At 43.3% G+C, this 60,418-nt stretch overlaps 2 protein-coding genes across 8 annotated transcripts; both read left to right on the top strand.

Moving 5' to 3' along the window:
- The first annotated feature begins 10,783 nt into the window (after nt 1-10,783).
- ZNF620 (zinc finger protein 620) lies at nt 10,784-22,314 on the top strand. Of its 4 annotated transcripts, none has more exons than XM_026496783.3 (5): nt 10,784-10,965; nt 11,069-11,139; nt 17,138-17,264; nt 17,740-17,853; nt 19,743-22,314. In XM_026496783.3, the coding sequence occupies exons 2-5, from the start codon at nt 11,116-11,118 to the stop codon at nt 20,732-20,734; spliced, it is 1,257 nt and encodes a 418-aa protein (XP_026352568.1). In that variant the 5' UTR covers nt 10,784-10,965; nt 11,069-11,115; the 3' UTR covers nt 20,735-22,314. The 4 variants fall into 4 exon arrangements, with proteins under 4 accessions (XP_026352568.1, XP_048072175.1, XP_044239251.1 ...); XM_048216218.2 differs by having other exon boundaries at nt 10,802-10,965; nt 17,111-17,264; XM_044383316.3 differs by lacking the exon at nt 17,740-17,853 and having other exon boundaries at nt 10,802-11,139.
- A 5,608-nt stretch (nt 22,315-27,922) lies between these two features.
- On the top strand, nt 27,923-43,442 carry ZNF621 (zinc finger protein 621). Of its 4 annotated transcripts, none has more exons than XM_026496787.4 (5): nt 27,923-28,634; nt 28,779-28,864; nt 38,005-38,131; nt 38,708-38,812; nt 40,377-43,442. In XM_026496787.4, the coding sequence occupies exons 2-5, from the start codon at nt 28,841-28,843 to the stop codon at nt 41,435-41,437; spliced, it is 1,317 nt and encodes a 438-aa protein (XP_026352572.2). In that variant the 5' UTR covers nt 27,923-28,634; nt 28,779-28,840; the 3' UTR covers nt 41,438-43,442. The 4 variants fall into 4 exon arrangements, with proteins under 4 accessions (XP_026352572.2, XP_026352570.2, XP_044239252.2 ...); XM_026496785.4 differs by having other exon boundaries at nt 27,924-28,065; XM_044383317.3 differs by lacking the exon at nt 27,923-28,634 and adding an exon at nt 35,308-35,462.
- The last annotated feature ends 16,976 nt before the right edge of the window (nt 43,443-60,418 follow it).

Here is a 60,418-nt window from a genome sequence, read left to right as displayed (position 1 = left end):
CAGTCCAGCCCCGGGACTGGGTTCCAGGAATAGTGCGGGCTTAAGAGATGCAAGCAGCTGTTTCCCTGTATGACGCGCCCTGCAGGCCAAGAACTTTGGTTTTTCCATCACAGTTGCACGTGGGACTCCCAAACATTTGCGCCGTTCCTGGCCCTGCTGCGGCCGCATCTGTAGCCAGCTGTTGCGGTCTGCGCAGTCAGGGTTGCAACCAGACTCGATATCGCCGCTAGACAGCCGCAACACTGACACCTGCTGCAAGAGGGCGCGGCTTTGGCTGGGCTCCAGAGCGTCCTGGACCAGCGCACCACCGAGAGGGAGACCTCCCGGCTTCCTAGAAGGGAAGGCGGGTTCCCGCAGGGCTTCTGGCTCATCGCTGATTGGTGGACCCCGGGCGCTCCGCGGGGAGGGGAACTGGCTGCAGGCACTCGGGGTCCCAGTGAGTGGCTAGTCTGAAGCGAGGCCGCGAGGCCCCGCCAAGGTCTGGCCAGCCTTGACTTGGAAGTTCCTGGCGGAGGAGGCGCATTACCTGCGGTCGCGCCCCGGCCCGCGGAGCGGGTTCCGTGGTGCTCGTGCGCACCTGCTTCTGGCCCGCCTTCCTATTGAGGCTGGAGGTGTTGGCAGGCGTCGTCTGCTTCCCGGAGGTCCGAGCGGGTCTGCGCCCACTGCCACCCAGCGGTGCACTTGAGCATCTTTTTCCTGCTCTGAGCCTTCCTTGGCCAACCCGCCACCTGCATCTTGTCCGGTAGCCCTTTTCAGTCCAGGCATCTTATGACCTCTTTCTGTCGGGAGGCGGCCTCTCTTAGTCATGGTGTCAAAGATGAACGAAGCCGGACAGGCTTTAATTAGTAATACTTACTGCAGGAGGAAAAAGAGTCCAGAGTGAACTGGACACAGCTTTGGTACAGAAGTTACTGGACCTTTTAAAGGGAGAATGGAGGAGGAGAGAGCGGGGTGAGCAGCAGCTCCATGCAGTCAGGGGAAGTCATGTGAAACCCATGTGGGTTTGCTGACTGGGCTTAGGGAAGTTTGGCTCCTACCCTCCTCCAGAAACTGGGAGACAGAGGCCCGGTCTTCAGGTCTTGGCTGGAACAAATAGTAAATTCTTTTGGCAGCCCTGAATTTTCTCAAACAAACACTCTAGGAGGGGCTTTGATGTGGCTTTGAGCTGTTAGAGACTGTTAAATGTTTTGTTGGTCATTACAGGCCAAGGTTAAAGCTTAGTAGAGAAAGGGCTCAGGAGAGCCTGGCTAGAGTTTGGCCAAGGACAGAATCTTTGTCAATGGTCAGGGTCACTGAGCACATTCAGTAAAAACTGTTTTCTCCTTCAACCCAAGCAGTCACTGAAGACAGGATTCTGTTCCAGCTGAGACTCAGTTCTGGACAATGGAGTGTAGTGGTTTATTTTGAAAAGGCTTGTGCCTTGCCAGCAAGTGGGTGGAAAAATAAACTGGAGGACTAAATGTAACTGTGGGTGAGGGTAGGGACCAGGCTGCCCTGGTGTGGTAGGATAGTCATTGTTCTAAGTCCAGGAGTCCAGGGATAGTGGGAAGAAATGGGGCAGTAATGCCCTTATGGGCTGCAAGAGAGGGGCAGTCTCACTTGGAGGTTTTCTGCTATCTTAGGTGTGAGGCTCTTCCTTTTCCAAAATCAGGGAGCCATGCGGGAAGCTGGGACTCAGCAGCTATGCTCCAGAAAGTGTGGTCTTAGGTGATGCTGATAGCCTTTCTTAGATTAGATCTCAGAGAAGTTAGTACAGGACTCAGGCCTAGCATGGCTCCCCCTTGCTGTGCAGCTATGGAAGGCGTATATGTGTGTCTATGCACATGAGGGTGTATTTGTTTGAGGAAAGTGTTTTGAGGTGAGATGAGACTATCCAGGAAAATATCTTTAATTATAGAGAGGACGATATTCAGAAGATCCATTTAAATGTGTGAAGTGGAAGCATTGGCCAGTAAAAATTTCTGGGAACTATAAATCCATATCATTTTCAACAAATGAAGTCTACCAAGAGGCAGGAAAAGCCTTTTAGGGGATTATGTTCACTCTGTAAGTTGTGTATGTCGAATAGCATAAGATTAGGACTTCTCTGTTCATTCAACAGGTATATACTGGGCACCCTGTGTGCCATGCCATGAAATAGGCTTTGGAAGTATCAGGGGAACACTACTAATAGTTACATAATGTCTTGAGCTCTTACTTTGATAGATTCATTCATTTAACAAATATTTATGGAGTTCCTACTTTGTGCCACTGATCACCAAAACTGCTTTCACGGAGCTCTAGATTCCAAAGAGGGACACAGCAGACAACACACCAGTGGATGTATAATACACTATCAGGGAGTGATGCTTGTTAAAATGGAAAGGTGGGGAAGGGGATGGAAAGTGACAATAGTGCATTGAATTAAGGGCAATGATATTTGAGCAGAATAATGCAAGGGAGCAAACCAGGCAGAGGGAACACTAAGGTCTTAAGGCGTGAACTCTCTTAAAATATTTGGGTTTTTAAGCAACAGAAAGAAGGCAAGTATTTCATAAGTGCAATGAGCTATCAGGGTAGTTAGAGATGACATGAGAGAAAGAGAGGAGCAGACAGGGAGAAGGACAGGGGGAGAGAGGTGGGCCACTTCTTGGGTACGGCCTCCTCCACCTAGAGTTGTAAAGAGAGGTCTCACTGAACAGGTGCTGTCTGCTCAGAGATCTATAGAAACAGAAGAACCAGGCTGGTGAGAGAACAAACACAAAAACCAGGAGGTAGGAGAGAATTAGATTTGTTTGGAGAAGAGAAAGGGAAGCCGGGTAGCCAGACCACACAGAATCCAATGAGTGTATTGCATTGGCTGAAGTTGTAGAGAGGCAGGGGTCCAATCTGTAGGACCTTAGCTCATGGGAAAGACTTTGGATTTCTTCATAAGAGCAGTGACTGGCCATTGAAAGGTTTTTGAGTGTTTCATGCAGATTTTATGAGATCACTCAGGCTACTGCATAGAAAGGCTGTTGGGGTTTAAGAGTCTAGTTAGACTATTGCAGGAGCCTATCCAAGAAATGGTTGCTCTCTTGTTATAGGATGCATTGCTATCTGGGCCAAGCAAATTCCCTTTCTTTTTATTTTCTCAAAATATTCTTAGCTAGTCTTATCTATTCTTTCATATAAATTTCAGAATCCAGATTCTTTAGGACTTTAGAATAAAAATGATTTCCATTGGGATTGCCTTGACTTATAGATTAATTTGAGAAGTGACAGTCTTGTAAAATGAATGCTTCTCATTCATGAACATGTTCTCTTGTCATTTATTCAGCTCTTTTATGTTCGTCAGTGAAGGAGTGTGTGTGTGTGTGTGTAAACTATAGATCATGCCTAATTTCTAATTGATTTTCAGGGCATAGTATTTATTTTTCTATCATGATCTTCATCTGGCCATCTAATTTTTTTTTTAAGATTTTATTTATTTGACAGAGAGAGACACAGCGAGAGAGGGAACACAAGCAGGGGGAGTGGGAGAGGGAGAAGCAGGCTTCCCGCTGAGCAGGGAGCCCAATGCGGGGCTCGATTCTAGGACCTTGGGATCATGACCTGAGCCAAAGACAGACACTTAATGACTGAGCCACCCAGGTGCCCCTGGCCATCTAATTTTTGACAGCTCATGCCTCCCCCTCTGCGCCTAGCTCAAGGCTTGAGTAAGAAACTTCTGTTTCAGGAGCCAGTGACCTTCAAGGACATGGTTGTGTACTTCACCCAGAAGCAACAGGCCAGCCTGATGCCTGTTCAGAAGACCCTGCCCTGAGATACAATGTTGGAGATTTATGGGACCGTAGATTCTCTAAGAAAGGCCTCTCTTTCCTCTAGGACTCAACCTTTGTACTTTGGAGTTTCCTATTTCCTGTCCTCTTATAGGCACAGGTGTCTCTCCTCAGCTCAGTTTTCATAAGTCTGTGAGCTGAGTTCCCCAGTCATCAGCCTCAGAGGTTCCTGGTTGGGAGGAGTCCTAGGTTTTCTTTAGTATTAAAACAGATGTTCCCCAATTCCCTAGTAGAAGCTCTGCTCTGGGCAAAATGGGAAATGAAAAGTTTTCTGATGCCCTCCTTAAGCCCTTTGTCCCTACCTCATCCTTGTTTTCTTGAGATCTTGGTCCTCTACTGCTACCCTAATTTAGCACATACTCAGATAGGGCCTCATAAGGTAAGTTTCTTAAGTTTCTTCCTGAGTAAGACAGTTGGGATCCTAAGACCTACCAACCGTGTCCTCCTGGGTGTTCCACTTCCCTTTCCACCTGCTAAAAACAGAGGATGGGCTGGAAGGAGTTCCAGAATCAACTCTGATTCCCAGTACTTTCCTGTTCTGATAGCTCTGCTGGAGCAAGGGGAGGTCCCACGCTCGGGCCCAGATCCCTGGGCACAGATTGGCAGAAAGGTCCTGAGAGGGATGTCTGGGTGGCTTAGTCGGTCAAGCATTTGCCTTTAGCTCAGGTCATGATCCCAGGGTCCTGGGATCGAGTCCTGCATTGGGCTCCCTGCTCAGTGGGGAGCCTGCTCCCCCCTCTGCCTGCCGCTTCCCCTGCTTGTGCTCTCTCTCTGACAAATAAATAAATAAAATCTCAAAAAAAAAAAAAAAAAGAAAGGTCCTGAGAGATGTCAGTGCACGTAAGTAGGAAAACCTGTGAGCTTCCTTTCCTACTTTGTCTCTTCCTTTATTTTAATAATTTATCACACGAAATGGTTTTCTTTCTCAAATGGCTGCTATGAGGATGAAGACGGTCACTCTTAAAGTATTGTAGTACATTTGGTGGAGGCTCAGTGGAGCACCAGCCCCGAACTGGAAAGGACATTCCCCAGGGATCCATGCCTGCGAGGGTTCTGCACATTCTGCCACATATTTGTGTTACCACCCTCCTCCAGCCACATGCCTTTTGTTCATGTAAAGGGATAATTTATTTTTCTACTATTTTCAGTACAGAGATGTATTTTAATTGCAATTAGAGGAATTTAGGCTTCCATGAACTAGCTTGGGGAAACATACATAACATTATCATTCATTGTTTCTATGAGAAAATGTAATGTTTCTTTTTTTTTTTTAAGATTTTATTTATTTATTTAAGAGAGGGAGAAGAGCAAGAATCCCAAGCAGATTCACACTCAATGTGGAGCCCCATGTGGGGCTCGATCCCACAACCCTGAGATCATGACCTGAGCCAAAATCAAGAGTCAGACGCTTAACTGACTGAGCCACCCAGGCATCCTGAAAATGTAATGTTTCTAACCAGTGATGTAAAAATAAACTTTGTGAGGAATTCATGGTCATAACTGGGGTGGAAACTAGCTTTCTTCATTTGAAAGAAGTCCATTAAGCAAGATTTTTAAAAATCCAGAAGAGTATATTGTGGCCTTTCCTATTCTTCTCAGCCTATTCCAATTTCTCAAACTACACTGAGTTTTTATATGGCATTTCCCCTTCTAATTCAGCCCTACTGTTGCTTTGAAGTTGTACTTTCTCAGGAAGGACTCTACCCCAGGAAGGACTTAAGACTATTTTGGTGAGAAAACTTTCCTGCATCTACTGTGAATTCTCTTTATGGGTTGTCTGTGTAGCCTGTTAATGACCTTAATAGGGGAATTCAATTAACCTGTAGGAAAAAAAGACAATGATTTTGATTTCTCGAAATTATATTTATTAACTGTGCTTTCCAGTAGTAATTAGAAAGAAAACTTTTCAGTAGAGAGGATCTTTGGTGCAGCAAGTAGGGGTCCAGACAACCTGGAGATGCACCAGCTTTTTTCACAGCTAGTCTACAAGAGAGAGGAACCTCTGAAAAACCATTGTACTGTAGCAGTTTAGAGCAGGAGAGAAAAATATGGGATTTCTGTTGTCCTATTTGATGGACAGGAATTTGTCCTACTCATAGCCCATCATATGGGGACAGGAACACTGGGAAGGCTAAGACTGTATGCCTTAAATTGTTTGTAATAATCCTTGGTGGGCAGATAGTTTATTTATAAAGAACTTGATCATAATAGTAGATTTCATAGACCTATTCTGCAGTGGGTTAGTGGTTTTTTTTTTTATCAATGACAAGATAAAACAGAATAAAAGCCATCTAGAATAATGCCTTATATACTATATAGAAAGATAACATCTTTGATGGCAAGAAAAACCTTTGTAAACTGTACAGATAAGAAAAAAATGTAAATACTTCTCCAATTCTTAACAGAAAACAGTTTTTCTCAGATACTCAAGGACTAATGGAGTTAGTTTTGGAAATAGGATTTACGCTTGTAGTCAGAACAAGAACGTTGGGCAAATGGTAGCAAAATGAAAGAAGATAAGCTAACTGAGTGGGAGGGAAAATTACCTTAGAAGAAAGTTTGAGTCTGTAAAAGCCAGGCCAGGCAGATATAAAAGGGAGCAGAACATTCCTATAACTAACTGGCCCTGAAGATATGACTAAACACCTTCATTATTGGAGGGTGTGCTCCAGCAAAAGAAGGAAGAATGAGGAAGACATCGTGCCCAGAAAAGCATGGTTTCATTGTGGGGAAATTGCGGACTCAGCATGACAGGTGTCCACCCTCAGCAGTCCATGCTCAGCAGCAGGGCTGGAAACTTATGTCCTCCTACTGTTAAGAGTAGACAGGTAGGTTCTAATAGGATACCTGGTGACCAGCACTAAGGAAATCATGACCAGCTATCAGGAAGGTCAGAGTTCTGTTCTGGCAGCACTCCACAATAAGCTGGATCAAATAAGACAAGTCCAAGGGGGTGGATGTCATAACAGGAAACTCCTGACCAAATTAGGAAGAAAAAGTAGGAAATCCTGCTTCCCACACCAGGTAATGAATATTCTTTTATTAACAACCGTCAATAAAAGGTAGAAACCCAACCCCCCTGGGCATGCATCTCTCTCTCTCTCTCGCTCTCTCTCTCTCTCACCTGCTCTCATATCTCAAGAGTGTACTTTTCACTTCAATAAACTTTCCCACTTCTGTCACTTGTCTGCTGTGCTTGAATTCATTCTCATGACAAGACCAAGAACTTTCAGCAATTCCTTTGGGTCTGGCTGGGTCAAGGCCCTAGGGCCTGAGGTCTCCCCAGTTCACCCAACAACAATACCAACGAGGGTTTGAAAAAAACCTAGGCTATCATAAAGTCAAGCAGTGGAAAATAGAAAGGCAACTTTTTTTTAAAAGCACAATTTTTAAAAATTTGTGCAATAAAAGAAATATAATTTTTGTATACCTTTTGGCTCTATAGTGAGCATTGTTAACCTGGTACAGGGAAAAGGTCTTTCAGAGTTACTGGAATAACTGGAGATAAAGATATTGTTGGGCAACATCTGGGCATTGCAATCATTATTGCCACCTGACAGATTCTGGCTATATTGCAGGGGCCAAAAGGGCCCAGAATTTATAAACATTCCTTTACACAGCAGTGCATACATTTCTCTCTCTCTCTCTCTCTCTCTCTGTGTGTGTGAAAATTCTTCTGATTAGCTTACCTTGAGTATAAAACCATGGCTCACAAGAGATGAGTTGCTCTGAATTAGAAGGACCCACACCAGTATCCTAATGCAGGGCTTGGTCTTGGGACCCTGAGATCATGACCTGAGCTGAAATCAAGAGTCAGACACTTAACCGGCTAAGCCACCCAGGCACCCTACTTCTGCTTTCTGTGGTTACCTCATTTCCAATAAGATTTTTGTAAAACGTTGCTAATTAAATCTTGTTTAACTATATGTAAATGTTGCATGAAGTTTTCTCAGGGCATTTGTCATTTGCTAGTTTATAGCAGTGATAATTTGGCATTGTTTCCATTAGTTTCAGGTTTATTTTTTCTTTACTTTTTTTGACATAAATGTTCAGATAAATGGACATTAAATATTATATGGGTGCTTTGTAAAGTCTTAAGTGTGTTGTATATTAACACTTCCCTAGACAATGCTGAAGAAGATGGTCAACAGCCATGTTGTAGAGTAATTAATGAAAGAAATGACTTTCTTGTGCTATGTCAAATGTTGAAATAATTGTTTATCTTTTTTAAAGATTTTATTTATTTATTTTAGACAGAGAGAGAGAGACAGAGAGAGAGAGCAAGCACAAGCAGGGAGAGGCAGAGGGACAAGCAGACTCCACACTGAGGGCAGAGCCTGATGTGGGGCTTGATTCCACAACCCTGAGATCATGACCTGAGCTGAAATCAATAGCCCAACTGACTGAACCGCCCAGGTGCCCCAATTGTGTTTATCTTAATAAAATTTGTGTTCTGGCATAATTTGTAATTTTAGAGCTTGGAAATGTATAAAATTATAAAATTTTTCCCATGGAGATTAATAGCATAATAGTTTAATTGACTCATAATAAATGGCCTGAAGGTTTTTTGTTTTTAAACACATTGCCCTCATAATAAGAGGAAGATGCTCTTGTTTAAAAGATCTTAAAAGAAGCAGCCTTGATGCAGGCTGGCTGGATCCAAGGACTCAATAGGGGTCCCACAGGCCCAGCCAGGAGGGTCCTTGGTTTTGCACAGGATGGAAATCAAACGCAAGCTGATAGAACTAAGAGCAGAGTTTGGATACAGACAGAGCGTCTGGGAGACTTGGAAAGGAAAGGGAAGGAAATTGTGTCTCATCTTTCCTTGGGACCTGGAGTTTTTATTGAGGACAATTGTCTGGTGTACCTGTCTTCTCAAGTAAAGTCCAGAAACAAAGTCTTAATGTGTAGGTGTCCTCCATAAGTTACCTATGCCCTGGAGCCAGGGGTCTAGATGAGTCATTGATCTTGGAAAACTTTCATGAAGACCTTGCTCTGTCCTTAGATATTATCTGTTGTATCGGAAGACTCCAATGAAATCATTAAATCCTTGAGCTTTACAAGGGGACATACATTATCTGTTCTATAACACCTGTGTAAGGCAGAGATGTAGGCTTAGCAAGAACAGAAGCAGGAAAAGGAGGGAAAAGCAGTTTTTCATGGGATCCTTTTAGTTTCCCTGTCTCGGCCTGATCTCAAATCCTTTTCCTGATTCCATGTAGCCTAGAGACTCTCCTTCCCCTACCCAGACAGAAATCTGGAAGTGTATTTTCCTGAACTGGTAGACCATAGATGTTTTTCAGGGACACCATGCAAAGCCGAGAGAACAGGAGTGAGCCACGCAGTTCTAGAAAACTGGGATTATCAAAGGATACATACTGAATCTCTAGTCTCCTCTCCCTGCTCAGCTTCTAGAATGTTCAATTCATTCTTCCTAATCTTGTAGAAGAGGGAGTGTAGCCGGGGCTCAAGGGCTCCTGGAATTCCAAAAAGACTAGGTTCAGCCATTCCCCACTGATGAAACCCTAAGGCAGAGAAATGAGCAGTGGTGAAACAAGAAAGGAATTTATTTCAATGAGTGGACTAATGTCTCAAAGACTGTCTTCAAAATGCCAAAAATACTTTCAGGTTTATGTAAGGAAAATGTGGGACAAAGTGGGTGGGTACATGCAGGTAGGCAGTGAAGGTTAAAAATGATCATTGTCTTGGAATCAATCACCGGTAGGGTCTCGCTGCCTCAGGGTAGTTCTTGTTGATTGAGGGGGTAGTTTTGGTTCTCATCATGGGGTACTTGGCCCTATGGATCATCTGCCTGAGCCAAGAGACTAGGTGGAAGGAAGAACCCAACTAAAAGTTTGGTGTTAGAATGGAGGCAGCCAAAGTCCTCTTTCAGGGGACAGTTCTTACATCGCACAGTAGTGCTTGGCTAATAGAAGTCATGTCTCTGAAGCTATTCTCAGGAGTATTAGAGCCCTCAAGGTAAAACAAGGCCTTCCCACATTGGCAACCTCCAAGAAGAGCTTCTTGGGATAGGGTGGAGACATTTGCTTGGCTTGAAAATATGTAATAAAAGCAAATCATGGTGGCTATCCCATTGGCAGTTCTAGCTGTGTAGTGTGGTGTCCTGACAAGTCTTTGACGATGGAGTGGTTCTGAAGGCTAGCAGAGGAGAAGCTATGTGAAACATTTAACTTAATAGGAAGGACCCAGTATTCACAGGGAAGGCTGCTGGGCCCTTAGCTAAAATCTGTTTCCAGGCTGGGCCTGGAACACATATCCAGGTATAGGGTGGGAAAAGGTCTAAGGCTGAATGTTAATAGCTCTTTCCCTAAACTGTGCCACATCTTGGAAGTCCCAGCAGCGCTTGTATCTTCACAAGCAAAAAACACAATTAGAACACAAAACAACCTGCTAGCACTCACTGTGTGCTAGGCACCACTGTAAATACTTTGCTAATCCATTAACTTATTTAATTATTAAACCTTAACAGCCCTTTGAGGGTGGTATCACTATTATACCCATTTAACAGGCAAGGAAACAGGCAAAGAAACTTGCTGCTGCTCACACAGCTAAGAAGTGGTACAGCCGGGTTTCTGGACCTATGTAGTCCATGCTCTCCACCAATATGCAGTTGGCTGTTGAAGTGATGCGCCCCACACTTCCCCACCCACCCCTGCAGCGCAGCCACAGAACCTAGGCAGCTTTGGCAGTCCCTTCAGGACCTGGAAGAGCAGCCAGGAGTGGCAAACGCCAGGGAACCCGGGGCGGCGATTCTCGGGATTGCAACCTTTCTATGGCCTGAGAGGGCCAGACGACATCCGCCGGAGGAGCTACCGAGAGAGGGCGCTGCAGGACCTGAGCCTAGAGCCCGCAACTCCCGTTCTCAGTCTCGGGGAATAAGGAGAGTGGCGGTAGCAGATGGGCTAGGGAACCACGGAGACGGGCACGTTTTCAGGTTCCTAGAGAGGAGGGGAAACGGCCCTACGTGCTTCCGGCGGAGCTAGTCCTAAGCTTTCCCGGGATCGTAGGTTCGCCGTCCTCCCACGCGTTCCCTGCGTCTGCGGAACGCGGCTTTAGCGGTCGCCTGGGCTCCGGGTCCGGCTAACGGGGTCACATCCCCACAGCGTTCTCCAGTACCCGGTTCCCCAATCCCTGTGCCTCTGGGGTGAGAGGCTTACCAGGACAGAGAGGGCGTCGGGCGGACAGACGGCATTTGCGAGGTGCCCGACAGTAGCAGCCCTACTCGAGCCTCTTTATTTTCTCTTCAGTCTCACCTCGAACCCCGACGGCGCTGTGTGAAGTGGGGACCCCAGCAATGCTCCAGATCACGTGGCGCCAGGTGAGCGAGCATCCTCTCTGCCTCCGTTGCACCTCTTACCGGCCCTCCCACCCTTAGCTGTCAAGAGAGAGCAGATGTCAGTCTGCATCCAGAGCCTGAGTTGTCCAGGTGCTACGGGACTCGGGCCCTTGGACTCAGCATCGGTAGAAACGAGACTGGACCCAAAATTTAAAGTCACAAGAAAGGCTTTATTGGGGCTCAAGCTCGAGCGCAGGGGAGCAGCACAAAGGAAAGAATCCCCAGGCTGACTCTCCGAAGAGAGGTCAAGGAGAATTTTTAAAAGATTCCTGGGTGGGAAGAGGGTGCTATCTAAGCAGGTAGAGGCGGGGATTTATTAGCATCTACACACTTAAAGGTCATGTTTCTTCATGCATCGCTTGAGTAATGAACTTGTTAAATCTCCACCCCTGCGCATGATTTAGTATTATAATGAGGGAAAAAGTCGTGAAAGTTTACCACTCGGGTGGGTCTTGGGGGAGACTGGTTTAGACCGGTCGGGGCTTGCTCCTTAGATGGTGCTTTGCTCTGCAAGCGAAGTGGTAATATCCAGTAGGGAGTTGTACAAGAAAAGCGTTAACAGTCAGCAGGCAGCGGGGAGTTTCACAGGTGCACATGGAACGTGTTCCCGAGGTTCTTGTTTCACAGGCTTGTGGCTTTCATTGTGCGGCTGTCACTATCAGGTGTTTTTGCGCAGGGGAGGAGGAGTTGAGAGGGATGGAGAGATGAGAATTACCAAACTAAGACATAATCAGATGGGAAGCCAAGTGTGGGGTATTGATTGGGGTGTATTTGCAGTCGAGGCTGAAGAGTAGAAATCTGCATCATCGCATATAGCTAAGACCCTATTCACCTCTGTCCACAAGATTGGAAAAGTCTTTCCTTAGATAAAGTAATTCTAGTTTTTTGTTTTTTTGGTGGATTCCAGTGGATTTGTTACGTAGACGTGCCATCTACAAATGAAATTTTACTTCTTTATTTCCTGCCTGGATACCTTTTATTTCCTTTTCTTGCCTAATGGCACTGGCTAGAACCTGCATTTAATGCTTTTTCTATGTTGGTTTAGAGGATTAAATGATTTTTCTGTTTTAGTTTCTTAATGTGAATTAACATTAATTTTTCAAATGTTCAACCAGCCTTGCACTCCTTGGATAAAAACCACTTAGTCATGATATCTTATTCTTTTACTATATTTTGGATTCTTTTTTGTTAAAAATTCGTTTAGAATTTTTGCATCTCTGTTTGTAAGGAGTATCAATCTGCAGTTTTCTTTTCTTGTCATGTGTTTGCCGCATTGAATGAGTTGGGAAGTATTCTGTCCTCCTCAATATTTTGGAAGAATTTGTGTAGAACTGATTACATTTTGTCCTTAAATGTTTGGTAGAACTCACCAGTGAAACCACTTAGGTGTGGAGTTTTCTTTCTGATAAGTTTTAGAATACAGTTTCAGTTCCTTTGGTAGGTATAGGGCTATTCTGTTTTTCCTTGAATGAGTGTTGGTAATTTGTCTCTTTCAAGAAATTTGTCTGTTTTATCTAAGTTGTAGACATTAATGGCATAAAGTTGTTCATAATGTTCCCTTATTATCCTTTTATTGTCTTCAGTGATGTGATGTTACCTTTTTTAGAACTAATATTGCTAATTTTATTCTTTTTTTTCTGATCTGACCAGAGATTTATAAGTTGCATTATCTTCAGTTTTTGCTTTTGCTGATTTCCTCTATTGTTTTTTGTCTGTTTTATGTCACTGATTTCCACTTGGGTCTTTATTTTGTTTGTTTCTACTTAGTTTGTGTTAAATTTCCTGTTCTTTTTCTAGATTCTAAAGGTGAGTCTGAGGTCACTGATTCAAGACCTTTTTTCCTTTTTAGATTTTGTAACACAGACATTTAATACTATAAATGTCTTCCTGAGTACTGCTTTAGCAGCATCCCTCCTTTTGGTACATTGTGTTTTCATTTTCCTTCAGTTCAAAACACTTCCTGCATTCTTTTCTGTTTTATTCTTTGATCTGTGTGTTATTTAGAAGTGTGTTATTTGGTTTATAAATATTTGGAAATTTTACATGTCTCTCTCTCTTACTTCTAATTTAATTCTGTTGTGGTTAGTGAACTTTCTTTGTATGGCTTCTTCTTTTATGGTCCAGAATGTGGTCTACTTTACGAAATGTTCCTTGAACACCTGAGAAGAATGTGTATTCTGCTGTTTTTGGGTGGAGTGTTCTGTTAATGTCCATTAAGTCAAGTTGGGAAATGGTATTATTCATGTGTGCTATATCCTTGTTGAGAAGGGTTACTGAAATATCCAGCCATAATTATGGATTTGTCTATTTCTCTTGCAGTTTTATCAGTTTTTGCTTCATGTATTTTAAAGCTCTGTTACTAACTGCATAAACACGTAGAATTGTTATATCTTCATGATGACCTAATCCCTTTATGGTTATAAATGACTTTCTTTATCTCTTAATATTCTTTGCTCTGGGGGTGCCTGGGTGGCTTAGTGGGTTAAAACTCTGACTTTGGCTCAGGTCATGATCTTGGGGTCCTGGGATCGAGCCCTGTGTTGAGCTCAGAGGAAAGTCTACTTGAGGATTCTCTCTCCTCCTCTCCCCCTATTCTCTCTCTGAAGTAAATCATCTTTAAAAACGTATATAAAAAATATTCTTTGCTCTGAAATCTACATTGCCTTGAATTAATATAGTCACTGCAGCTTTTTTTGACTAGTATATTTTTTACATCTTTTTGCTTTTAACTTATTCTTGTCTTTACATGTAAAAAGCATTTCTAAAGGCAGCATATAGTAGGCCCTTGCTTTTTAGAAAATCTAATCTGATAATGTTTACCTGTTGGGATGTTTAGATTATGTATATTTGGCATAATTATTGATATGGTTCGATTTAAGACTGTCATCTTCCTAATTGTTTTCTAATTGTCCTGTCTGTTCTTTGTTCTCTTTTCTCCTGATTTTCCACCTTCTTTAGGACTAATGGTATGTTTTATTCCATGTTTCCCTCTTTTTTGCCTATATATAAACTATAATTCTTTGTGTTACTGTTTTGGAGATTGTTCTGGGGTTTGTAGTTTGCATTTTTAGTTTATCACAGTCTACCTTCAATTACCTGTCCATTAGGCTTTTCGAGGTTCTCTCACAGCTCCCTGATGGCTCTGTTCTTTTTGCATTCAGTATTTTCCTCTGTTTCCTTTTGGTTAGTTTTTATTGCTGTGCCTTCAAGTTCACAAGTTGTTTTTTATTTTTCTGCAGTGTCGAATTTGCTGTCAATCCCATGAATTGTATTTTTCATCTCAGACATAGCAGTTTTCATATCTAGTAGTTTGATTTGGGTCTTTAAAAAAGTGTATCTTTGGGGTGCCAGGGTGGCTCGGGTGGTTAAGCGTCAGACTCTTGATTTCTGCTCAGGTTGTGATCTCAGGATTGTGGGATCCAGCTGCATTAAGATCCAGCCAAGTGTAGGGCTCCATGCTAAAGGGGGAGTCGGCTAGAGATTCTCTCCCTTTGCTCCTCCCCCCCAGCTCACACACGTGTGTACTTTCTCTCCCTCTCAAATAAATAAATAAATCTTTAAAATATATAAAATCTTCCTTGTCTCTCTTTAACTTTTGAGCATTTGGAATACATTTATAATAACTGCTTAATGTCTATCTCTGCTGATGCTAACATCTGTCAGTTCTGAGTTGGTTTTGATTTGTCTTATTATAGGTCACGTGTAGGCCTCTTTGAATGCCTAGTAATCTATGATTCAATGCCAAATACTATAAATTTTACCTTGTTTGATTCTAGATTTTTTTTTTGAAGATTTTATTTATTTATGTGACAGAGAGACAGCCAGCGAGAGAGGGAACACAGCAGGGGAGAGGGAGAGGAAGAAGTAGGCTCCCAGTCGAGGAGCCCGATGTGGGACTTGATCCCAGAACGCCAGGATCACGCCCTGAGCCGAAGGCAGACGCTTAACGACTGCACTACCCAGGCGCCCCTGATTCTAGATTTTTTATAGTCCCCAAAGTATTCTTTAAAAAAATGTTTTAAGATTTTATTTTATTATTTATTTATTTGGCACAGAGACGGCTAGTGAGAGAGGGAACACAAGAAGGGGGAGTGGGAGAGGAAGAAGCAGGCTCCCAGTGGAGCAGGGAGCCCGATGCAGGGCTCGAAGGCAGACGCTTAATGACTGAGCCACCCAGGTGCCCCTAAGATTTTATTTTTAAGTAATTTCTATACCCAATGTGGGGCTCGAACTTATAACCTCAAGATCAAGAGTTGCACACTCTTCTGACTGAGCCAGCCCCTCCCCCAAAATTCTTGAATCTTTTCTGGAATAAGGTTCAGTTACTTGGAAACAATTTGATCCTTTCTGGTCCTGATATTTATGATTTGCTAGTAGAATCTGGAGTGGTGCTCAGACTAGGAATAATTATTCTCCACTACTGTGGCAGGAGTTTCCTGAGAGCTCTGTCCAATGGCCTTTGAATTCTGAAATTTTCCAGTGTGGCTAGTGGAAATAGGCACTATTTCTGGCCCTGTGTGAATGCCAGGCATTGTACCCTTCAGTCCTTTCAGATGATCCTATCTCTGGCTTTGGGTGGTTCCACACACCTGTGCCCTGGTCATCTGTTGAATACTCTAAGGAACCCTCTGCAGATGATTGGGTTTGTTTCTCTGTGCAGCTCTCTTCTCTATGGTATTCTGTCCTGTAAACTCTGCTGTCTTGGTCTCCTCAGAATCTACCAGGGAATCTGCCGGGCTCTGCCTCATTTCCCCCTCCCTGTGTTGCAGCTTGGAAGCTCTTTCAAGGTAGTAGGTTTGGCTAGTCATATGCTCACCTCTTTATTTCCCATCCCTTGGGGATTATTTCCCTTTATTGTTGTCACCCAGTATCTGGTAACTGTTTTGTATAATTTGTCTTGTTTTGGTCCAGGCAGGATAAACCTGATTCCTTTCACTCCATCTGAATGAGAACCAGAAGTTTTCACTTAGCGTTTTTATTTTTTATTTTTTTAATTAATTTATTTGAGGGAGACAGTATCCCAAGCAGACTCCGCGCTGAGCGTGGAGTCTGATGCAGGGCCGATAGCATGACCCTGAAATCATGATCTGAGCTGAAATCAAGAGTCTGAGGCTTAACCAACTGAGCCACCCAGGCGCCACTTCACTCAGCATTTTTAAAAACAATTCCCCATTTACTTTCGCAATGTGGTCTCTTGCCATCTTGACTTCCCAGTCTTTGTGTGTGTGTGTGTGTTGTTTTTTCTGCTCTGAAAGCCTTTAGGATTTTTTTTTTTAATGTTCTCATTTTTCTGAGACTTCTCAATGATACGTCTTTGTGTAGGTATTTTTCATTTACTTCTCTAAGTACTTGTGGGTCCTCTCTCCTCCCTGGTGCTTTAAATAGATAGAATATTTTACCAAGTTTAAAAAGCAGAGCACACTTTAAAAATCCTGAGCTCATCCTTGGTTTTGTATGATGATCCTTTTTATTTGCTTCCCCCTCTGCCAGCAGTTAACAGTCCTCTTTCTCTGCTCTTCTAATGCAGTTACATTCATCCTTTCTGTCTTCTAAAGTTCTGTTAACACCCCTAGTCTGCTCTGACTCTTCTCTTGGGCCATTATGTTACTGTCACTTTAGTGGTATCAGGGAGGGAGTAGAGATCAGTACAAAAGTGAGGTGGGCTGTGTTTATACAGATGTTCCCTGTGGACGTACACAAAACCCAGGGAAAGGAGCCAGAGGGACCAACAGGCATGTAGAGCAGGGCCCAGCAGAGTCAACAGGGGAAGGAGGGACTCTCTGTGGGGATGACCACAAAGGGGTGCAGTGGGTCTTGGATTCTCCTGTTGATGAGAGTGATGCTAGCTGAGGGCTGGCCCCCGTGGGGAGTAGGGGCACTGGAGAACTGTCCTTGGCAATACCACCACACGCAGGTCTCTACCCCAATACTTAGCTCCTCTGCCTCCACACAGGGCTTGAGCAGGAACCTGTTGTTTCAGGAGCCAGTGACCTTTGAGGACGTGGCCGTGTACTTCACCCAGAATGAATGGGTTATCTTGGACCCTTCACAGAGGGCCCTGTACCGAGAGGTGATGCTGGAGAATTATGCAAATGTGGCTTCCCTGGGTAAGGACACTCTTCTCCCTGCTGTTGTCTGCCTCTGCCCTTTTTGCATCCTGGCTTTTTTCTTTCTTAGACATTGTGGCCTCTCTGATCACCCTCATGGGCAGTTGTTCCAAAGGCTGAGCTCCCCAGAGGCTACTGGGTGGGGAGAGTTTCGGGTTCCCAGGTTTTGCAATCCATTGTCCTGGGAGGGACTCTGCCCCATGCTTGGAGGGAAAGGAAGAGCTCTTGGGAGGTCAGCAGAGCCCTTTGCCTCTGTCATACAAGTTCTCTGAAGAAGATCTGGGACTCCCTGATGTGAGTGGGGGGTTATTCCAGGACTCTGCCCCAGTTTGTGGGAATTTTCTGTCCTCTAAGATAGCACAGGCTGACTTTTCTTCATTTTCCTCCCTGGCTCAAGAAAGGTACAGACAGCGAAGAGGGGACCTTGCTTCCCGATTCCCTTTACTTTTTGTTCCTGTTTCTTTCTCCTGGGCAGCTTTTCTATTCACCAGACCTGTTCTGGTCTCCCAGCTAGAGCGAGGGGAACTGCCATGGGGCCTGGAACTCTGGGAACCTGCGGGCAGGGAAGCCCTCAGAGGCGTCTGTCCAGGTGAGCACGAGAACCTACCAGCTGCCTTTTTTGCTTAGCCTGCTTTCCTATTTTCACGTTTCAATGTGTGTGAAGTGTTTCTTCTCTTATAAGACTGTTTTCTTTCCTCTGGAATCATTACACGTGATTCTGCTTTATGGTGAGACTTCCTCAAATGAGGAAGGACCAGTCTCTTCCAGGAAAGGGATGGCTGTAAGATTTCTCTGCATGTTCATCTTTGCCTCTCCACCTCACCACCTGCTAAGGGACACCATCTGACTGAGCCAGCAGCTCTTTTGAGCCCCGTCTTGTGGAAAGTTTATTTTCCCACCAGTTTGTTTTTGCAGAGATGAGGATGTCAACCACCTTAGAAGGAAAACAGGCTTCTGGGGCCTATCTGGCCATCCGCATATTCACAGAGTATGTTATTTCTATGGGAATTTTTTTAAAGTAAACTCTATGCCCAGTGTAGGGCTTGAACTCACAATCCTGAGAGCAAGAGTTGCATGCTCTACCGACTGAGCCAGCCAGGCTCCCCTCTCTGGGAAACTGAATTATGAGTTCCCAAACACTGACTTAAATAAAAATAAAAATAAAATAAAATTTTTATAATTTAAAAAATTATTTAAAAATAAAAAAAAATTCATTTTTGTAATGGACATTTTCACACAGAGGCAGACGCCAGCACAACACACCCCATGATTCCCTTGCCTCAACAGCCACCTGAAGCCTGTCATCTTTGCCCTACAGATGCTTAAAAAAACTGATTTTAACAGCTGAACTTTGGAAACAAAACTTATTATAAAAGAATGGTGAATGGCTTCCTCATTTTGAAAGGTATTGATAGGAGAATTAAAAATAACAACATAGTGTATTTTTTTTGCCTTTGTTACTCTGTTTCACCCCTGCTCTACCTGTAAAATTTCATGTGCTTTTCAGACTCTTTGCAGAGAATGTCTATAAATAATGCGTAACTCCCCCCCCCACCCCCACACCCCAGCCTTATGCTAAAGTTCTGCCTTTCTGGATATGATCCAGCTAGCTGGGTAAAAAGCATTTTTAAACAGTTTGCTTGTACACACATGAGGTTGCCCTGGCCCAGTGCTGAAGATGATATTAGCCTGCAAAAGGCCTTAATAGGAGAGGGAAAATGGCCTTAGGTTTTCTCTATTTCACATTCCTCCTGTCATATTAAATTATATACGCAGCTTGTGCGGCACTTTAGGAAAAGCACTAGAGTCATTACCAGGTCCTCCCTGAGGCTTATGTCCGTTCTTGGAAGGGTTCTTCACACGTGCAGTGAGTGCTCTTCTATTTTAGAAGCCTCCATGTCTTCCCCTTTCCTTAGCTGCGGTGGCGTTAGCCCCCCATTGTCCCCTTAGACACAGCGTAGGAGGCTGCTGCTTTACTAGCGTCAGCTTGATGACAGAGACCCTTCCCTTTTCAAAGATTATGACATGGATAATATTGTAAAAAATAAGCAGCTTTTAAGGAATCAGTTGTGGGACCCTTTGTAGTTTGAGCTGCTTGACCTGCCCCTTCTTCAGTCTGGTGGGTGGCCTTCCTCTGACCTTGGGGTCTCTAGTCATCACTTTTCCATACCTTCTTATCCTACCCATTCACTTGGGAGAAAGCAGTTGGTCTTCCCGCCCTAGCAGGTAAAAGTCTTCGCTGCTTTTCAGTCTTTACACTCTTTATGCGAATGCCTCCCGGCCTTGCTTGCCTCCCACCCATAGTGTCTTCATTTCACTTGTGGGGCTCTGCTGTGTGGTGGTCTTTGGCAGCCATTTTGTGTCCCTATAGGAAAATAGCCACATAGGGCAGATTAGAACTGCTTGATCCTTTTTCCCCTTCAGCACTATCAGAGGCTGACACTTGTGTGTTTTTTTGTTTTTTTTCTGTGATATCAGGGGGTGAGACCAGAGCTGAGAAGGAAGAATCAGCTCAAAAGGAACACATTTCTCAAGAAACAGAGTCCCACAGACGGACATTAGGAGGGCTGGGGAATGTTCCCCAGTGCCTGGACTTCGGGAGCAGCCTCGAGCAGCAGCATGGGCACTGGATAGCTAACACCAAGTCAAAGAGGAGAGATTTCACAGATGGGCCAGCCAGCCATCGCGAGGACTGCGCTGTCGGGAGTGGGCAGCAATGTGAGAAATCTGGGGAAAATACTAGTGTCAGCACACAACTCAGTACGGATCAGACAGTTCCTAGTGATCAGATATCCTATGAATGTAGAAAATGTGGCAGATATTTTAGTCGAATGGCGGATTTTCAGGGATGTCACACTGGTGAAAGGTCTTTCAAATGCAAAGAATGTGGAAAAGCCTTCAGATACAACTCATTACTTATTCGACATCAGGTAATTCACACTGGAAAGAAACCATTTAAATGTAAAGAATGTGGGAAAGGTTTAAGTTCCGACACGGCCTTGATTCAGCATCAGAGAATCCACACTGGAGAGAAGCCCTATGAATGTAAGGAGTGCGGCAAGGCCTTCATTAGCAGTTCTGTTTTCCTCCAGCACCAGAGGTTCCACACTGGGGAGAAACTCTATGAATGTAATGAATGTTGGAAAACTTTCAGTTGTAGCTCAAGCTTTATCGTCCATCAGCGAGTGCACACTGGGGAGAAACACTACGAATGTAAGGAGTGTGGGAAACGGTTAAGCTCCCCCACGGCCTTGACTCAGCATCAGCGCATTCACACTGGGGAGAAACCTTTTGAATGTAAGGAGTGTGGGAAGGCCTTCAGTCAGAAAATCACCCTGGTCCAGCATGAGCGAGTTCACACCGGTGAGAAACCCTATGAGTGTGAGGTGTGTGGGAAAACCTTCAGCTGGTGTGGGCGATTCACTCTGCATCGGAAACTACACACACAGAAGATACCTGTGCAGGAGTAGGTTTGTCTGCAGCTGGGCATGCCGTGCATCCTTGTTTCTCCCCACTCGTGTTCTTTGCCAGTGCACTCTTTACAGTTAGAAAAGAAGAACAAACCCCCAAACGCAAATGTACAAGGAAATGTAACTAGCTGGTACTCTGGAGTTTGTGGTGTCCCTGAGTGCCCTGCAAGATGGATGAGGGATGTGTGGGAGGACCTGCATCAGAGAACACTACTGAATTCTCAAAACTCCAGGCTTTAAGAGGAGAGCATAAAAATGATCTAGAGAAAACAAAAGATCAGGAATAAGAATGCTTTGGATTTCATAACAGCAGTCTTAAAAGATAGAGGACAATGGTGTATTCCTTCAAAATCCTAAGGGAAAATAAGTTCCACCCAGAATTCAGTACCCTCAAGTGTGAGTTTAGTATACACTTTTAGATTTTGAACCTTTATCTCCCATGCATCCATTCTCAGGTGTGCAATACTACACAAGGGGTCAACCAGGAAAGAAAAAGATACGTGGACACACTATCACAATCTATATTAGGAGTTTCCTAAACTCAGAAACAGAGGGCTCTTGTCCATGTGGAGCCATCTGTATTTTGGACAACATTCCTAGTAGGCTGCAAGTTTTCAGAGACCTACCTCAGGTGCAGTGCCCACCCACACTACTTACTCTTACTTATCATTGCTCAGTTGTAGTCTGTGCCTTTGCAAAAGTTGGGGTGTATATGCCCTTTGAGTCAAATGCAAGGCCCTATTTATCATAAATTCATCCATCTCATTGCTCTTCCAAGTGACCTCACAGCAGGAAGCATTTCCTTGCAACTTCATTTAGTTCTATCTTATGGAAGAAGTGTTCGTTATTTTCTGTTACAGTGGAGACAAGGGCAGATAGCAATGTGTTCTGTTTTAGCATCCCTCTTTTGCAAGCTGCTTTACTTTGCCCATTGCAGGAAGCAGAGTAGTGGATAATAATACAGAGCCAGGCAGACTTCGGTATGAGCCCAGCCGTGTTATCTTGGTTAAGTTACAGACCCTACTAATTTCCTTATCTGTAAAATCTGGATGACGGTCTACCTCATAGATTTGTGTTGAGGATTAACTGCATCAATACACGTAGGAATGCTTAGAACAAGGACTAGAACCTAATAAAAGTGTTATTTATTATAATACCATTGCTGAGTGTCGACTTATGTATACACCAGTGAAACAGTCACCACAGTCAAGATCATAAACAGAGCCACACCCCCCAAACATTGCTTATGCCCCTTGGTAATCCCTGTCTTACAGCTTTGCATAGCAACTGCTGATCTGCTGTCACTTTGGATGAGTTTTCCTTTTCTGGGATTTTATATAAATATCCCATCATATGTACTTTTCTTTTTGGTCTGGTGTCTTTCAGCATAAATTATTTTGAAATTTACCTATCTTGCATATTCACGATCAGTGGTTTTTTGTTTTTTTGTTTTTTTTTGGCTGAGTAGTATTCCATTATGGAAATAACCAAAATTTGTCCATTCATCTCTTGATGGCCATTTAGGCTGTTTCCAGTTTCGGTTATTACAAATAAAGCTGCTATGAACATTTGTGTTTAAATCTTTGTAATGATGTATGCTTTTATTTCTCTTGGGTAAATAAGAGAAGTGGAATGCCTGGGTCATAAGGTAGGTATATATTTACAGTTTTAAAAAAGATTTTATTAAAAGAGGGAGAAAGAGTGCGTGCCAGCACAGGAGCTGGGGTGGGGGTGAGGGAGAGGGAGAAGCAGACTCCCTGTGGAGCAGGGAGCCTGACGCTTCAATGTGGGGCTTGATCCCAGGACCCTGAGATCATTACCTGGGCCAAAGTCAGATGCTTAACTGAGTGAGCCACCCAAGTGCCCCAGTATATATTTACATTTTTAAAGAATCTTCAAAACTGTTCTACAAAACAGTTGTACCATTTTATATTCCCACCAGCATTGTATGAGAGTTATACTTCCAAGACATCTTTGGCTATGCTCAATATTGCCTGTCTTTTAAATTTTAGCTCTCATAATAAGTGTACTGCTATCTCATTCTGATTTTACTTTGCATTTCCCTAATGACTAATGATGTTGAACATATTTTCATGTGCTTATTTGCCTTCCATATGGCTTAGATTAAGTGTCCATATCTTTTGCCTATGTTCTCATTGGGTTGTTTTCTTTTTATTGATCTTTGGGATGGCTTTTTTGGGTGGGGTTGTTCTTTATATATTGTGGATGTGAGTCCTTGTTCAGATATGTGATTTCTAAACATTTTCTCCCAGCATGTGGCTTGTCTTTTCATTCTCTTAATCTTTTTTTTTTTTTTTTTAAGATTTTATTTGTTTGAGAGAGAGAGAGCAAGAGCAAGGGCAGGGGAGAGGGACAGAGGGAGAGGGATAAGCAGATTCCCTGCTGAACAGGGATCCTGATGTGGGACTCAGTTCTAGGACCCTGAGATCATGACCTGAGCCAAAGGCAGATGCTTAACCAACTGAGCCACTCGGGTGCCCCTGATTCTCTTAATCGTTTGAAGAGCAGAAGACTAATATTAATGAGGTCCAATATATCAGTTTGTTCATTTGTGTATTATGCTTTTAGTATCATATTTAAGAAATCTTTGCCTTACCCAAGTTTACAAAGATTTTTTTCCTCTATTTTTCTTCCTGGAAGTTTTACAATTTTAGATTTTATGTTCTGTCTATTTTGTGTTACATTTTGTGGGGTGTGAGGTATGTATGGATCTAAGTTCCTTCCTTTCTCCTCTCCCTGCCTTTTTAGGTGGGTATCCTATTTTTGAAAATAACTCCTCCACTGAATTACCTTTGCACCATTGTTGCAAATTTTGTCCATATAGGTTTGGGTCTTCTTCTGGATTCTATTTGTTCCATTGGTCTGTTGTCTGTCTTGATGCCGTTGCCTTAATTACTGTAGTTTTTCTAAGTGTTGAAGTAACACAGTGTTACTTTTTTTCCAATTTTGTGTTCTGCCAAAGTTGTTTTGGCCATTCTAGGTCCTTTACATTTCATATGAATATTAGAACCAGTTTGTAAATTTCTACAAAACATATCCTGGGATTTTGATTGTGATCGTGTGGACTCTTTAGATCAGTTTTGGGGAGATTCACATCTTTCTTAACTGTATAATCTTTAACTCAAAAACATGGTACGTCTCTCATTTGGATCTTTATTTCAGCAGTGTTTTGTAATTCTTACTGTATAGGTCTTTCACACCTTTTCTCAGATTTGTCTAAATGCATCATTTTTTGATGCTATTAGTAAATTTCTAAATGTTCATTGATGGTATATGGAAATGCAATTGATTTTTGTATTTTGACCTTGTATCTTGCAATCTTGCACAACTCACTTATAATGTTTTTTAGATTCTGTAGGATTTTCTAACATTGAGAATCATGTTTATAAATAACCATTTTACTTCTTTCCAATTCTGGATCTTTTTTTCTTGCCTTATTGCACTGGCTAGTGGCTGGGGATAGTGTGTTTTTAGGGAGAGCCAGTCCTTGTGGCATTGGCCAGGTGAGGGACAATCCAGCTCCAGACTTTTGATTTTGCTGATACATGAGCAGGCTCCCTGACAGCTGTAGAAGCGGTTCAAGTTTCCCATCTCCTGGTTCCCTTTGCTGTCTAGCTGCCTGTAGCTCAGCACTGCCTGTACTCTGCCCCTCTGGTGAGGCTGCTCTGGGAAAGAATGGGAGTCTTGCTGCACGCTCCCAGTTTTCTCTTCTGACTGCCCATGATTCCAATTCTCATTTTCACAACCTGGGGATTTTCATTTGGGTCTACCAAAACTTTCTCATTTATTCTCCCTGCATTATAATACCAGATAGAGGAATTCCATGTCCAATATTGTCCCCCTTTAAGTTAGACCTGATTGTGGTAATTGGCTAATACTTAAAAAAAAATATTTATTTGAGAGAGCACAAGCAGGGGAAGCAGCAGAGGGAGAGGGAGAAGCAGGCTCTCTGCTGAGCAGGGAGCCCGATGTGAGGCTCCATCCCAGGACCCAGGGATCATGACCTGAGCCAAAGACAGATGCTTAACCAACTGAGCCACCCAGGTGTGAATACTTTGTGGTATATGTGTGTGTGTGTATGTGCACCCATATATGTGTGCCCATATTTCTAGATTCATGGGTCTACTTCTGGATTAGAGAAATTTTGATTAGAGAAATAAGTCCTCATCAGGCTATTGTTCCTGGAAATCTAATTCATTTATTTAAAACAATTGTACAGAAGCTTTACAATAAAAATACTGGAGATTTTATAAAATATGCAGTTTCTGTGCTAGGTAAAATTTCAGTGTTAGGCAGCTTCTGTATGGTCTGCAGTGATTCTAATCCTTGCATTCATGCCCTTTTGTATCTCATCTAATACTGTATTATGACTGGCCTGTGTTGGTAGTGCATTGAGGTGATGATGGTACATGACTTCCAAAGCTAGGTCATAATGCTGTAGTTGGCCTTGGTCTTTTTTAATTTTTATTTATTTTTAAAGATTTTATTTCTTTGAGAGAGAGCAAGCTAGGGAGGGAGAGCACAAGCAGGGGGAGCAGCAGGCAGAGGAGAAGGAGACTTCCCTCTGAGCAGGGAGCCCGATGCGGGGCTTGATCCCAGGACCCTGAGATCATGACCTGAGCTGAAGGCAGATACTTAACTGACTGAGCCACCCAGGTGCCCCTATTTTTTAAAAAGATATAATTTTTTAAGTAAACTGTACACCCAACGTGGGGCTCAAACTCATGACCTTGAGATCAGCAGTCACATGCTCCACCAACTGAGCCAGCTGGGCACCCTTGGCCTTGGCCTTTTGGATTGCTTACCTTAGGTGGAATCCTGTAGCCATGTTGTGAGGACACTCAACTGTGTGCAGAAACCTGTGTGGAAAGGGACTGAAATTTCACACCAATAACCAGTACCAAGTTGTCATGTAAGTGAGTTATCTTGGAGGAAGATGCTGTAGGCTCAGTCAAGCTTTCAGATGAGTGCAGCCCCAGGTGACACCTGAATGGAACTTCATGAGAGGTCCCAAGCTGGTATCTTCCAGCCAAACCACTCCTGAATTCCTGGTCTACAGAAACCTTAAGAAATAATAAATGTATATTGTTTTCAGCTACAAAGTTTTGGGGGTGATTATGCAGCAGGAGATACCTATTGTAGTCTCCATGAAAGGACTTTAAGCTATAGTTTGTTAGTAACAGTCTAATTCCTGCGGAAGTCTAACAGCACTCCAGCTGGTCTTAAGGATTAACTCGCTTCAATTTAACACTCTTTACTTGCTGACCTAAGGCCCTGTAACAGAACTAATTTACTTTCTTTGAGATTTGCAGAGCATTGGCTTTGAGAATTGAAGAACCAGAACCTTCCCAGGCTTCCGAGACCAGCAAGTCTGTTTGAAGCCACCTTGGCTTTCTGATCAGTCCAGCAATTTTTTTTTAAGCAAAATATTCTTTTTTAGGTTACACAAATGATTTTACTAATCTCCCTTAGTGTATCTGTAGACCTTGCCCTGCTTTCCAGAAAGAAGAGAGTACTCGGGCACATCATGACATGAATCAGACCCCCACGTACAACCTGAGCACAGAAAATGTTTCTAGCTGGCTTCAAATCCGCATGTGATCAAGAAATGTTACCGGCCACTGCGTGCTCTTGGCCGATTAACTACCCTAAACCCCTTGAAAGCTCCCTGGGCCAGGCAGAAACCTCAGAGGAGGCTTTTGGACAGAGTCCAACTTCTTCCCCTTTTGCCGGCCTCCTGAATAAAGCTCTGATTCCTTACCAAACAAAACTCGTCCCTTGAGTGATGATCTTTCAGATAACAGGCAGCCAAATGGGTTGGTAACAAAAGGGGTAGAAACTCCTGTGATAGAGCCCTACATCCAGATACCAGAGTACTGAAGTGCTTGGTGAGGAGGAGGCGTGTATCTGAACATTTCTATCTGTTCAATAGAAAAAAAGTCTGTTCGCTTTGGCAACCTCGTTAGCAACCAATCACTGGAACTCGGCGACCCAGTGATTTTTCAAAGGCTTGGTCGCTAGATTGAGGGCACTGATTGGCTGAGTTTCGAGTGTTTGTCACTGATTGGCTGATTTCAGGGGTGTTTGCCACTGATTGGCTCATATTCAGAAGCTTGGGCTGCCATTGATTTGCTAACTTTCAGAAGCAAATTGAGACCACCTAAGTGAAGCTGTCGCTTTATTGGCTGATTTGAAGACCATGTGTACTGACCCGAAGTTATGCAAATTAACGGCAATTACTTGAATATGAAAAACAGGTAATTTTAATGTTAATTCTGTTTTAACTTCACACAGCCAAACCTGCAGGAGAGACTGTTAAGGCATTATCCAGATCTTTATGGAAGGTATGATTTTTTTTTTTTCAGCCAGTATTGACATTGAAATTATTTAAGTGCCAGTTACCGGGTGGAAAAATAGCTCTAAACTACAGATTTGTTGGTAAATTTATTGGGAAAAACTAAGCAGAGGGCATTTAAGTCAATACAGAACAAAATCATCTAACGTAGGACACGTCCTGTATATACAGGATGCCTGGCAACTTTAATTACCATTATTTTGGTAGCTAAATGAGTCTGTCCCAATAGGCACTCCAGCACGTGCAGGTCCTAGGAAAGGAGACAGCTTGGGGTGCCTGGGTGGCTCAGTCATTAAGCGTCTGCCTTCGGCTCAGGGCTGATCCGAGTCCTAGGATCGAGCCCCATATCGGGCTCCTCCACTGGGAGCTTGCTTCTTCCTCTTTCACTCCCCCTGCCTGTGTTCCCTTTCTCGCTGGCTGTCTCTCTTTCTGTCAAATAAATTAAAAAAAAAAAAAAAAAAAAAAAAGGAAAGGAGACGATTTTACACGGGCGGATGGAAACAGTTTTCCTATGGGCGGCCCAGCCTGGGACCCAAGGAGTGTCCTGGATGGCTTGGGCCTCCAAGAGGTGAAACACCAGGAGCTATTCTGCCCACACCAGCACAGCTCGGTCACCCTCGGAATAAATGCGACCTACCGCTGACGCGCATTCCGTTAACTGAAGCCCCACCTGGGTCTAGAGCCGCAGAGCGCCAGACCCTGGGAAGTTGCAACTGCTGCAGCTGAGGGCGGGGGAGGCACCACACGCCTGCAGCGGCCAGACCACAACCCCGCCTCTTCCGCTCGGCGGGCCGAGTCACGTGGGCCGGGCCGCGGGGACCACAGAGATGAGCTGCCTCCGTGCGGCCTAGAGGGGCGTTGGGCGCTCTCGCTCGCTTCCGCCTCGGCCGGCCTCTACCAGCTTTTCGGTGTTGGGAGTGGGAGAGCGTGGGTTCCAGCGAGTTCTACGTGCAAGGTCCGCCCGGCGTCGGCTTCCTCGCTTTCCCTGGCGGCTCGTCAGCGCCCCGCCTCCCCTGAACGCGGGCCCAGTGTCGGCTCACCCCCCTCCCTGACTCGGAGCTCGGTCGCCTGGGCCTCACAGAAGCCGCCCGAGGTGGCTGCGCGGGCCTTCTAGAGCCCTGGTCCAGCTCCCTGCCCGCCGAGGCGTGATCCTCTTTTCTGTCCTAAAGAACTTGGCCCAACAGCTTCCCGCGCCCACTACCGACGTTTCTGTTTGGGGTCTCTGATTCTCTGGGTGGAGATCCGGGTCGGGTCTCCGGTCAGCATCACCCACTGGAACACAGAGTATTTTACTGTTAATCCCGCATCTTGCCATCTCTGTCCTTCCTTTCCATTGGCCCAGTTTTTGGGTCAACGTCATGGTTCCTGTAAGCGCGCTTTTAGGTTTGTTCAGACCCAACACTGTAGGGATAGGATTCGTCTTGGATCCCTCAGTCCGCCTCGTGTGAATGGGCTCAGGAACAGTCTTGGACTGAGCAGGCAGATGGAAGATTGTCTTGAGGACCAGGCAGAGCAGTTCATGAGGTTGTTGGGGCCATCATTCACAGGGGGAGGGGGGTCTGAGAGAGTCTCCTACCAGTGCTGGAAATGAGGAGACTGGGAAGGCTATAGGTGGCTGTGGGTGTTGTAGGACAGGGTGCATTGTGCTCATAGCTCTTCTTCTCTTAGCTCCTAAGGTTCTTGCTTTTCCAAATCAAGAAGACAGTGCACGAAGCCAGGGGACATCAGCCATGCTTCAAACATCTTGGTCTCAGGTGAGCTGAGCTTCCTTTCAGTCTTTTAAAAGTAAGTTAGCTATCAGGTAATCAGGAAAGGACCAAGAAGGCCTGACTTGGCTACGCTCTGATTTCTCCCTTAAGTTTATCTCCACAGCTATGGCTATAAATAGTGGTGGAGGAAGATAAAGAGCTGTGTGTATGAGAATGATGAGGGTGGATGTGTAGGTTTAAGTGGGAAAAGAGGCACCCATGGTAAGAAATTCTCTCCGGATGTGGAAATCCAGATCATGTTCTTCGAATAAAAGTAGCCTACTGAGATCAAAGAAATTCTGTATTGAAGAAACTGTTCCACCAGTTGTAGAGGTATCCCATGGAGACCGGCATTGTCCTTTCCCTATGCACTTTGTAAGTGCTAGGTACATAGTACTGGGTAATGCAGACAAGTTTCCTTTTCTCTTGGAAGGTACCTTTAGCAAAGTAGTCTGTAAACAAACTAGTAGGTTAATTACATGCTAAAGTACAGTGCTTCTCAAAAGCGTGGTCTGCAGGTGGGCAGCATCCATATCACCTGGGAGGTCATTAGCATTGCAAATTCTTGGGCGCTACCCTAGACCCAGAATCAGACTGGAGAGGAGGGTGAGTGGGGCCAGGAATCTGTTTTAACAAGCTCTTCAGGTGATTTTATTTTTAAGATTTTATTTATTTGAGAGAGAGAGAGGGCGAGAGAGCACGAGCAAGGGGAGGGGCAGAGGGAGAAGCAGATCCCCCACTGAGCAGGGAGCCTGCGGTCGGCTCGATCGCAGGAGCCCCGGATGATGACCTGAGCCAAAAGGCAGACGTCTAACCGACTGAGCCGCCCAGGTGCCCCTCTTCAGGTGATTCTTATGCCCATACCTTTTCAAATCTGAGAAGCCTTGAAGAAACTCCCTCTCAAGGTGGTGGTCAGGGACGCCCTCATGGAGGTAGTAGCATGGGGTTGAGATCCCAAGAATGAGCTAGAAACAGTTTTGGGAAGCACTGAAGAGAGAGCTAAAGAGGAACTTTCCAGAGAGAAGGATGGCAAATGCAGAGGCCCTACAGTTGGGGAGAAAGATTTGTGCTGTAGAAACAGGGAGAGGTCAGAGAAAGTAGTTCACTGTGAGGTGGGAGAAGTAGGCACATGTCTTGTAGGACACTGTAAAGACTTTGATTTCTATTCCGAGTTCAGTGGGAAGACCCTGAAGGATTATTAGGGTAGGTGACGTGGTTGGTTATATGTATTAAAAAGATTTTCCAGCAGACTTTGGCTGGCTCAGTCGGTAGAACATGTGACTCTTGATCTCAGCGTTGTGAGGTCAAGCCCTGTGACCCCAAGTTGGGTGTAGAGATTAAAAAAAAAAAAAAGAAAAAAGATTTTTCCAGCCCCAGTGGTGAATTGATTTAGAAGGGTGTGAGTCAGAAGCATATTGTAGTCCAGATAAGAGATAAATGTTGTCCTTTTTTTTTTTAAAGGCTTCATTTTCAGAGACGTTTGGGTTCATAATAAAATGGAATAGAAAGCACAGTGTTTCCATACATACCCTGCCTCCAGCCATGTATAGCCTTCCCCCTTATCGTTTATTTTTTTAATTTTTGTTTATTAAGTAAACTCTCCCCCCAACATGGGGCTTAAACTCCTGAACCGGAGATCAGGAGTCACATGCTCTACAGACTAGCCAGCCAGGCACCCCTAAAATTTTTTTAAATTTGAGTGTAGTTGACACATAGTGTTACATTAGTTGAAGTGTAACATAGTGATTTGATAAGTTTATACATTATGCTACTCCCACCATAAGCATGATTACCATCTTTCACCCTGTAACACTGTTATGATGTCATTCACTATATTCCTTATGCTGTACCTTTTATTTCTATGATTTATTCATTCCATAACTGGAAACCTGTTTGTCCCTCTCCCCTTCACCCATTTTACTCGTTCTCCCCCACTCCCTGTAACCATCAGTTCTCTGTATTTACCGATCCGATTCTGCTTTTTGTTTATTCTTTTTTAGATTCCACATATGAATGAAATTATATGGTGTTTGTCTTTCTCAGTCTGACTTATTTCATTAGCATTAGTACCCTTTAGGTCCATCCATGTTGTTACAAATGACAATCTCTGGGCACCTGGGTGGCTCAGTTGGTTAAGCATCTGCCTTTGGCTCAGGTCATGATCTCAGGGTCCTGGGATCGAGCCCTGCCTTGGGCTCTCTGCTCAGCAAGGAGTCTGCTTCTCCCTCTCCCCCTCACTTGTGCTCGTGCACTCTCTCTCTCTCAAATAAATAAAATCTTAAAAAAAAACCCAACCAAACAAAAACCAAATGACACAATCTCATCCTTTTTTATGGCTGCAGAATATTTCTGTGTGTGCATATGTGTTTGTGAGTGTATCTCACATCTTCCATATCCATTTGTCTATTGATGGACGGTTAGGTTGAATCCATATCGTGGCTATTTAAATAATGCTGCATTAAACATAGGGACACATATATCTTTTTGAATTTGTGTTTCTGTTTTCTTTGGGTGAATACCCAGTAGTGGAATTATTGGATCACGTGGTATTCTGTTTTTAATTTTTCGAGGAACTTCCATGTTTTCTGCAGTGGCTGCAGCAGTTTATATTCCCACCAACAGTGTGCATGTGTTCCTTTTTCTCCACATCCTCACCCACACGTGTTACTGTCTTTTTGATTTTAGCCATTCTGACAAGTGTGAGGTGATACCTCGTTGTTTTGATTTGCATTTCCCGGATGATGAGTGATGTTGAGCATCTTTTCTTATGTGTCTGTTGGTCATCTGTAGGTCTTTGGAGAGATGTCTATTCAAGTCCTCTGCCCGCTTTTTAATCAGATTGTTTTTGTTTGTTTGTTTGTTTGTTTTGTTTTTTGGGTTTTTTTTTTTTTTTGGTGTTGAGTTGTGTAAGTTCTTTATATATGTTGGATATTAACTCCTTATTGGATATATTATTTGTAAATATATTCTCCCATTCAGTAGGTTGTCCTTTTGTTGATGGTTTCCCCTGCTGTGCAAAAGCTTTTTACTTTGGTGTAGTTCCAATAGTTTAGTTTTGCTTTTGTTTTCCTTGCTTTAGAGGACACATCTAGAAAAATATTGCTGTGGCTGATGTCAGAGAAATTACTGTGTTCTCTCCAAGGATTTTTATGGTTTCAGGTCTCACTTTTAGGTCTTTACCCTATTTTGAGTTTCTGTGTATGCTTTAAGAAAGTGGTCCAGTTTTCTCAGCACCATTTATTGAAGAGACTGTCTTTTCCCCGTTGTATATCCCTTGCCACAGATTAATTGACCATATAAGTGTGGATTTATTTCTGGACTCTCTATTTCTATTCCATTGATCCGTGTGTCTATTTTGTGCCAGTACCATACTGTTTTGATTACTACAACTTAGTAGTATATCTTGAAATATGGAATTGTGATACCTCCAGCTTTGTTTTTCTTTCCCAAGATTGCTTTGGCTATTCTTAGCCTTCCCCATAATCAACATTCCCCCACCAGAGTGGTACTTTTGTTAACTGTTGATGAACCTACGTTGACATATCATGATCACCCAAAGTCTGTAGTTTACATTAGGGTTCATTCTTGGTGTTGAACATTCTGTGGGTTACAAATGTATAATGACATGTATCCATCATTATAGAATCATACAGAGTATTATAGTATCATACATGGTATTTTCATGGTCCTAAAAATCCTGTGTGCTGTACCTATTCATCCCTGTCTCCCTCGCAACCATCGATTTTTTTTTTTTTTTTTAGCTGCCTTCATAGTGTTGTTATGTAGTTGGAATCGTACAGTATGTAACTTTTTCACGTTGGTTTCTTTCACTTGGTTATATGCATCTTATAGCTTGATAGCATAATTCATTTTAGCGCTGAATAACATTCCATGGTCTGAACGTACAACAGTTTATCCACTCAACTCTATTGAAGGATATCTTGGTTGCTTCCAAGTTTTGGCAGTTATGAATAAAGCTGTTATAAACATCTGTGTGTAGGTTTTTATAAGGATATAAGTTTTCAACTCATTTGGGAAGATCCCAAGGAGCATAATTGCTGGATCATATGGTAAGAGTATGTTTAGTTTTGTAAGAAACTACCAAACTCTTCCAGAGTGGCCGGAGTGCCAGAGTGCCATTTTGCATTCCAGTTCGCAATAGAGATTTCCTGTTGCTCCACATCCTCATCAGCATTTGGTGTTTTCAGTGTTCTAGGTTTTGGCCATTCTGGTGGTATCTCGGTGTTGTAATGTACGTTTTCCTGTTGACGTGTGATGTAGAGTGTCTTTTCATATACCTATGTGCCATCTGTATATCTTCTTTGTGAGGTGTCTCTTCTGGTCTTTGGCACATGTTTTAATGGGGTTGTTCGTTATCTTTGAGATTTAAGAGTTCTTTGTATATTTTGGTTAAGTCCTTCATCAAATAGGTCTTTTCAACTATTTTCACCCTGTTGGTGGCTTGTTTTCTCATTTTTTTTCCCCAAGATTTTATTTGTCAGAGAGAGAGAGAGAGAGCACGCACACACAAGCAGGGTAAGTGGCAAGCAGAGGGAGAAGCAGACCCCCAGGTGAGCAGGGAGCCTAATGTAGGACTTGATTCCATCAGGGATCATGACCTGAGCCAAAAACAGATGCTTAACTGATTGAGCCACCCAGGCATCACTTCTCATTTTCTTATATCTCTCTCTTTCTTTCTTTCTTTTCTTTCTCTTTCTTGATTTTATTTATTTCTTTGACAGAAAGAGAGAGCACAAGCAGTGGGGAGTGGTAGAGGGAGAAGCAGAGAGCCCAACTTGAGGCTCAATCCCAGTACCCTGGGACCATGATCTGAGCCGAAGGCAGATGCTTAACCAACTGAGCCACCCAGGCGCCCCCCTATTTTTCTTTTTCTTTCAGTTTTTAAAAGGAAGATGTGTTTGACAAGTTTTATTTAGTGCAATACACCTAAAAGGAAATCACAATACAGTGAAAGATTTAAATCAAGGTCTCAAAATTTCATACAAACACCCAAGACCAAAATCTTAAAGTATCTTAAAATTTCCCCATTAATTTTATTTTACTTTCTTCTTCTTCTTCTTTTTATTTTTTAAAAGATTTTTATTTATTTGAGAGAGAATGGGAGCGAGAGAGATCACAGAGGGAGAGGGAGAAGTAGACTCGCTGCTGAGCAGGGAGCCTGATGTGGGGCTGGATCCCAGGAACCTGAGATCATTACCTAAGCCGAAGGTAGATGAGCCACCCAGGCACCCCCTGAAGTATTGGCTTTTCAATGTAAGGTTTAATTTCTGCTCTTCTTTCAAAACTTCTTTTCTTCAAAACATTTTGGGTAGTCTTCCACACTTACTTTTCTGGGTGACACTGTTATTATTATTATTATTATTATTTAAAGATTTTATTAGAGAGAGTGCACACACATGTGCGCACAAGCAGGGGGAGTGGCAGGCAGAGGGAGAAGCAGGCTCCCTGGTAAGCAAGGAGCCCAGTGTGGGACTCGATCCCAGGACCCTGGGATCATGACCTGAGCCAAAGGTAGACACTTAACCTGCTGAGCCACCCAGGCATCCCTATTATTATTTTTAAAAGTAGGCTCCACGTCCATTGTGGGGCTTGAACTCATAATTCTGAATCAAGAGTCCCATGCTCTATGGACTGAGCCAGCCAGGCGCCCCTCAGATGACTTTAAAGGATCTCTTTTCTCTGCACAGATGTTGACTTTTTCGGGGGGAGTGTGGGGTTTTTTTGAATTCCTAGACACAATTGGACATAATTGTTTACAAATTTGATTCTTCCCACTCAGAAACACTGTTTCTCCTTTATTTACTTCCCATTGTCTTCATCTTGGTCTTGCACATTTTTGTTAGGTCTAGTCTTAGCTGTTTGTATATGAATGACATCTCTTTCCTCCCATCTTCTTCTTCTTCTTTTTTTTTTTTTTAAGATTTTATTTTTATGTAATCTCTATACTCACCAGGGGGCCAGAACTTACAACCCTGACATCAAGAGTCACGTGCTATACTGACTGAGCCAGTCAGGCACCCCCCATCTTATCTTCTAATTGTTATGGTATTTAGGAAAGCTAGTGAGCCCGGTTTACTTACCCTATATATAGCCAACTTAATGAGTTATTTTGTCACTTCTAAATATTTTCTATTCCCTTGGCTCTTGGATATTTTTAGGCAGATAGTTATTTCATCTGCAAGCAAAGATGTTTAGGCTCATTTCCTGCATTTATGTTCCTTTTTTAGTCTTTTGCAGAAAGGGGAATCTCCGCTTATGGTAAAAAGTACCAGCCATCAACTTGAGTGGATATACTCTGGCATTTTACTCAGGGTGGTATTTTACTCAGGGTGGTATTTGCTGGTGTTTTCTGACCCTCTTCATAAGTTTAAAAAAATTTATTTATTGTCAAATCATTTTTGAAATTCATTCAGCAAATTTATATTAAGCATCTAGTATCTGCCAGGCACTGGACTATGTATTAGCGAACCGGTTATGAACAAAACAGAGTCCTTGCCTCGTGGACCTACGTTCTGCTGGAGGGAGATCGATAATGAACAATCTTATTCGTTGGACGATGAGAAAGGCTGTGGAGAAAAATAAGGTGAGGTACATGGGGACCATCCATGGGAGAAAGAAAGGTATTCCGCAACCCAACTACCTTAAAGCAGTGAGTTTTCCTTTTTCCAGACTCCGGAACTCTGGGGATATTTGGTGGCAGGTGGGAGGGACAGTGGGGGAGGAAGAGATTGGTGGCGGCAGGCTGGGAGGAGGAGGAGGTGGAAGTTGTGAAAGCAGCCCTGGAGACGTGAGGAAGTGAGGTCTGACTTGCTCTAAGTGGAGGTGAACTTTGGTTCACCTGTGATCCTGTGGTTGGTGTCCTCAGAGGCTTTACCGCCTTGTGGCTCTGTCTAGTGTTGGGATTTCTTTTTGGCTCAGATTATTTTGGGGGCCCTTTTGACCTCGTCATTGCCCAGTTTAAAGGCCAGCTCTTGCTTCGAGGAGTGTCCACATTTGTTCTTTTTCTTTCAGTGTCTCCTTTTGAACTGGGTTCCCTAATTGTTGTTTTAAAAGGACACCCTCATGGGGCGCCTGGGTGGCTCAGTCGGTTAAGTGTCTGACTCTAGGTTTTGGCTCAGGTTGTGATCTGAGGGTCATGAGATCGAGCCCTGCGTTGGGCTCCACACTGAACATGGAGCCTGCTTAGGATTCTCTCTCCCCCTCTGGACTTCCCTCCTAACCCTCACTCATGCTCTTTACTCTTTCTCTAAAAAAATAAAAGGGCACCCTCATAAGGATCTGAGGAGCCATGAGCAGTGTGAGTGCCAGCATTTATCCTTGGGATACATTTCTTTCAGGCTTCTGCCAAGAGCAATTACAGTGGCCTTCCCTTCTCCCTGGCCCCGGTGCTGCCCCCAGTGCAAGGCTGCTACCCGGAGAGACTGGCAAACAGAGTTAGGGACTTAGCTGAGTCCCTCTTGGCAGGTGTTTTTATTTTTGGGGACTGGAAGAACAAGGCTGACTGCACAGGGTACTGACCGAGGATGTGGACTCTAGGGCAGGAGCACCAAGGTGAGAAGGCACAGAAGTCGTGAAACTTCCTCCAATGGAGAATCTAGTTTCTTTGGTCTCTACCTCCCAACTATAGAAGCAGAGAAAGTAACCAGTGGACACTGTTAGGGATTGCTCTTGGGCCTCATGGAAGATTCAGATGCTCTGGCTCCCAGGGTGGTGTGTGAGGTTTTGGAAGAGCTGACTGACCCCCCAGTCCACACTCGGGGAGGGAGTCCCTGTGGCTTGGAGGGAGCATGGTAAAGATGGATTGACGGGTGCTGTTGGGAGTTAGGAGTTTGAGAAACTGTTCTTCAAAGGTGGGACAGCACCAGGTCATGATGAGGATCAAGGGCAAGCCATGTTTTAGGGGAAGCTTGTGAGCGCGGTATGGGAGGCAGCTTGGTGTGTGGGAAGAGCCCAGGTTTGCCGTTTGATGGATCTGGGCTGAAATCCCAGCTCAGCCAGTTCCTGTCTGTGTGGTCTTGGGCAAAGTAATTAATCTTTCTGAACCTTAGTTTCATCATGTGAAAATGGGAGTAATAATTCCTACTTCCTATATATGTTTTAAGATGAAAGGAAATACAGGGGCGCCTGGGTGGCTCAGTCAATTAAGCATTCGACTCCTGATTTCAGCTCAGGTCATGATCTCAGGGTCCTGTGCTTAGCAGGGAGTCAGCCTGAGATTCTCTCTCTCCCCCTCTGCCCCTCTTGCTTGTGTGTGCGCGTGTGTGCGCGTGTGCACGCACTCTCTCTCAAATAAACAAACAAACAAATCATAAAAAAAAATTAAACGAAATACATGTCCTAAAGGTACCCACCTAAGAACTTGGTGCCTAGGGTCTTAATTAACAAGTATGAATTCCCTTCGTGCTTGGGAACATGAATGTCTCCAGGGGAAGGCAGAGAGGGGCCCATTTTGGCAGGTGGGATGGGAGTTCAAGACTGGGGGATGGATAGTTCCCAGGTTTACTTTGAAGATAGGTGATTCAGAGAAAAGGCCAGAACAGGCAAGCTGCAGGTTTCCTTCAGGAGAGCTTTCTGATAAGGTAAGAAGCTATAAAAAGAAATTTGCAGAATGCTGGGAATATCTTTAAGGAGTGGCTCCTCTACATTAGTGGAAATGTTGGGGAAGACTAGGGAGATGCTGGGTGCAGGGAACAAACAGGGTGTGCGTGTGTACTCTGGATGGGTGGAGACAGAGTGAGTGGCAGCTGCCTGTAGCGGCTGGTGAATAGAAAACAGGGTGACAGGATTGTGGTGTACAAAAGGGTAGGAAGTGCCAGAGGGGCAGAGTCAGGAGCATGGGGTTTGATGCAGTGACCAGGCAGAGAGCCCCAACTGCCAGGCTGTGAGATGGGGATGACAGTTTGGGGCCTCAGAGCCATGCAGATGGGAGAGTGTTGGGGTTCTCCATTTGGAAGCGGGAACATTGGCTGAGGGCTTGCCCCTTTGGGGTGCTGGGTGCTCTTCTCTCTAGAGCAGACCTTCCAGGAGGCTCAGGGTTGCAGACCCTGGCAGGTCCCCCTCTTCCCTGCAGCTCAGACCTCTCTCCTGCCCTCACTTAGAGCTTGAGTCTGAGCCTGTTGTTTCAGGAGCCAGTGACTTTTGAGGACGTGGCTGTGTACTTCACCCAGAACCAGTGGGCCAACCTGGACTTCACACAGAGGGCCCTGTACAGGGAGGTGATGCTGGAGAATTATGCGAATGTGGCTTCCCTAGGTAAGGACTCTCTCCGTGGTCCTTTGTGATAGTTTGACATCTTCCTCAGATGTTTTGGGGCTTCTAGAAGTCCTTAGGTTTGATGACTGCAGAGGTGAGTTCTACAGTCACCAGCCTCTGGATGTGCTGAGTGAGGAAATCCCTGGTTCCCTCAGGTTTTGAAATCAAACTTCCCTACGTCCTAGGGAAGGGTGTGGTTCTGGGCCCTGAGGGAGAGGATGCTTCCTGGTGCCCTCCGTGAACCCTTTGTTCCTCCATGCTGCCAGTGTTCTGGAGATGTTGGTCCCTCGCAGGATATCAGTACCTGTGTTCTTCCTGAGGGCATTTCTTTCTTTAGGTCAGGGTGAGATTGCAGTTTCTTCCTGAGGAGAATGTCTGTCTCCTTGGCCTTGCCTTGGAGCATAGTTTGGAGCTCTTCCTCAGAACCCATTGATAGCTCACCTGGTCTTGGCATTTCATCCCATCCCTCCTTCCCTCCCTCCCCCTGTCAGCCTGTTGTGAGGTGGGCCGAGTGAATCTCAGGAAAGCTCTGGAAGTCTTCCCTCAACTTGTTTTTCCTTTTTCTTGCTGGAGTAGCATTTCCATTCCCCAAACCTGATCTGGTGTCCCAGCTGGAGAGAGGGGAAGCGCCATGGGGCCCAGATCCCTGGGAAGCAGAGGTTTTGAGAGGCGTCTGTCCAGGTGAGTAAGAAAAGCTAGTGGTTTCTGGTTTTGCCTTCCCAGTTTATTAGAAATGTTTCTTCTGCAGCAGAGAAGCCGTGGCTCCCTGTTGTTTATAAGGCAGTACTCAGTGCACTCTATGACCTCTGCCCTTTTCCAGCCCTGAGCCTGGGAAGACCAGTCCCCAGGAGTGTGTGGCCACTCACCTCCCACAGAAAAGTTGCGACCCAGTAGTTCTTAAACCACTTCTTTTCTCACTTACCAGTGGAAATACTTAATTTTAAGCCAGTTTTATGCAAAGAAGTGGGGTTTGGCCATACTCTGAGGAAAGTATGATTCTGTGGGTCAGACTGATTATTTGTGCCCCAGCCATGAATTTTGTTTTTAGGCCTTCAGCAATGAAATAAATGCCTTTAATTTGCTTTTTTAGTGTTGAAGTCACCTAAAAGTTTTATATGCCAGAGTCTTTAGCTCTACATTATATTTGTCTTATATGCAAAGGGAGAGGCAGGGACTGTTCCCCCACCACTGCACCCAGCACACAGACGGACACACACACACACCAACACACATGAGCACACATGAAAACACATGCACACACACCCCCCCCCCACACACTCACACACACACACAACATGCATATCCTAAGATTTCCCTGGGCCTGCTTGCCAATCCTGGGAGGTCTTGATTCCTTGGGTTTTCTTCCTTTTGGAAGAAAGTTTCCATATGTGCTGTGATTTTGTAAATTGTAGTTCTTTTAGCAGAAATATGCCAGTTCAGTTTGTGTTCCAGCTGACTTTCTGGAAGAATCTTTTGTCCCAGTAGATTATGTGGAAGAATTATTTATTTATTTTAGAGAGAGAGAATGAAAGGGAGAGGGAGAGAGAATCCTCAAGCAGACTCCATGCTGAGTGCGAAACCTGATGTGGGGTTTGATCCCGCAACCCAGAGATCAGACCTGAGTGGAAATAAGGAGTCGGACACTTAACCGACTGTGCCACCCAGGCATCCCTATGTGAAATATTTAAAAATAGGATCATGGGGTCATTGTTTAGAATTTAGGATGGTTTCCTTGCTTACAGGTGGGGATGTTGAGATGCAGTGCTTTTGAGTTTGGTTTGCATCCTGCTAGACCCCTGCTAGTGCGAGAGCTGCCCGTCTCTTCTCTCCAGGGGCACAGATTTCCTTCCTTTGTGGGGTCTCTTTCTCTCTCTCTCTTTCTCTCTCAGAAGTTTTCCATTTCTTGCTGATCCTCTTATCTCTCCCATTCTGTTTTGTCTTTTTCCCCCTTCTGCCTTCTTTCCTTTCCATTCTGGAAGGTCTCATCATGCTCCTTTCACCTGCCTTAGTCTACTTCCCAGCTTTCCTCATAGGAGGCACTTCCTGCTCTGTTTCCAATGTCATCCTCCCTCCAGTTAGTAGATTATCATTTTTGTTTTTCTCTCTTATCCTCCTGTGTGGATGCCTGTAGCCACGTCATGAGTGTATTTTTCGAAATCACATTCTACAAGAGAAAACAGGAGCCCTGGATCCTTTTTCCTCTCCCAGCTCAATAACTCGGAACACTTGTGGTTTCTTTGGGCAGGTGGGGGGTCCCGGATCAAGAAGGAGGAGCCAGCCATAAAGCAGGAAGCCTCTGAGGAGCCAGAGGTGCCCAGAACGCCTGGAGGAGGGCTTCTCAGAAACGTTTCCCAGCACTTTGACTTTAAAAGCAAGGCGACATGGCAGACTTTCAGTCTGAATCCGAATCTGATACTTCGGGGCGGAATGAAGTTCTACGAATGTAAAGAATGTGGGAAAATCTTCAGATATAACTCAAAGCTGATTCGGCACCAGATGAGTCATACTGGGGAAAAGCCCTTCAAATGTAAGGAATGTGGCAAAGCTTTTAAGTCCAGCTATGACTGTATCGTACACGAGAAGAACCACATTGGAGAAGGGCCCTATGAATGTAAGGAGTGCGGCAAGGGTTTGAGCTCCAACACAGCCTTGACTCAGCATCAGAGGATCCATACTGGAGAGAAACCGTACGAATGTAAGGAGTGTGGGAAGGCCTTCCGTAGAAGCGCAGCCTATCTTCAGCATCAGAGATTGCACACTGGAGAGAAGCTCTATAAATGCAAGGAATGTTGGAAAGCTTTTGGATGTAAGTCACTTTTTATTGTCCATCAGAGAATTCATACGGGGGAGAAGCCCTACCAGTGTAAGGAGTGTGGCAAGGCCTTCACTCAGAAGATAGCTTCCATCCAGCATCAGAGAGTCCACACCGGTGAGAAGCCCTATGAGTGCAAGGTGTGTGGGAAAGCATTCAAATGGTATGGCAGTTTTGTCCAGCACCAGAAATTGCACCCTGTGGAGAAGAAGGCCGCCAAGGTTCTCGGGCCATCCCTGATGAGTCCCCCGTGCCCTTCCTCAGCCTTTGCTGCCGTTCCTGTCCAGGGCCCATGCTCTGCTCCCACCATGGCCGTGCCTTCACTGACCTTTCCACATGCTGTCCTCATTCCTGCCTCCGGGCCTTTGTTCATGCTGCTGCCTGCCCCTGGAACGCCTTCTTCACCTGTGCAAATAGTGCGTGTCTTCCAGGGCCTTTCTCCCACTGTGAAGCCGTTCCCAGTTATTCTGGCTCCTTCGCCTCATGCCTCCTGAGCTTTATCTCAGCACTTTTCTAGCTCTCAGGCCCAGCAGGTCTTCAGCCTCACTTGACTTTCATTTGTATATATTTTTTTTAACTTTACACTCATTACCATTGTTTCAGCATAAACTCCATTATAATCTATATAATATTGAAAGACCGTGTTTATGTACTTTCTTCCAGCGAGAAAGTGAAACTACCTGACCTTTGCACTGGTCTCTTTCAGGCTTGAACAGTCATGGCTGTATCTGCACTGTAGGTGTGTGTGGGGGTGCGGGTGTTAGAAGTGCTGGCAGGACACTTGGTTGCATTAGAGTGTCTGGGAGAGAGGCCTCCCCTGTGCTGGGCCATTGTGGTTAGAGCCAGGCGGCTTGGGGGAAGCCAAAGAGGCTCACAGGAACTGGCTGTGTGTGGAGGGAGCGCTGGAATCTGCTTCTAGCAGCAGACTCAGAAATTAATGCAGCTTGGTCAGTAGGCTAAGGTGGTCCATCAACGCAGTCGAAGTCCTGTTGCCCTTGGCATGGGTCATCGAGGATCTCCTGTGTCTATGCAAAAGATCGTGTGAAATAACCAGTGAAAAACTAATGTATGCAGTGATCACAATCATTTATGTGATTGATAGCAGTCATTTAAACACGTGTGTGTGTGTGTGTGTGTGTGTTTTCCTTTAGTTTTGCTCTTGGTATCTAGATGTTTCTTTTTAACTTTGGTTTCCTAAGTAAATACACACCAAAGTATTCATCTTTGTTCCATGTGTTGTGTACATTTTTCTCAGTGGGCATTCTGGTTTCTGTTTGCAAGCATTGGCTTCTACATTTTATGTTCTCCAGATAGCATGAATCGTAAATACGAATTTGGTGAATTATGAATGAAATAACGTCTGTGTTAAGCCAACTTGGGGGAAATCTGAATAAGTCTCCAAAATTATTTTTTTGGGATTAGAGTGAGCTGTGTGGTAGGTCAGTGGCTAAACTTCTGTGGTAGGTCAGTGAAGTGGAATTTTGGGTTGCTCTTAGTTTTGACCTCGATGGGGATCTTTTACAGCTATGCAAAGGACTATGCGAAGCAATTTCTGGAAAAAGAATCTGAGTCCTGCATTAATATTAAGTAACTCCTGAAACATTGATGAAGGGGGCCATTTTATTCTTTTAAGTTGCTTTTGCTACGTAGATGTTTCTCCATTGCAATTCACAGAAAAACCTTTAAATTAGTGATTCTTACACTTTCCCATATGTCTGAATAACCTGGTCTGAAAAGAGTAATTTTCTGGCCTAACTCCCAGAACCTCTAATTTTGGATATCTGTGGTGACGGCTAGACATACAGTGAGAGAGAAGCTCTGGGCACAGAGGGGCTGTGGGCTGTTGGAGGTGTGTGTTGATACAGGGTTTGGGAGGGACTGCCTTCCTGCACAGTGGATCTTCAAGGCAGAGACCTCTGCAAGCAGTGTGGGTGGCATTGGTTTAGAAGAAGAGAGAAAAGCAATTAAAACATGACTGGTAGGGAATGAAGGAAAGGGGCAAAGAGATATGAGGTGGCTATGGGGCATTCTAGAGGTCTCCACTGCCAGAGGCTGGCTTGCTGGCGTTGACATTGGCTACCTTTTGCTATTTCCTTGTTGGCTGAAGTAATGAAGAAATATTTTCATATTAGAAAGTTAATTCCCCTCCAAGGAGCTCTTGGGCTAAAGCGAGCACACATTGGCTGCTACGGATGATCGGGAGCTGAGCAACAGTAAGAACAGGATGCGGCAGGGGCTGGGATGTGGCAAAAGGCCGTACTCAGAGCAGTATTGTCAGGCTTGCGTGGATCCTTTAGAAAACTGGTTTGAAGCCTAGCAGTTCAGAAAGCCGGGGATGGTGTCTGGTGGTGGGAAACAAACTAACCACAAACTAAGGACAAGAAAACAGACCAAAAAAATCCAAAACACAGTTGACTAAAACAAGTATACAACAGAGTTTTTGGTGAAAATGGTGGTTGAACATGTTAGCATTTGTGCCCTCCTGAAACCCCACTAAAACAGTAAAAGATTAAAAATTAAAAGGCACCAACTTACAAGGACAATGAAAATATGATGCGAAGAGCTTGGAAGCTGGAAGGCGGGTGAGGAGTTCTAACTTGGAACAGCCCCCAGAGCAGCCGAGCAGCCATCCTAGGTGGCAGATTTCCCACAGAGGCTTGGGAGTTGAGGATTTAGGTTTCTGTGGAAGTAGAGGATGCTGGTGGGGCTAAGAACAGGAGAATTTACTAAGTCTTTACAAAGCACTTAGATTCTCAGGTCACCTCCCCTATCCCTCTGTATGAAAGGCCGGAACAAGGAAAAAGTCCACTCGAAAGAGACAATGGTGGACAGAAGAAAATGTATTCTAAGGTTAGAGAAGAGGTTCACATCTATGAAATGATAGGCTGCTCCAAAAAAAGGAAAATTCAGAGAACAAAAAAAAAAACCAACCTGTTGAAAACTAGAAGTTGATATCAGAAATGAGACTTAGAGTAAGCACTGAAAAATAAAGGCAAGGGAATCACCTAGAAAGCATAGCAAAACAGGTGAAAGTAGCAAAAAGAGGTGCAGTGTAGGTGACCTAACAGGTGTTAGAGGGGACTAGGGAAGCAAATCAAAGAAACGATGCCAAGCAATTTTCCAGAATGGAAGCCTAGGGTTCCGTGCCTTCATCAGCACGTGTTAAGTACCTTGGAATAAAGTTACCCCACCTCAGGCCTCCATGTCCCTCCTGGCAGGAATGAAGAGGGATTCCAGTCTCATACCCCAACCTACTATGCTCCAACCTCAGCCTGCCCAGCCTTCTAGTCCGGAGCCTTGGGGCAGTCTCCGCATGCACTGGATGTTTACCTCAGTCACCACGAGGAGCCCTGACTTCCCAGGATAAACCCTGTTTCCTGCAAATTTAATCCTCCACATCTCTGCATTCCCCCTTTTGTCTTCTTCCTTGACCGCTTCAGCTCCTGAGTGACCATTCTGCTCTCTGTCATGGCCAGTCCACTAGGTAGCAAAGTCGCCTGTGTGCTGAACCTCTCAACATGGCCTTTACCTTTGTGCTCTAATCAGAACCTGCCTGCCCCTTGAGGGTACTGCTGCCCCAGCGCTCTCTGACATGGTGGTCCCCTCTCTCACACAGTGCCTCTCTTTGCTGACCATTCTGCACCCCTCCCCTTTCCTAAAAAAACCACCTTTGAATCTCAGGTCATCAGGCTGTACTCCTGGGCTTCTGGGTCACACCCCTTTATTTCTGGAAGCTTTTAGTTCCTGGCCTGCTGTCACTCTCTTCAACATGATTCTTGTCATAACTCTTGGTGATTTCAGTAGCTGATCCCTCCGGTACCTTGCCCTTTCATTTCCTTCGTGGTCTTCCATTTTACCTCAGCCTCTCCACTGATCAGATCTTAGACCTTGTTGCTACCAAGCACCTCTCCTCCTCTGTGACCTCAGCACTTTAAATATCCTGCCGTCTTAGCTCTTTTCATTCTCTTCAGAATCCTGATGCTAACTGTCCTTCACTTCTTTGTGCCTGTGCTTTCTCCTTCGCCCAGCACGAATTCCATGCTCAACTACTGTAACAGTCCCTTCACAGTCTTCCTTAACTCCCTCGTCATGTTCACCTGGCAAATCCCACCTCGGACTAAACGCAGTTCTTTGCCTTCTCCGTGCCTGCACGTTCGCTACCGAAAGCCATCAGGAAGACACAATACCATGCTCAACTGTTTCACCTGAAGTTCATGACCAGTAACTGCAAGTGGGCCCTTGATGCTTCCCGACAGTCATACAACATTTCTGGGTCCACGTCACTCCCCCACTGCCCTAGGCCACTATTCTGTAGCTTCTGTCTTCTTAACTCTGTGGTATCTCTTTCTCAGTTTTTGGGTTCAGCTGATGATCCTTTCTGCCCTCTGCCAGGAGAACAGGTAAGTTCCAGAGAGCCTGGGTGACACGTGGGGAGGACAAGTGGAGCCAAGTCGGGCCCAGAATTGCTGCGGCCACCTCGTCTTGCCCATCTACCTTCCAGCTTGCGGTATCTGGTTTTCCACCACCATATTCTCAATCACTAACACTAAGGACTTCCACTTCTAAGGTTCACCCCCACAGCAACCCACTTCTGGTTCCTAATGCTGTGTGGGCCAGTGCTCAGTTGCTAACGGCAGATCCAACTCCACTAGTTTAAGTGCAAAGTGATTTGTCACATATTCCTAGTTAACTTACAGAATTTCCAAGAGGGAACCAAGGTAGAATGTCCCATAGGCAGAAGCCAAGAAAAATAACCAACAATGACAGTACCAAATGGTTCTAGTGGAAACCCAGTTGCTGCTGGTGTCTGCTACTGGACTGTCCCCTACTCCTGTTGAAGAGAGGGATTGGACCACCAGGAGGTTTCTACATATTCTGGAGAAAAAGCAAGTACCTGCACAACTATTTTGGTAGGAGACCATAGGACACCGTGATCTTCTGTCTTCTGCAAGGGTGCACCTGCCACTGAAGTTGGTTATATATGTACATCTGTGTAGCAAGGGCTTCTGGGAAATACTTCTTGGATTCTACCTGGGGAAATGAGCTTTTTTAAAAAAGATTTTATTTATTTATTCGACAGAGATAGAGACAGCCAGCGAGAGAGGGAACACAAGCAGGGGGAGTGGGAGAGGAAGAAGCAGGCTCATAGCGGAGGAGCCTGATGTGGGGCTTGATCCCAGAATGCTGGGATCACGCCCTGAGCCAAAGGCAGATGCTTAACCGCTGTGTCACCCAGGCGCCCCATGGGGAAATGAGCTTTATAAGGTGGAGAAGTCCTAAAATGGGGAAAGGATTTTCAGAATATTTTGGGCAGCCATAAAATATTGGATATCCATTACAGGCACAGAAGATGATTGAAATGACTGAGGGATCACTCTACTCATGGGTGGGGAAGATCAGTACCATCAAGATTTCAACTTTTGCCAAATGAATTTATAAATTAAAAGCAATTTCAACCAAAATTGCAAAGGGGATTGTGTATGGGACCTGACAAACTGATGCTTAAGTTTATATAGGAGAGCAAAGGACAAAGAATAGTGAAGACAATTTTGAAGAGCAAGGTGGGAGATTTTGTTCTTCCAGATATTAAATATCGTGATCATCGAAAAGAACAAAACAAAGGAAAACTCCCCAAAATCTAAGTTATAAAAATAAATACACTGTAATATGATTTGCATAAATTAAAAAAATTAAGCCAAAAATACACCTTTTAGTAATATATAAATTTTATACAAAATATACATACAAAATACAAAGTTATAGAAAAATGAGATCTACAAGCATCAGTGGCATAGGATCCTCCTTCATTTCTCTCTTACTATTTTTCTCATTTTGTCCCCAATGCCCAGAACCCAGTCCCAAATGCTGCTCACCAGTTGCCCAACACCCTTCACTGTTGCCATCTCTTTCTTGTCTGAAAACAAGTCAGATATTTTGTTTCTAAAATATCTTGAGTTAGGGGCACCTGGGTGGCTCAGTTGGTTAAGCATCTGCCTTCTGCTCAGGTCATGATCCCAGGGTCCTGGGATTGAGTCCCACATTGGGTTCCTTGCTCAGCCGGGAGCCTGCTTCTCCCTCTGGCTGCCACTCCCCCTGCTTGTGCTTGCTCTCTCTCTCTCTCTCTCTCTGACAAATAAAATCTTAAAAAAAATACCTTGAGTTAATGATTCTCAAAGTATGAAATGTGGTCTTTTAATCTCTCTGTAAGTAGATCAGTACTAGTATCTTACTTCATGACTGTCCAGAAGTTACATAACTTGCTTTAAACTAAAAATCATATAATTTTAGGGGTCCCTGGGTGGCTCAGCTGGTTGAGTGTCTGACTCTTGCTTTTGGCTCAGGTCACGATCTCAGGGTCATGAGATTGAGCCCCAAGGTGGGCTCCACACTCACTGGGGAGGCTGCTTGAGATTCTTTCTTCTGCCCCTTCCCCCACTCACGCTTGTGGGCTCTCTCTGAAATAAATAAATCTTTAAAAATCATTTAATTTTAAAAGCCAGATGATTGTGTTGCTTAAAGAAAACATTTTTTTAAGGATTTTATTTATTTTAGAGAGAGAGTGAGCTTGAGCGTGCATGCAGGGGGAGGGGCGGAGGGAGAGGGAGAGAAAGAATCTCAAGCAGACTCCCCAGTGAGTGTGGAGCCCAACTTGGGGCTCAATTTCATGACCCTGACATCATGACCTGAGTCAAAGTCAAGAGTCAGATGCCTAGGGGCGCCTGGCTGGCTCAGTCGTTAAGTGTCTGCCTTCGGATCAGGGCATGATCCCAGGGTCCTGGGATCGAGCCCCACATCGGGCTCCTCCACTGGGAGCCTGCTTCTTCCTCTCCCACTCCCCCTGCCTGTGTTCCCTCTCGCTGGCTGTCTCTCTCTCTGTCTAATAAATACGTAAAATCTTAAAAAAAAAAAAAAAGAGTCAGATGCCTAATTGAGTGAGCCATCCAGGTGCCCCTAAAGAAAACTTTTTGTTAGTCTCATTACATGAAGCCCAATTATAAGACTGGCTCATGTCTTTCTCTTAAATCAATCAGTAATCAATGTTATAACTTTATTTCTGCTGAACTACTTGCTAATTACAGTGAATTTATGGTGTTACAGGAAATTTTAATTGGCCCAAAAGTTTCAATTTACTCCTTTTTGCTACCTCTACAAGGACACTTTGGATTTTAATAATGATAAAAATAGATACTTTGGTGGTCTATCAAATATTTAATATTTAAGCACAGTATGTTGCATGCGAGGCTTCCTATCTCAGGTTTGTATAAAAAGAAGCTCCAGAGATGGTAAAGGACCTTTCGCAAGGTCACAGTAGTTGGGGACAGAAGTGAAATATTTTGATGCCCGCTTTCAGCTCTTGACGTTAACTTTCAAAGGGAAACAGTCACAAGTACATGATTTTTAGTCTATCAAAGTAATCCCTTACGGGGCAGAGATTTTTTTCTTGCCCTTGTTTTGCAGGCCATCTTAGCAGTTCAGTTCTAATTTGTTTGTTGTCAGTGACTACTAGCAGATTGCTTAATTAATTGTAGGAGCAATGTCCATTAGACTGTCGAAGTGTAAATAATGAATCTGAGCCGTAGAGGCAGCAGAAATCTGAAGCCACATTGTGCCTGTTCCTGAGAAGAGAGGTTCTCTTTACAGGTGCTATGTTCTGGGAATCGGTCAATTTTCTTGTACTTCTCAGGTCTCTCATTTTCCATAAACAGGATAGCTAGTTGTTTTATCAACATTGAGGTGTCTCCACTTGTATAAATTGTCCACTTTTAATTTCTTGATCATATAAAGCAGGCTTTTTTTTTTTTCCAACTTTTTGTTTTTTAAGTAAGCTCTGCACCCAACAATGGGGCTTGAACTTGCGACCCCCAGATCAAGAGTTACATGCTGTACTACTGACTGAGCCAGCCAGGTGCCCTGCATATAAAGCAGCTCTTAAAACTAAAAACATTGTTTTTCTAATTATAGAAAAAATACATACTTAGAGCAAAAATCTTATCTAGAAAAGCACCATGTCCTGAATTTCATCACTTTTAATACTTTGGTATACACACAAACATGTACCTGATGGCACAATCACACACACACGCATACACAAATTATATGCATATCCTATCATAGCCTCCTTTTCTCAGCAGAATACCATGTGCATGTCCTAGTCAACAATTATTATGTGTATTAGCTGCATAATATTCCACTGCATGGGTTTATATTCTTTACATAACCAGTTATTATTGAACATGCAGGATATTTCCGTTTTGAATCTCTTAAATACTTTGATGAACATCTAGTACAGACATAATTGTTACAGTCATTATTTTTTTAGTTTATTTCTGCCTACTTTTTGAAGATAAATGGAATATTTTCAATAAAGTAGGGGTCCCTTTTGTTCTTCTCTTTCCTATTTGCCTCTTCCATTATTTCTCCAGAGTTAATCCATGAATAATAAAAAGTTGATGTAGGTGGAAGAGTCCCAGGGACACTAGAGACAGTTATGCGATGTACAACCAGGTATGTACTTCTCTGTTAGTCTCTGTGGGTTATTAGTCTCTCTCTTATTCAGCAACTTGCCTTTTTTCTCTATCATTATGCTTGAGTGATATTACTAGAGGACTGTGGTTCAGCAAAATGAGGGAGTGAACCAAAAGAAATATTTAGGGGCAGCTGGGTGGCTCAGTCATTTAAATGCCTGACTCTTGGTTTCAGCTCAGTCATGATCTCACGGTCACGGGATTGAGCCCTGTGTCAGGTTCCCTGCTCAGCACCAGAGTCTGCCTCAGAATCTGTCTCTCCCTCTCCCTCCTCTTCTGTCCCTCCCCTCACTTACATGTGCTCTCCCTTTCTCTTTCAAATAAATAAATAAAATCTAAAAAAAAATATTTAGAGTCCAGGAAATGCGGGATCCAACATTCATAGAATAGTGAAGGGCTGGGAAGATGGTCATACACGTGTCTTAGTCACCAACGAGTTCAAATTGGAGTAGGATGATGAAAAATTGTGGGAGTTAGGGCTCTAGGAAAAAAGGAAAACAAAATATCCTCATTCCAGTCACATTATTATACAGTGTTAGAATGCCAAGGATAAAGAAAAGATCCTAGGGGTTTCTGGGGGTGGGAGGTGATGGGGAACAGGTCATACGTCAAGGAACTGGAATCAGGATGACATCAGATTCCTCACTGGCAATATGGGATGATCCAAGATAGTGGAGCAATTCCTTTAAAATTGAGAAAAATTATTTTCAAACTAGAATTCAATTCCTAGCCAAACTATCCATCAAAAGTAAATTAATATGGGGCACCTGGCTGGCTCAGTTGGTAGAGCATGTAATTCTTGATCTTAGAGTCATGAGTTTAAGCCACTTGTTGGGTGTAGAGCTTACTTAAAAAAAAGAAAAGTTAACGCAAGTAGAATGTCAGGCGCTAACTGATAAATGTACCGGGAGTGCTGAAGTTGCAAAATCATTTTACAACCATTAAAATAAAGATAGGTTCAGTTAAGAATCTTCAATGGGGAGGGGCGCCTGGGTGGCACAGCGGTTAAGCGTCTGCCTTCGGCTCAGGGCGTGATCCCGGCGTTATGGGATCGAGCCCCACATCAGGCTCCTCTGCTATGAGCCTGCTTCTTCCTCTCCCACTCCCCTTGCTTGTGTTCCCTCTCTTGCTGGCTGTCTCTATCTCTGTCAAATAAATAAATAAAATCTTTAAAAAAAAAAAAAATCTTCAATGGGGAGATGTAGTGAGAATTAGAATATTTGTGTAGTCTTAAGATGTTTAACCACAGAAAGATTAAAAGTTGCAAGAGAAAGCACAGTAAGAGTCTAGAAATGAATGATCAAAATTACCACCACCAGGGGCACCTGGGTGGCTCACTCAGTTACGTGTCTGCCTTTGGCTCGGGTCATGATCACAGGGTCCTGGATAGAGCCCCGTGTCATTGTCCGCCTGGCTCCCTGCTCAGTGGGGAGTCTGCTTCTCCCTCTCCCTCTGCCCCTCCCCCACCTCATGTTCTCTCTCTCAAATAAATAAATAAAATCTTAAAAAAAATACCACCACCAATGAGGGGCCCATGGAAATTATGTCCTCTGTACATCACTTATGAGTATTCTAGCATGAGTTGAATATCCTGAATCTGACAAGGAAGCATGAGAGAAAGCCAAAGCAGTGTGTATTCTATTAAAAAAGGAGTTTTACTCGTACAAAAGAGACAAAAGTAAGTGGCCTTTTGGCACTGTCATGTCTGGATGTGGTATTCAGAGCTCCCACAACCACCTTCTGAGTCAGTGGGAAGCCAGACAAGGTGAAAGGGCTGAGCCCAGAGAGTCCCAGAGAAGTGGAGTCCTGATGACACTACACTTTGGAAGTATCTTTAAAAATAAAATTAACACAAAATAATATAAAGATAAAAAATAGAAAACTACTTATTTCTGTCTGAATTCTTCATCCAGTCATTACTGTGAACAGAGCGTACATTATTTAGGATTCTCTCTGTGCGTATAATTTTTAAATATATGCGTGCGCGTATGTACACATACACACATACAATTTTTTATAACTCCTAATGGAATCACACCATATATAGATCAGCACTTCTCAAACTCAATGTGCTTAAGAATTATCTGGAGGATTTTTTAATCACCTGGTGCTCATCACAAGTGCACTCCTTAATCCTCATCACCTATTTCCCCCATCCTCCCACCCACCTCCCCTCTGGTAACCATCGGTGTGTTCTCTATAGTTAAGAGTCTGTTTCTTGGTTTGCCTCTCTCTCTTTTTATCCCCTTTGCTCATTTGTTTTGCTTCTTAAATGCTACATAAAAAAAAAAACCCTCCACATATGAGTGAAATCATATGGTATTTATTCGTCTTTCTTTGAATGACTTCTTTCTTTTTTTTTTTTTAAAGATTTTATTTATTTGACAGAGAGAGAGACAGCCAGCGAGAGAGGGAACACAAGCAGAGGGAGTGGGAGAGGAAGAAGCAGGCTCATAGCAGAGGAGCCCGATGTGGGGCTCGATCCCATAACTCCGGGATCACGCCCTGAGCTGAAGGCAGATGCTTAACGACTGAGCCACCCAGGCGCCCCTGAATGACTTATTTCACTTAGCATTATACTCTAGCTCCATCCGTGTTGTTGAAAATGGCAAGATTTCATTGTTTTTATGGCTGAGGAATATTCCATTGTGTGTATGTGTGTATAAGCACATCTTTATCCGTTCACCAATCAATGGGCAACATTTGGGCTCTATCCATAGTTTGGCTATTGTTGATGCTGCTGCTATTAACATTGGGGTGCATGTATCCCTTTGAATCCCTTTGAATTAGTATTTTTGTATTCTTTGTGTAAATACCTAGTAGTGTGATTACTGGATCATAGGGTAGTTCTATTTTTAACTTTCTGAGGAAACTCCATGCTGTTTTCCACAGTGGCTGCACCAGTTTGCATTCCCACCAACAGTGCGTGAGGTTCCTTTTTCTTCACATCCTTGCTAACACCAGCTGTGTGGGTTTTTTTTTTTTTTAAGATTTATTTGAGAGAGAAATAGAGAGAGCACGAGCAAGGGGGGAGAGGCAGAGGGAGAAGCAGACTCCCCGCTGAGCAGGGACCCTGAGGTAGGGCTCGATCCTAGGATCATGACCTGAGCTGAAGGCAGATGCTCAATTGACTGAGCCACCCAGGTGCCCCTTGCCTGCTGTTTCTTGTGTTGTTGATTTTACCCATTCTGACAGGTGTGAGGTGATATCTCATTGTAGTTTTGATTTGCATTTCCCTGATAATGAGTAATGTCAAGCATCTTTTCATGTGTCTGTTGGCCATCTGGATGTCTTCTTTGAAGAGATGTCTGCTCAGGTCTTCTGACCATTTTTTAATTGGATTATTTGATTTTTGGGTCTGGAGAACTTCTTAAACACAGATTACTAGGTACTGTCCTTAGAGATTGCCACACCGCAAGGATTACAGCTCAGTCCACCCAAGTACTAGTGAACAAGTGATCTGGAGTTCTGCCACCTCAGACCCTCTGAATATGCATGAGTCCCTATCCCTCCCACATCTCTTCCTGTTCATAGGGGAACAGCTGTCTTCATTCTAGAACCCCCCCCTTCATCCAGAAAAACACAAAGCCTGCATTGCATCCTCTCCCCAGTCTAGTTAATTCTCTCAATAAACTTATACTTTTAATAGCAAATCCCTGTGGTACCTGGGTGGCTCAGTTGGTTAAGTATCTGCCTTTGGCTTGGTTCATGATCCTGGGGTCCCGGGATTGAGCCCCATGTCCTCCTCCCTGCTCAGCGGGGAGTCTGCTTCTCTCTTTGCCTCTGCCCCTCCTCTACTTGTGCTCTCTCTCTCTCTCAAATAAATAAAATCTTTAAAAAAAAATTAATAGCAAATCCCTGCTTCTAAACAAACGTATTGTTTTACACAGCAGTAGGCTCCAATTTGCTTTGTCTTTTTTTTTTTTAAAGAAACAAGAGCTTATTAACTGCCCCCAAAGGGAGAGGAAAATTCAGATTTTAGTATCCAAGATATCTAGCTACTCTCCTGGGGAGGAAAAAAATGTTCACTCCTTGACGATTGACAGCAGCAAAACCAAGAAAACAAATCACAAGCCACTTTCTTAATCAGCCTGCCACATCCATGCTATGCCAGATGTTGCAGTAAGCTCGGGTATGTCCTCGGAGGAGCCTTTGAGTAATGTTTTCTGCCTTGTCCTTGACTGATTTACCATGTTCTTTACAACATATTTCCCCCCTAAATGATGGCATACTCAGTCTGTTTGATTTTCTACCTACTCCCAAATGGAGGTCCATTACAGAGATAGTGAGAACAGGTTGGCAGAGACCTCCAGGGAATATCAACCAAACTGGATCTAAAACAATAACTGTTCCTTAGAGACGGACCTGTTTTAAGATGCAGTGGTGCTTCCCTAACACTAGTAAGATTCATGACAGTGGATGACACATTGGTAGGTTTATTAAATTCATTCATTCATTCTCTTAAAAATATTTATTGGGTGCTTACTATGTACCAAGCCCTGCACAGGACTGGAGACATGATGTGGACAAGTCCTCACCCTCCTGAATGTTACAATCCTTTGTGGGAGACAGATTGTAGGACAAATAATTGAACATATTACTGTAATTTTGGTAAGCACTTGAAGGAAAGGTATGGGGTATTGTGAGAGAGGCCAGGGAAGGGGAGGGCTTGAGATAGGAAGGCACATGAAATTCAAATTCATTTGAGGGGTGCCTGGCTGGCTCAGTCGGAAGAGCATGTGACTTGATCTTGGGGTCGTGAGTTTGAGCTCCACGTTGGGTTCAGAGATTACTTAAATAAATAAATCTTTTTTTTTAAAGATTTTATTTATTTATTTGACAGAGAGAGAGACAGCCACTGAGAGAGGGAACACAAGCAGGGGGAGTGGGAGAGGAAGAAGCAGGCTCCCAGCAGAGGAGCCTGATGTGGGGCTCGATCCCAGAACGCCGGGATCACTCCCTGAGCTGAAGGCAGACGCTTAACGACTGAGCCACCCAGGCGCCCCTTAAATAAATAAATCTTTAAAAAAATCATATTCATTTGAAATACTGAAGGAAATCTAGTGTGGCTGGAATAATAAGTGAGGGATGGAGGAAACACAAAGTATGAGTCATTTTACTTATTAGGATTTTTTGAAGGATTTTTTGAAGGTCTATCCTAAAGAAGATAAATGTGGTGCCTGGACTATTTTTACCCACCCATTTTATTTTGAAAATTGTTAAAGCTCAGAATGTCTGGGTGACTCAGTTAGTTAAGCATTTGCCTTCACCTCAGGTCATGATCCCAGAATTCTGGGATTGAGTTCCGCTCTGGCTCCTTGATCAGGGGGGAGCCTGCTTCTCCCTCCACCTGCTCCTCCCCCTGCTTTTGTGTTCTCTCTCTCACTCTCTGACAAATAAATAAAATCTTTAAAAAAAAAGAAAAATTGTTAAAGCTCTAGAAAGTTGAGAGAATGGTACAATGAACACCTGTATACCTTCCATATAGTCAACAATTAACATTTTTTTCACATTCGTGTTGTCTATCTTCATACATATGTATGTAGACGCTTCCCTAAATCATTTGAAAGTAAGTCATAGACATCATGTTTCACCCCTGACTTTTTCAGCTGTATCTCCTGAGAATTTAAGGACATTCTACATAACCACAATATCATTTTCACACCCAACAAAATGTACCAACAATTTGGTAGTATCATCTGCTTTATAGTCCATTGAAAAATTTCCCCCAGATGTGTGTGTGTGTTTAATGATTTTTTTCTTTTTAATTTTTAAGTAATCGCTACAGCCAATGTGGGGCTTGAACTCACAACCCCGAGATCAAGAGTCATACACTCTAGCGACTGAGCCAGCCAGGTGCCCTGCCCCCAAATGTGTGTGTGTGTGTGTGTTTTTAAAGATTATTTATTTGTCAGATAGCACAAGCGGGGGAGCGGGAGGCAGAAGGAGAGGCAGGCTCCCCGCTAAGCAAGGAGCCTTATGCGGGACTTGATCCTAGGACTCCGGGATCATGACCTGAACCGAAGGTAGTCACTTAACCGACTGAGCCACCCATACATCCCTTTTCATGTTTTTAAAGCTATTCCCCCCCCCCCCAATCCAGGATACAATTAGGTTTTTCCATGGATTTGGTGGTTATATCTCTTCTGAAATAGTCTTCTGCTTAAAAAAAAAAGTGAAATTGACCTTTTTTAGGTTTTAATTTTATTTTAAAGTCCAGTATATTTAACATACAGTGTTATATTATTTCCAGGTGTACAGTACAGTGATTCAACAAATACTGATTTTTAAACACTGCTTTATTGAGGTCTATTTCACATATACATAATTCACCCATTTCCACGATACAGTTCAATGATTTTTCAAAACTGTACTGAGGGGTAAAAACATGACCTTTAATCAGTTTAACAATATTTTCCTCCTCCTAATAAGATACCCAAGCAACCACTAATCTACTTTCTGTCTCTATAAATTTGCTTTTTATGAACATTTCTTGTAAGTAAATTACAGTAAGTGGTCTCTTAGTGGCTTCTTTCACTAAGCACAGCATTTACCCATGATGCAGCATGTGTCAGTGGTTCATTCCTTTTTATTGCGGAGTTAATATTCCATTGTATGGTTATATCAAATTTTGTCCATTCACTAGTGGAAGGACATTCACTAGTTCTTTCCAGTTTTTGGCTATTATGAATAAAACTTCTATGAACATTCATGTATAAATCTTTGTATGGATGTATGTTTTCATTTCTCTTGGATAAATCCTTGGGAGTGGAATTGCTAGCTCTGATGCTAGTTTTAGGCTTCCATTTTTGAGAAGCTGCCAAGCTCTTTTTCAAAGCGGCTGCACCAACTAACGTTTCTATTATTAATGTCTGGGGGATCCTGTTTTGCCCCACCCTTGACAACGTCTGTTATTTATCTTTTTCATTCTAGCCATTCTAGCAGGTGTGAAATGGTATCTCATGTGAGTTTAACTTGTATTTCTCTGGTGACTGATGTTAAACATCTTTTCATGTGCTCATTAGTCATTTGTGTATCTACTTTGGTGAAATGTCTGTTCATGTCTTTTGCCCATTTTTTGACTGGGTCATTTGTCTGATTGAGTTGCAAGAGTTCTTTGTGTACTCTGGATACAAGTCTTTTATTGGATACATGTTTTGCAAATCTTTTCTCCCTGTTTGTTGCCTGTCCTTTCACTTTCTTAATGGTGTCCTTTGAAGTGCAAAAACTTTGGATTTTGGTGAGGTTTAATTTGTCTTTTTTTACTTATATGATTATGATTTTGGTATTGTATCTATGATATCTTTTCCTGACCTAATTTTTTCCTAACCTTGAAAATTTACTCCTATGTTTTCTTCTACAAGTTTTACTGCATTAGCTCTTATATTTAAGTCAATGGTCCATTTTTAGTTAATTTGAGTGAAATCAGTGTAGGTTTTGTGTAGATGCTCTTTTTCAGGTTGAGGAAGTTCCCTTCCCTTCCTAGTTGTTAAGAGTTTTTATAAAGAATAGGTGTTTGATTTTGTCAAATGTTTTTTCTGTGTCTATTAAGATTATTTTTTGTCCCTTTGTTTTATTAAGATGGTGTTAAATGTAACATATAATATAAAACATAATACAGTGTTATTAATATTGATTTTTGGATGCTAAATGGACCCTGCATTCATGGATAAGTCCCATTTGGCCATGGTATATAATCTCATATATGTTGTTAGATTCAGCTTGCTATTACTTTGTTGAGAATTTTTACATCTATATTCATGAGGGATACTGGTTTATAGTTTTCTTTTCTTGTGATGTCTTTGTCTGATTTTGGCTTAGAATGATCCTAGCCTCAATAGAATGAATTAGGAAGTGTTCTTTTATCCTTTATTTTCTGAATTTGTGGAATATCAGTATGAATTTCACCAGTGAAAGCCATCTGGGATTTTTTTGTGTGTGCGGAAAGATTTTGAGTGGCTAATTCATTGTCTTTACGTGTTATAGATCTATTTAGGTGTTCTATTTTTTCTTGAATCAGTTTTTGTATTTTGTGATTTCTTAAGAATTTGGACAAATTTCTCCCAGGTTATCTAATTTGTAAACATTAAGTTGTTTGTAGTATTCCCTTTAATTTCTGAGGGGTCAGTGGTAATGTCCCCTCTTTCATTACTAATTTTTGTGATCTGTATCATCTCAGTTTCTTAGTGCAGGTAAAGATTTGTTGATTTTGTTGATCTTTTCAAAGAATCAATATTGGTTTCATTAATTTTCTCTGTTTTTTGTTTTCCATTTAATTAATTTCTGCTCTTATATTTATTACTTCCTTCCTTATGCTTACCTTCAGTTTTTGTTTGCTCTTTTTCTGGATTTTTAATTAGTTAATTAAAAGTATTTATTTATTTGTTTGAGAGAGAGTGTGTGTGCTTGAGCAGAGGGGAGGGGCAGAGGGAGAGGGTGAGGGAGAAGCAAACTCCCTGCTGAGTGCAGAGCCCTATGCAGAGATCACAACCCGAGCCAAAATCAAGAGTTGGATACCCAACCGACTAAGCCACACTGGTGCCCCTTTTTCTGGATTTTTAAAATGAAAGATTAGATCATTGATTTGAGATCTTCTCTAATACAGACATTTTCTTTTCTTCTTTTCTAATATATGCATTTAAAACTATTTCTTTCTAAGCACCACTGTAGCATATCCCATACATTTTAGTATGTTGTGTTTTTATTTTCATTCAGATCAAAACACTTCCTAATTTCATGTGTAATTTCTCCTTTAACCCATGGGTTAGAAAATGTGTTCATTAATTTCAAAATATTATTGCATTTCCAAAATTCCTTTTGTTTTTTATTTCTTTTCTTTTTTTAAAAAAGATTTTATTTATTTATTCGACAGAGATAGAGACAGCCAGCGAGAGAGGGAACACAAGCAGGGGGAGTGGGAGAGGAAGAAGCAGGCTCATAGCAGAGGAGCCTGATGTGGGGCTCGATCCCATAACGCCGGGATCACACCCTGAGCCGAAGGCAGACGCTTAACCGCTGTGCCACCCAGGCGCCCCTGTTTTTTATTTCTAACTGAACTCCATTATGGTTGGAGAGCAAGCTCTGCATGATTTAAATGATCTTAAACTCATTAAGACTTGTTTTATGGCCTAGCATATGGTCTATCATGGAAAATGTTCCATATGTGCTTTAAAAGAATGTGTATTATGCTTTTGTTGAGTGGACTGTTGGATAGATGTCTTTAGGTCAAGTTGGTTCAGTGTTCTTCAGTTCTTCTATGTCCTTGCTGATTTTCTGTCTGATTTTCCATCAGTCAGTGAGAGTGAAGTATTGAATGATTATGATTGAATTGTCTCTTTCTCTTTCAGTTCTGTCAGTTTTAATTTTGGAACTCTGTTGTTAGGTACATATATATGTATAATTGTTATTTCTCTGATGAATTGAGCTTTTTATCATTATAAAATATCTTTTTGTCACAAGTAACATTTTTTAATCTTGAAGCCTATTCTGACATTCCATAGCTACTTCAACTCTGTATGATTACTGTTATTTTATTTGTGGTTGCCCTAGGTTTTACAGTTAACATCTTAAAACTGTGGCCTACTTGTGTCTGCAGGGGGCACTCCTAGGACACATGCCACACTCCATTTCCCTCACCCTAGAGAAAAGCTCCTTCAGCACCTTTGATTCCTCAGTCCCTTTGGGAGTTGGCTCAGGAAATTTGGGCACCTGGGCCCTGGACTCACTATCTGGGCCTGGGAAAATCACCCCTTACCTGCGCTGCGCCTTAATTTATTCTTGGGCCCTTGGGTTGCTGGGTTAGTGTTTGTTTTCTGTTTTTTTTTTTTTTATTTTTAAGCTTAATTTTTTCTAGTTTTAAGGAATAATTGACATATATCACTCTATAAGTTTAAGGTGTATAGTGATTTTATTTACATGTACTGTGAAATGATGTTGTTTTGTGCTAATAAAAGGGTAGTTAATCACTCCCCTCCAAAAAGAGAGTTGTCCCTCAGGGTTAATTTGTATGGGCACTTCCTCAGGGTATTAACTTTTTCCTTCAGTCTCTGTATTGCCTGTATCCTGGAAGTTTGTCTAGAGGTTTGATTAGGTTCTGGTAACATCTCTGGCAAGAACACTTCATGGTGGGGCACTTGGCTGGCTCAGTTGGTAGAGCATGCAACTTTTGAGCCCTGTGTATGGTGTAGAGTTTACTTAAAAAACAAACTAACAACAACAAAAAAGTTCATGGCAATGCTGTATCCTTCCAGCTCCAGCCCAGAAATCAACGATTTTTCCAAGTAGTCCTGGTGTGGGGAAAGGTATTTAGAAACCAAGAGCTGGGAACTAGATTTCTTGTGTTATCTTGAACATGGATTGTGCAAAGCTGGGATTTGATGTTTACTCCAGTTCATGGGTGTGGGGTTGTTGGACTTTTTACATGGCTTTCCAGCTCTCTCTTCATGTGGAAACCCAAACTGAATGATAAGTGATCCTGTGCTCTTGGTGCTGAAAGATGGTGATCAAGAGGCATCGACTGTTGGTTCTCATTTGAACTTGTAACCATCATGATGTTTTGTTGTAGTTGTTACTGTTGTTTTAGTATAAATAAAAAGTAAATAATCTATGATTACCTGACATATCTAATTCATACAGCTCTCTCATTCCAAATAACGGACATGTTGCCTGACATGTTGAAGGCTTTCAATAAGTGCTTTTTGAATAAATAAATTACGAAAGCATCATTGTACAAATAGTTATTGCCTTCATCATAACTCAAGCTGTAGCTTAATGTCACCAGAAGGCTAAGCAGTAAATATATAGAGATTCATGAGCTATAAATTATAAAACAGAACTCACAACATATTAAAATACAGATAAATGATATCTACAGAGCCTAGTTTGTTTAAAATTGAACAAACTATTCCCATAATTATAGGATTACTTTCAGAACATGGAGTAAAAATTATC

The sequence above is a fragment of the Ursus arctos genome, unplaced genomic scaffold, assembly GCF_023065955.2.
Source record: "Ursus arctos isolate Adak ecotype North America unplaced genomic scaffold, UrsArc2.0 scaffold_20, whole genome shotgun sequence".
NCBI lineage: Eukaryota > Metazoa > Chordata > Mammalia > Carnivora > Ursidae > Ursus > Ursus arctos.
Note: the sequence above shows the minus strand (reverse complement) of the source record. Positions and strands in the feature narration are given on the sequence as shown.

Coding starts and splice junctions, on each gene's coding strand:
- ZNF621 (XM_044383317.3), top strand. CDS start 35,412: ATGAACAATCTTATTCGTTGGACGATGAGAAAGGCTGTGGAGAAAAAT. Junction 35,463..38,004: donor AGGCTGTGGAGAAAAATAAG/GTGAGGTACATG, acceptor CTGTTGTTTCAG/GAGCCAGTGACTTTTGAGGA. Junction 38,132..38,707: donor TGCGAATGTGGCTTCCCTAG/GTAAGGACTCTC, acceptor TTGCTGGAGTAG/CATTTCCATTCCCCAAACCT.
- ZNF620 (XM_048216218.2), top strand. CDS start 11,116: ATGCTCCAGATCACGTGGCGCCAG. Junction 17,265..17,739: donor TGCAAATGTGGCTTCCCTGG/GTAAGGACACTC, acceptor TCTCCTGGGCAG/CTTTTCTATTCACCAGACCT. Junction 17,854..19,742: donor CCTCAGAGGCGTCTGTCCAG/GTGAGCACGAGA, acceptor CTGTGATATCAG/GGGGTGAGACCAGAGCTGAG.